This window comes from Polyodon spathula, chromosome 36, assembly GCF_017654505.1.
Source record: "Polyodon spathula isolate WHYD16114869_AA chromosome 36, ASM1765450v1, whole genome shotgun sequence".
NCBI classification, from domain to species: Eukaryota; Metazoa; Chordata; class Actinopteri; order Acipenseriformes; family Polyodontidae; genus Polyodon; species Polyodon spathula.
In genome coordinates, this window is record NC_054569.1 from 3,750,318 (window position 1) to 3,822,406 (window position 72,089).

The 72,089-nt window shown below is 38.8% G+C and overlaps 1 protein-coding gene across 1 annotated transcript; it reads left to right on the forward strand.

Annotated features, from left to right (window-relative positions):
- Window positions 1-228: 228 nt before the first annotated feature.
- On the forward strand, window positions 229-21,626 carry LOC121304045 (A disintegrin and metalloproteinase with thrombospondin motifs 15). The gene is made up of 8 exons (XM_041235003.1): window positions 229-1,574; window positions 11,892-12,024; window positions 12,405-12,572; window positions 14,863-15,146; window positions 15,234-15,411; window positions 15,619-15,794; window positions 17,548-17,723; window positions 18,208-21,626. The coding sequence occupies exons 1-8, from the start codon at window positions 606-608 to the stop codon at window positions 18,977-18,979; spliced, it is 2,856 nt and encodes a 951-aa protein (XP_041090937.1). The 5' UTR covers window positions 229-605; the 3' UTR covers window positions 18,980-21,626.
- Window positions 21,627-72,089: the final 50,463 nt, after the last annotated feature.

A 72,089-nucleotide genomic window follows, 5' to 3' on the forward strand; every position in this document is an offset into this window, starting at 1 on the left:
AATAATAATAATAATAATAATAATAATAATACGATTTAAAAAAAAAAAACATTGTAACCCCCAAATTGACATACACATGAATGCACATTATCATTTTTCTGAGCCATGAACCAATAGCGTTATTTGTTTTGTCAGCATATTGGATTCTGTAACCACAGTAATTGCTCATTTGCAATGAATGTTTTGGAGACAACTGCACATGCGTGTCTGCCCCTTTAAACTGCCTGTCCCGAGTGGGAGGGAACCGCGAGCCCTGTGCAATGTGCTGGAAAGTGATAATAATATTTGGTGAGCTACAAGTGGCTGAGACACAAAACACAGAACTAGAGGCAGGTCCAATGACCTATTCCAGAACCTCCCACACAAAAAATCCAACTCTTATTACAATTCCTTGATGTTTACACAAGACACAACTGTATAAAACCCACAGAAAGAGAGGCAGCTCTGCAGACAGGTAGAAGATGGGAATGGATCAAATGGTGGGGTTTTCACACTGAAGGACGCGCAGTTTCAGATATTGCCTTGGATTACTGCATGCATCAGTTTTCTCATCACACACTGAACCTGCGCACCAAGCTCCACTTGCAGCCCTCTCGAGTTCAACAATGATACTGATCATCAGAACCCTTACAACTCTTTGGAATGTTTTATTGCTATTTACTGAGATTAGCTCTTCCATGGAAAGTGAGATTTTTACTCCTGTCAGATTGGATCATCCTAATCCCGCAATACACAATTTTGTAAGCAGCACAGACGAAGCAATCCACCGCAGAGTTGCTTTTAAAATAAGCGCGTTTAATCAGGATTTCTATCTCAGCCTGATGCCTGATTCCAGTTTCCTTGCGCCTTCTTTTTCCATGCAGCGCGTCGGTGCCTCTCCACACCCGGTGACTAATCCAAGTTTGAGCCATTGCTTTTATTCTGGTAATGTCAACTCCGACCCCAATTCATATGCAGCACTCAGCCTTTGCAAAGGGTTACAGGGCGCTTTTGGCTACAAAGGGTCAGAGTATCTGATAAGCCCCTTTGAAAATGACACGACTGCAGGAAGCTTAAAAAGCATCGAAAGGGCTCACGTTATTCATGTCAGGAGCGCACTTCTCCAGACCGACAACTCTACCTCCAGATGCGGGGTCGGATCTGGTTTAAATCAAGCTGTTTTAGAAGCTTTGGATAAATATAAAAACATAAAAGGACACATCAAAGGCAACCTGACCGAAACTGTCCTAAAAACTCTCGGTAGATCAAAGCGGTTCGCTTCTATACCCAGATATGTTGAGATCCTCATGGTAGCCGACGACTCCATGGTTAAATTCCATGGCGATGACCTCAAACACTATCTTCTGACCCTCATGTCTGTTGCAGCCAGGCTTTACAAGCACCCCAGCATCCTTAACTCGATCAACATCGCTGTGGTTAAGTTTGTGGTGATAAGCGAAGATGACAAGGGACCAAAGGTATCCAGTAACGCAGCCCTGACTTTGCGCAATTTTTGCACCTGGCAGAAAAAGTTAAACAAAGCCAACGATAAACACCCCGAATACTGGGATACAGCTATCCTATTCACTAAACAGGTAAGTTGGCCTGACATTTTTGCAGTTATTACTGTGGGCCAGCAGGAGGTGCTACTTTCTTAAAATGGCTCATTAATGTATGTACCGGTTGGTGATTATCTGCATTTCTGAAGTATGTAAAGTGACAGCCCGCTTGGAATTTTAACGCAGCCCCAGTGGCTGTATATTGAATGAATCACGTCTCTAAGTAGATGAAATGTACACGTTGCACCATTGTCCAGATGGTTATTAACGATACCAGGATATTTTAGGATCGTGATTGAAAAATGGAAATCCAAATATACAACATCGAATTACACTAGTGTAGCAAAATATATCCGTTCCTCCTAATTACAAATGTGCAATATACTCGTTTACCAGTTTGGCATTCCTTAAGAGGAGCTACAGTTACAGAAGCTCCCTTCCTCTTCAAAGTCATATTGCTGCTAAACACTTACACCTGCCACTGCCTTTATTATATCCCAGTTAGTACATGTTGCTAATAAATCAAACAATATAATCCCTTAATGCCTTGCTCCTTCTGCAATGTACCATTTAATGCTGTTAAGAATTAACTTTCTTATCTTGTATGGATTATTAATGCATATACCGCCATAAATGGCTAATATCAGCAATTTCTTCAGTGTTAGCATTGAGTAACTCAAAGTCTGGATTGTAGTTTTCCCTGCCATACTCCTCCATTTGTTTCTGTTTGTTTTAATGTAACAATGCACCCCCGTTGAGGCGATGAATGAGCTCTCAGCTGTGCTGGCATCATGCCTCATTCAAACTCATGCCATTGTCAATAAGATAGCCCTTTCCACTCACAGCCAGGCTTTTTGCCACAAGCATCCTAAATCCCACAGTCGCTTTCCCGAGCTTTTCCAAGAGCTTCAAACCGGGATCCTAGATTTACCAGGTGGACAGATTTCATGTCTTGATAAATCACCTGCCAGAATTGTTCAGGAGAAAAAAAATCTTAATTTTCCCTGAGTTGTGCTCTGCGTGCCAGGAGCTTGGTCACTCCCTAAATTCCTCAATTGTTACATTACTGATAAACGGTCCTGTTGGGATGCTGGATAACCTGTTGCTGTGGAGCTTGCCCTGACCCCTTTATCCAAAGGGGGCGGTTTGACAGGGAAAGAGAATGCCATGGCATATGGTACAGATCAAAAAACACCTGACACAGTTATTAACCCCTTAAACACAGAGCATACAAAATAACTCATTCTGTGCAGCATTGCACTCACCAGGGCAATTCCACAAGCTTGGTTTTGCCATGAGCACATTTCAGCCTATACTCTGCCAGGATAAGCATTTAATTAGAGCATTTTGCAGCACTGGGGAATCCCCTTGGATTGTATTCACCACCCATTCATGGGTATGCCAGGTTATCTGATGAAATCCAGGTGCATTCGCCCCTGCTGTAAAATATCACATCTAGAAGTAGCTTATTCTGGTGGGTACAGGGTGATTTAACTGACCCCTTATGACTATATGACATACAGCAGCTGTTAAATTAGTTATACAAATTAGAGTTAAGTTTGGAAAATCGGTTGAACAATCGCCATAGGGAAATTGCAACATTACTCATGCAAAATGACATGGTCCGCATCCATCTGCTTTTAAAAATAAGATGAGATTTGTACACATTTGCTTGGAATTCTTTGCGCTAGCTTGTGAAATCTGATCCCCTTTTTTTAATAGGTTAAACAGTTTGATAGCATTAACCGTTATGTCATGGGCTGGGTGTGTAACACGTATGGGGAGCTATGGGAATCATTCATTTTTCACTGCTGCACTCGGCTCCAGATGTGGCTCATCTAAAAGTCCCCAAGTGCAGAGCAAAGATTGGCCTCTACTAGCATGCATAATTAATGTACAGACTCGCCTCCACTTGCTTGGAACATGTTGAAATACAGTCACTCCCAAACCCCAGATTGGGAATAGATATTGTTTTAGTAATCATCAACTGTGTTAAAAAAAAAAAAGAAAGGAAAACTTAACCCAGATGGTGGTAACTGTGAGTTCCCTTGGAAATGTAGCTCATTGCATAGCAATGCAAAGCAATCCTAGATGCGAGAATCCCATGCAACACAAATAAAGAGCTAATTCATTTGCAAGAACAAGGTCTTCCTTAGCTCTTTATGAGCAGTATAGAGTCGAGCTACTGAACTTCATGGCAGTGCTATTAATGTTGTTAGCAGTGTTTGCGAGGGTCTGCACTAGAGGTGGAGTAACATTCAAAGGTGAAGAAACAACAGGGCAAGTATATAATGCTAGCATAAATCAATACCTCTTGCATAGTGGTTACTGCATAAATGCATGTGTGTTTACACATAATTACAATGCTATTATGAATAATGTTCTTAATGTATAAATCTTTTTGCACAACATAATTGTGCACATGGATTTAATAAGTAACTGCTTTGTAAATGCACAGTAACTAGAGACACTTCGTGCACAGTGTTGTCTTTCATTCACTTTGTGGGTCTCAGATTTCGAACAGCTTATGATATCGCAAACCATTGTAATTTTCAAACATGACACCTGGTAATGCACAAAGTAAAGGACAGCTCTCAGTTTGCTCGCCTCACCCGTCAGCAAATCTGTTACACGGACACTTCCTAGGACAATTCATCTCAGCAGTGCCTTCCGGGTCAAGCATCTTACTGGCTGCAAAACATGTCAGTCATTAGGGACAGCAGCTGGATGGTTACTAACATCAAAGAAAGCCCTGAAGGGGTGGGGACAACTTTCCAATAAAACCAGAGATATCTTTAACCTGTAGCACTAGATATCCTGTTTTAAAATGCATGTGAGCTAAACCATATATATTTATATCTATATCTATATCATTTACCACCATTCCTCATTCTTTACCAAGCCCCCCCCATCATTTACAATGCATTCACTATGCTTACCATGGTATACAGCATTGCAATATTAGATCCTGTGAGAGAATCAGCATTAAATAGAACAGGCTGCTTTACTCCCTTATAGTTCAGCAGCTCTCTCTGCTTGCATTCACAGATTTTTCTTTTGGCGTTGGTTAAATGTATTAAATCATCTTCTTAAAACAAACTACTGGGTTTATGGAAACTGCGTTACCATGGCAGCATATATCATGACAATAAAGTTGGTTGAAGTCAGTGCATCTAATCTTGAAATGTAACTTTGGTAAGTACTCATGGTTCCAATACAGCTGCAGCAATCCCCCCTTGTCTAAGAATAATTCAGCAATTATGTTAGCGTGCCTGTGAAGGTGCTGGGCAAATATCCACTAGCCATCAGTCACAATGAATAGAGCAATTTCTCAAGAGTGGCGAGCACAGGACAAGATCATCGTGCATTGCTGTTCCAGCATGTGTAAGATCAGGCTTGTCTGCTTTCGTAGTTAGAGAGCTTTTAACCTCATGTCACAGCACTGCCCTTTAAACTTACAAATCCATCCTCCTGCAATCTTTAAAAGAAGTGTATGCATACAAAGAGATTACCAATAACAGTGTATTGACATTACAGTGGCCAGGTAACAAATGCATAGACAGTAGTAGCACAAGGACCATGAAGCTTCCATTGGTCAATGGTACCACAGAGTATATCTTTTTTTTAAGAAAAAAAAAATACAGTTACTAACATTTTTTGCTATTCTAAATGACTCTTTAATACCATATAAACGCTTCATTTAGTTTTGCACTGAATAAGCATGCCCATCGATGAATCAAAGGACCTTACATACTATGTCCTTCAGGTTGTAGAGAAGGCAATCGTATTCTGTAGTATGCTGTATTATCATGCCAGGGGATGTGGTTGAAGTATTCTATATGAGTTACTCTTTACAGGAGTGCTTATCAGATTATAATGAAACTTGCAAAGGGTACTATTTAACATAAGTTATTGTCAGTATCAGGAGGGATATATCTACAGAACCAACCGTGTGGAAACGTGTTTCATCATGATTCGTAGACATGTACCGCTTTATCTGTACTGTAACAAAGGTTATGCTTTAACTATAAACATAGGGACCGATTGTATGGTAGACTACTGTGGAAATGTTCTCAGAAATCTTTGGAAATGATTAATTGGACTCAGCTATTTAACTGCATGTCATTATTGGCCTTCATGGAAGATTTATAGGCTTCCCCCTCAGGTGTTTACAGATAACAATGGTTCAGGTCAAACTGAATTTGTTCAGAATTGTTTTCCTGCGTTCCAAAAGAGACTTTACTCTCCCCCCTCCCACCTTCTCCCTCTCCTTTCTGTCTTGTAACAGTTAAATAATAGTGTTATCAATGGTGTTGACAGATCTATCTGTACTTCTAGGCACTCATAGTATTTGCTTTGTTGCCTTAGTTACAGAACTCTGCATTGAAAGTTGTTTTTTTTTCCCTACACATTTCCAATTTTGAAACAACAAAACAATGATAATTATAATAAGAACAACTTTTGTTTTTGTATGGACAAGTTATGAAATGATAATCCGCAGAATTTAATACAGTCCATATGATGTTTTAAATGCACATTTAAAGACAGTTTGGATTAATGTAACAAGGGTTTATTCGTATGCAATTTGTCTTGTACTCTAGACAGAGCAACAGTGTTTCTAAGATGAGACGACCAGCCTTAGGCCAAAAAATGTTTTCTTAGTACATTTTTCTTTTCTTTTCTGCTGATAAGTATTTTTTCTTGTTCTCAATAAGTTCGTTGGATATGAAAAACTAAGTCAAGCAGACAAACGGATCACTTCGGGCCTTTGTTAGTCAAAACGTTTGTCTGTTTGATAGAAACGGTCAGTTTGGTTAGACCTACCATGAAACCAAATATTTGGCTGCTTGAACCGAAGTGGTTCAGTTAGTGCCTTTACTAGTCAAAACATCTATCTGCTTGAACCAAAATGGTCTGTGTGGTGCCTTCAATAGCCAAAATGTGTGTCTAAGTGACTCGGCTTTGAACTTTTAGCTGCCACAGAACAAGTAATCTCTTTTAAGACATCTAACGTAAAATACATGCGCCACAGTTTCAGGCTGCGATACAGGTGATCATCAAACTGGAACCCCACTTTCATCCCTTTCAAGCTCTCAGAAGTGTTGTTCAATTGTTTTACAGCCAGTGACTAACTGAGCTACTGACCAGCCAATCATGACTCAACATTATCCTTCAATAGAGCAATGCTATTTGAATATTTCTGCATCCTCACTGCATCGAAAATCATGACCTCAATACATCTAGCCTCCTGTGTCTTCTTTATTTCCTAATAGTTCCATATCCATCAGCACACCATGAAGCAACATGTGAGAATTATGAATTTCCATAATCTGGGACACATTCAAGGTTTGGCAATGCATTTACTGAGCGTATTGTTCGGGCGCTGTTTTTTTTATTTTTATTTTCAACAAATGAATTCCTCCAGTAACTTCAGTGCCTTGGAATTCAGACACAGACTAGCACTGAAAACAACCAGAGTAATCAAAGCCGAGCTCTCTTAAACTTATTCATAGCAGTAATGAGTTTCATGTTTTGCTGTGCATGCCTTGCTCCAGTTGAAAGCCTTTGAAAGAATGGGTTAAAATGTGATGCTAACTATAGTGCAGCAAACTGGGTCACTGCAATCAATCACCCGCAGGGCATCCAGATGTGAAACTTACTGGTGAATCCCTCAAAGTCCCATGGTATTTATACACATGTGTGTGAGCTAATGTATACTGTTATTGACTCAGGCCAGCATGTGCTGTATTCCATATAATCTCAAGCCTCTATGACAGCAGTAGGTGTGCCATTTAATAGGCTAATGAAATGTTTAAGTGCTTTATGACCTGGTCAGGGGGTTAATTGGTTTACTTAAGGACAGCGTTAGAACAAAGACTTTGCCCAACACCACCCTTTATGATTTATATCAGTGATAACTTTGGAGCTGGGTAAGTGTATGAAGAAAGAAAGCGATATCTTACCAAGCACTGTTTATACTAGCGAGGGAGAGGGGTTTTCTTTTTGTTCCACACTATCAGCTCCAAAGTTAACTTATAGCAATTATGTGACACGTGTTTTCAACAAGCTTTTAGAAAGTACATTTTGTTGACATGGAATGGGCTTCATACTGGCGCCTGTCTACAGAATCTGTGACTGAGCTAAAATGAAAAAGCTCTAGGTTCAAAAAAAAAAAAGGGAAGACCAGTAAAGCAAAAAGATACCAAAGAGCACTACAAAACAGCATAGGTATTTTGACAATTAGTTATTATTAAGATGTTTTTTTTTTTTAGTTTTTTTTTAACAAGTACTGTGCTCCTGAAGCTAAACGAGTCACATATACACTCACGTGATCATTTTAATGTATTTTATTTAATGTGGATTGTATAATCATGAGCAGAGCACACAGAAACTACCACAGACCCAGTTTGACCATGAACTTATGTAGAGCAATGAAGTTACACTGAATGCATTCCTCAATCATGTTCAACAGGGTGCAGTTAACTGAATGCTTCTTTACATTCCCTACACCCACCATGTTTCTCTGTCATCCAAGCTGAAGTGCTCCTGCTATTGCTTGTGCCGGAAGGCAGGCATACGCTACATTTCAAGATCTTTAATGGGTCAGTGAGCAACAAACAGCTTATCAGAAACAGATCCACTCTTTTCATCTTAGCCGTAATTGTTTGTTGGTTGATGCTGTTAGTTTGGGAATAATGAATGACATGCACTGTACTTGGTTACAGATTAGGTAAAGAGTTAAATGTAATAATAATAATAATAATAATAATAATAATAATAATAATAATAATAATAATAATAATAATAATAATAATAATAATAAGTGCTGTTCTCCTTGTTTGAAATAGTACCTACTATCCCAGTGTGCCAAGTAGGTCAGCAGAGGATTTCAAGACGCTTTCTGTACATTGTTGCTGATTAAAACACTTTGAGTGAGGTTTCCGAACAGCGGTTTACCACAAAGCACAGGCCTGGCACCTCATACTGTTGAAGTGGAGTCAAGTTTGCTGAATTGCAATACCGGCAGTTTATTGACAACTGGCATGTGCAGTGTAATAGTTTAACAGTCTTTCTTAAGAGGAGGATATGCTGTAAAAATAAGTCTCAAAAGCAATGATGATTCTGCAGAGCAGCAAAGGGATTTCCAAAGGCTTTGATCTAACATAGCAAGGGCAATGTTCCAAATCATGTTTGCTGCTCTGAATTACACATGCGCATACTGCAATCTGGGTTCTGATTAGACAAAATGCATGCACTTCCATACAATTGGACTGGCGGGCTGTTATGAGATTTGTACAGCAGAGCCAGATACTGTACTTCAAGTGTTACAGAACGCCAAAAAACACTGCATTACCCATTACTGTGTTGCCTCTATCGCAGCAACATAACCCTGGTTATTTCTCATCTTTTTCTGGAGTGCATTGGCCAGGAGAAAGAGTATCTCTCTCTCTTGCAACAAATGCTGGTGCTTTGGTTGAACGAGTAGCGTATCAGGGGTAACAGAAAGCAAGCACGGTCTGAATACACTGCAATGCTGATCAATCTTTATTCCCTGAAGAACGCTTCAGAGTGAAAGTTGAGATACTTATTCCCCAGATCATTTATGTATGAAAACAAAAGCAATCAGGATTATGTTAAAAAAATATACAAGTGTCTTATCTGTGTCATTAAGATACTCTGTTACTCATATATTTAAAATGCTGCATTTGCAGAGCAGAGCAGCTGGGATCTGAAGCCAACTCCTCTTCACTCCCCTGCTCACATCTAACCACAGTTTAGGAACGCAGCCTGGATTCGTCATCAGGAAAACCTTAGAACAGCAAAGTTCAAGTGTGCTTGGAGGCTTCACAACACACCATGTCGTGGTGCTCTAAATACTGAGTGTACTTCTATTACAAATTGCTGTGCCATACCTTTACAACATCTAGAGTAACATAAGAGCTATTTCCTGCTTTGTGTCCTTTAAAGTATTTCAAAAAGGCTTTTGAGTATTTGCGAATGCCTTTGTTCTTTATCAGTGATTATAAATCATGCTAAATAAACAAACCAATAGAGATATGGATTGATGAAAGTTCCAGTAGATAGTAACAGAGGAACATTGGAGAGAGTCCAATGAAGAGCAACCAGACTAATCCCAGGGCTTAAAGGAATCAGCGATGAAGATAATGCATTCCTAGAACCAAAAAGAATTAGGAGAACATGATTGTAGTCTTTAAAACTTAAATGACGTTGACTTAGTAAACCAAACCAATAACTCAAGTGCAGCACAGAAACAAGAACCAGAGGACACAGATGGAAAATAAATGGACATAAGACTTTGGTTACCTAGTCATGTTGCTGAAGGAGACTCTTTTTCACCCAAAGAGTGGTGAGGGGGTGGAATGGGTTATCTAGTCATGTTGCTGAAGGAAACTCTTCTTCACACAGAGTGGAGAGGGTAAGGAATGGGTTATCTAGTCAAGTTGTTGAGGTAGAATCACTTGGATCCTTTAAATGCTAACTAGACAAAGTTTTGAGGTCAATCAGTTGCTAGGAACCGTGTGAACTTAGATGGGCCAAATGGTCTCCTTTTCTTAGTGAATGTTCTTTTGTTCTTATAGAGTATTGTCCTGTGTACACCAGCCATAATTTTCAAGGTTAAAAAACAGCAGCCTCCTTTTTTATGTTTAAAAGTGGTTCCAGAGTACAAGTTTTGTTTTGGTGATTTTAATAATAGAATACATAGTGCTAAGGGGTGTCTCTTTTGTACAGAATTTGCAGCAGCTGAATGTTTTAGGTTGAAATAATTCAATTCCGCTTTCAAAACAATTTATATTTTACCAGACCTCATCCAGTTTGATCAAATTTAAGTTGTCATATGCAAACACTGAATCATTTTTCAATTTTGTAACAAAACCCATCCTAGATTGAAGCGTATATTGTTTCATGTAAGGGAAATGGTTTCCAAAAGACTTGCAATGAGTTCCATCATAAACCTTTCAAAGTTAATATTTCCCCCAAGAGAAAGATAAATTCAGGAGAGCACAAAGCAAGTTGTACTGGGCATCCACGACAGACATCAGAGACAGAAACTAATTCTTTCCAGACAAAACAGAAAGTTTGCAGGGTTTAACGGTGATGTCATTTCGCGCACTATCATCTTCTGCAGTTTTGTTTTTTCCCAGTACTATTTTTCATCTGTTTCCTGTACTGTCAAAGGTCATGCCCATTGGGGATCTCTAATATTCTCTCACCACAACACCCGACGATTCAGTTCCAAGACGTTCTGCCATCGCCATAACGATGCCAAATGAAGCACAGGCCTAATGTATTTACAGCATTCCACAAGGGATGCTATCAAGGGCAGCATTTTTATTCTTCTGCTTGTGAATCTCAGTGGCAGGTGAGGGGCAATGTCCTCGGATACTGACAGGCACTGTGGGGCAGTGTGTCTCTTCCCTTCATTTTCCTGTCATTTAATCCTTGGCCTCGCACAACTGACAGTCATACCATTTTGTGTGCTGAATTTGGGATGCAGAAAAATGTGCAATGGGGTGTAAGTTAAGACTGCCCTTGTGATACTATTGTGATGCCACTGTGGTACATTTATACCACTGGCATTGCCCCGTAGTACAGACTCATTGCATTGTCATTGTATTGCCACTGCATTGAGGGTAATTTGGACAATTACCTTCTTGTATTACTGTTTTCTTATGGTTTTGGCTAGCATTTTCTGTACAAAACAAACAGAACAGAAAATGATTGGATTTGGGGTCTGATTATAGCATTACACACACACACACACACACACACACACACACACACACACACACACACACACACACACACACACACACACACGCACACATATAATTAAAAAGACCATCTAATATTTCTCAGTGTTCTGTAGTTGTACCTTTGTCTATGTTGGATTTCCATGTCTTATTTATTTACGTTGCAGCAACAATACCTGGCAAGTTCATCTGAAGCCATCATAGAGATTCCCTAAGTGAAAGTATAACAGGGAAAGAAAGCAGGTATTATTATGTCCTTTCAAGATTTCAGAATGATCTATCCCTGCCACCAACCTGTAATTAACTAAATATTTGCACTGCAGAACATAAACAGAGTCGGGAATTTCAGGAGGCCCTCGAGTTTGAAGAAAACTTTCCTCGGGGTAGAATCTAATGGAATTTGATGCCCCAGGGCACTTTGTAGCCAGATAATAAGAATTCATATAACCCGAAGCATTCTATAATTTCAGCATGACGACCCTAGACTTGTATTTCACACTAACAAGAACAGAAGGACATGTGTGCTGGAACAATGCAGTTCTCTGATGTTGTGCCTTGTGTTTTGTTGTGCTGCTGGCAGGACCTGTGTGGCGCCACTACCTGTGACACTCTGGGCATGGCAGATGTGGGGACGATGTGTGACTCGAAGAGGAGCTGTTCTGTCATTGAGGATGATGGGCTGCCCTCAGCCTTCACGACAGCACATGAACTAGGTAGCTGGCAGCAGGGTCCTTCACTAAATCAGTGGCGAACAGCAGCAGCTACTGTCTGTAAATGTAGCTAACAGTAATGTTAACAGATGCAGAATAGATTTCTCTGTTCATAAATGTCTCTAGTGATTAATAGTGATTCACATTACTCATTATCACAGAGGCTATGAGAAAAAAACAATACAGTACATGCAAAACAGGATTTATGAAAAGAAACAAGAAAATTATTCACTTTGTTTGCATCCTCTAAACCAAATGTACAGAAAACAGATTGATGTAGGGGGACTAATAATAATTGCATACCAATTATATCCCATTTTGACTCGATCATTATGCATGGGATTTTTTTTTAAACAGTAATTCTTGGTTTGTTTCCTGTGTAGGGCATGTCTTCAATATGCCCCATGACAGCGTGAAGGCCTGTGAGGAGGTGTTTGGCAAACTAAAAGACAATCACATGATGTCGCCCACGCTGATTCAGATTGACCGCTCGAACCCCTGGTCAGCCTGCAGTGCTGCCATCATCACAGATTTTCTAGACAGTGGCCATGGTAAGAACAGCAGATGATTTCATATTATGCTGTATATAGATCCAAGCTACCCCAGCTGGTCATGCTTTTGGCTGAGCAGGCACATGAGCAGCTGGAACCAAGTGCCCCGAGACCAAAATCTCACAATCAGTTCCCTACTTTTGGGTCTACTGATGAATGATGTTATCCCCCCTAAGCCTCACTGATACTTTTAATCCCATTCATTATTGTGTTTTCCAGACACACAGTGTATACCTTATAATTGTTTAGAACCAAAGCAGACAACCTACCTATTAGAGTTACATCATATAACCTGTCAGTCCTAATCTTACAATCTCTCTGGTAAGCACACACATGCAGGAAAGCTTGGGCTGGGATAAAAAATCATTGCTCAATCATTTTTGACTTGTTCAATTTTATAAACGAACGTACATGCGTTTGCAATAAATCATATGCTGTTGAAAACGTTAAAACAACATTTTTAATATCGATATCTTATGTGGAAGAATTACTCGAAGTTAGAAAAGTATTTTTATGATTAGAAAAAAAGCTTCCGTGTTCATTTTGTAGATTTGCACCATTAAATAGTCAAGGTGCAGGCAACACTCAATATAACCACCGTTTGTCAGTAAAAACAGCAGAACAAAATTTCTCTATCATTGTGTAGCAGTCCTGAGATGTGACAACTAGCTTTTAAAGTCGCTCAAACACTTTATAAATTTGAATTCAAAACCTGAAACATGATTCTCCTCATTTCCGGACAGGGGAGAGGACCGAGGATTTTTTGGGGCCAAGGATAATTTGTTAATGGATAGCAGTTATTCTAACTCTCTCAATCTTTCCGTTTTCAGCAGGGAAGCTCGCGGTCGTGAGTCATCAGCATTTTTAAAGCAGGGTGGCATCAGTCTGTATTATAGGGTCACAGGTGGGTGATTGCTAAGAGGCTCGTTCAGTAACATTCACAGGCTGTTAAACAAGCAACAACATACGCAATCCCACGCCATGCTTTAGTCTTCTCAGTTCATGAGACGGCTGCTTTAGCTATTTTAACAGCATGGCACTGCTACAAAAACATGGTTCCCATTAGAAACCGCTGAGTGGGGGGGCTTGTTTAAATTGATTACTGAGAAACTAAACCGGAACCGCTACAGTCCAGCACTCTGAGGCAGGGTTTCTTTTTTCAGCTTAAGTGTGTATTTGGTCAGGTAATGATTTGGGCGGAACTAAATGCGTTTGATTAAAATAAATAAATAGAATCTACTGATTAGAATAGCTGAGCTGAAAGGAAAATAATGTTCGCTGTTAGATGTAAATATATTTGACATGTCACACAGGTTTATTTTCTTCTTTGAACGCATGCTTTGGTGAAAGATTGTTATTGTTTAAGGTTTCGTGTTCAAATAAAATTATATATATATATATACACACACACACACACACACACACACACACAATATAAAGAGGATATATTATTGAGTTGTATGTGTTCAGCAGCTGAGACATTCAAACATGCAGACGGAGAACCATTACACATACTAATAAACATGGTCATGACTTTGGGGAGTGGGTGGGGGGTGTTTAGCTTCAGCTGAAAAAATGAGGGGGTCCTCCACATCCCCTAAGTAAGTTACGCCTCTGCTAAGAAACCCAAATCAATACACCCATTTACTGAGATCTTGCTCGCATGACACACTTGCGGTGCGATGTGAGGTATGAGCGTGACTCATTCACCACTGCTGCACAGCTGGCCAGCACTCTCCTGCCTTGAGTCTCTTAGTCATTCTCAAAAGCCTGGTAGGGAATAGCAACTAGCGGTCACTTTGTTTTTCTCTGCTGGTGTTGCTTCTCTATGCGTTCACGTAGAGATGCAAGATTTACACTGCTGGTTCTTTTCACATCGAAGTGAGGTCCCCCCTTTTTGATGGGGTAGCGTTATCCCCCACAATTGACTGGTTTGATGGAATGTTAAATGACAGCTTGTTGTCAAGCTCTTTGACGTCAATACGATACCTTGTTTCCGATCGTATGGCCTAATGTTATTCCTGCTATCTTGTACAGGGATGTCACAAAATGTTGCTTTTTCCATGGATCTGCAGGGATTTATAATAGTTTGTACAAACCATTTGAAACCTCACAGATTGTCTCTGCCAGGCAGATAACTGACTGTGGATGACTGGCCTGGTCTTTCCTTAAGTGCAGTACCTGCCGCCGCTATGTTGGGAATCAGCCCTTAATCAGAATGTGCCCCTGTTCTTTAACCATGCTTTTTCCATCCCACAGTATTTTTACATTTATGTTTTTATGTGCACAGGTGACTGCCTTCTTGATCAGCCCCAGAAGCCGATTGCTCTGCCAGACACTCTCCCAGGGTCCAGCTATAACCTGAACCGACAGTGCGAGCTAGCGTTCGGGACAGGCTCCAAACCCTGCCCCTATATGCAGTCCTGCACCAAGCTCTGGTGCACGGGCAAAGCCCAGGGGCAACTGGTGTGCCAAACCCGACACTTCCCCTGGGCCGACGGAACCAGCTGCGGGGAAAAGAAGTTCTGCTTGAAGGGAGCCTGTGTGGAAAGACATGACGTGACAAAGTACAAGGTGAGTTCTGCAGCTTTAGAGACACACCTACCCACACCTGTCAAGCTCAGATACACAGTCTCCTCATTGTTGTTTTATTTCAATCAGGTGGACGGCCGCTGGGGAAAGTGGGGCCCCTTTGGTGTCTGCTCTCGAACCTGTGGTGGTGGAGTGCAACTGGCCAAGAGGGAGTGTAACAGCCCTGTGCCAGCCAATGATGGCAAATACTGTCAGGGCATCCGCATCAAATACCGCTCCTGCAACTTGGACGTGTGCCCGGAAACAGGTATAGCTCTCATTTCACAAGCATTGAATGCAAAACTCTTTTTTTTAGTGTTCCAAGTACTCGAATCATGCAAGTATCCGTTACTCGTTTGTGTAGCACAAAAGTAATTGGTTACAATTTTCAAATCTGTAACATGGATTTCTTCAGCCTGTGAACCATCAGTGAGAAACGTCTCTGAAGTAATAAATACCAATGTGTTTTTGCCAGGTAAAAGTTTCAGAGAGGAGCAGTGCGAAGCCTTCAATGGTTACAGCCTCAACACTAACCGACTTACCCCGTCTGTGGTCTGGGTCCCCAAATACTCGGGAGTGTCACCAAAGGACCAATGTAAACTCATCTGCAGAGCGAATGGCACGGGCTACTTCTATGTGCTTGCACCCAAGGTTAGTGGATTGCAGTGACTCTGGATGGGCAAGAGCTTTTCATTTCTGACCTTTTTTCTTTTAATTCTGAAATTCTGAGGTTTTACAGAAGCTACAAGTATTTTTAATTTTTTTTAACCTGAAACATGGCCCAAGAAATATTAATTTATACCAAGAAATCTGTGACTATAAATTAGGTGGAAACATTTATTTAAGTAATGAAATTTGCTCCACTGCAATACAAGGCTGTGTGTTCAATTTACTGTCATACTGGTATGTGTTTCAAGAATAATAACAAAAACAATTGCTAACACAGTAAAAAGGTATATTAAAATCAACGCGTTTAGGATTGTGCTGTAAGTTTCACATCTCTGTTTATCCTGATACAATGGCTAAAATATCAGACTATTTGGAATGCTATCTGAAGCATTACAGTACGGGTATGTGGCTACATTTAACGTATCTACATGAATATAAATGATTTAGTACCTCAGGCAGACTGCTGTGTAAAAAAAACACGTTTTTAAAGAGCACATTTTGAGTTAATTAACTATTAACAACTAGCTTACTAACATAGCAATACATTTTGTTAATGATTGCTTATTTAAGCAGTGGAACGGCAGCTTGAGGGCATTATCGTTTTGTAGTTGACCTCTGCACAACCAGTATACAGTATGATGTTTTCCAGTTAACAAAATGTTCTGCTGTAAATGTCTGGAAGCCTTAAAGTTGTTCTGTTAGGGTACTTGAAAGCTAATTGTTAGCAATTAATGAACTAACAAAAGTTTGCCTTAAAATGAACCTTGACCAAAAAAAAAAACAGAAAAGATTGACTCTTTTCTCCAGCCTCAGCCTAGCACATAGTGTAATAATGTACCTGTTATCCAGTTACACTTTCTACAGCCTTCGGCGAGTTAGCTAATGACATACCAGCAAAGAAAGATTTCTATACCCCCTGTTTTTAAAAAGATGAAAAGGCTGCCTAGTATGGATTTCTGGGTTGTTTATCTTTTGTAAATGGGCAAAGGTCTGAAGTGGATAAACAGTCAGGAGAGTGGTAGGGGTGTATCAGACAGAATGTAGGGGTATGGCTACTCAAGCAGCTGCAATGTGCCGGCATCCACTGTTAATACAACCCAACGCACAAACATCCTCCTATCAAATACAACACAGCACAAGCCCTTCTCTTTGAATGTCACTCGTATGGTTAACATTAAGGTTCTTACACTGACAGTGTCTTGGTCACAAATTGATTTTATACTGTGCTTTCAGAAATACTGAATAATGTGCACACTGGTATTGGGACAGCAGGGGTTTTATTTACTACTTCTTTGCAGCTGCTGTCCCTTTAAAAAAAAATAGAATGCTCAAGCACTCACTCTTTTGGCACATTGTAAGTTTGGAAAGAGTACGGAGAGGTTTTATAGTGCACTGGAGGGACCGCTCCTGGAATAACGTGTTCAGTTCTGTTAACCGTAATACAAGTTCACTGTGGTCTTGTAAAAGGTCAAGCGAAGTTCAACCAGACTAATCTCAGGGCTTAGAGGAATGAGTTATGACGATTGGTTCAATCTGAATCTATTTAGACTAGAACAAATAAGGATTAGGGAGTACTTGATTGAACAAGTCATCTGACAAAGTTAGCCAAAACCAATACTTGTCATAAGACTGTTTGATATCAAACGGTTGGAGTAAACGCCAATGAGATTTTTGCTACAGTCTTCAGAGTGAAGATTGAAGTTATTTTGTGACATTTGATTTCTTAAACCCACAGGTGGTGGATGGGACCCACTGCATGCCCGACTCCTCAGCTGTCTGTGTCCAAGGAAAATGCATCAAAGCTGGATGTGATGGAAAGCTGAGCTCCAACAAGAAATTTGATAAGTGTGGCATGTGTGGCGGGGATAACAGAAGCTGCAAGAAGGTGTCAGGATTGTTTACAAAGCCCAGGTATGTTTATCTTCAATGCTTTGTTTTAGTAGTCTTCTGGGGTTAGCAAAAGTATTGCGAATGGTTTTCAGAGCTGTAGCAGAGTCCAGTTTATCAGCAAAATGACAGCGTCTTATTGACTGACAATGTCTTTATCTGTCCTTGATCCTGTGGTTTTAAAAACAGCTGTAATCCCCAGGTCTTGCTTCATGTAGCATTGTATTCACACACATGGCAGTATTGTTTTCATGATAGGGTCCTGACGTGCAAGTGCATGCTATTTTGCCTCAATCTCTCTTCCTGATCACGGTCACCGAGTTCCCGAGTTGGTGTGTAAAAATGTGGCAAGCTTGACAACAAACCACAGTGTAAATCAACACTCCCTTGTCAGTCATTCAGGCTTCAAAATATCAGCAAATGATTAAATGCAGTTTACAAGTAGCCGCTGCGTGCCAAAACATATAGCATGTGTTCAATTTCACTTACTCGGTTTTATGTTTTACAGACATGGTTACAACTTTGTTGTGATGTTGCCAGCTGGAGCTTCGAACATTGACGTCAGGCAAAGAGGCTACAAGGGGATGGTCAACGATGACAACTACCTGGCTGTGAAGAACGGGCAGGGTAAATACTTACTGAACGGGCACTACGTGGTCTCGGCGGTGGAGAGAGATATCACCGTCAAGGGGAGCTTGCTACGCTACAGCGGGACAGCCACAGCGGTGGAGACACTGCAAGCCTTCAAACCACTCCTCGAACCCTTAACAGTCGAGGTGTTATCCGTGGGGAAAATGACACCCCCTCGGGTCCGATACTCCTTCTACCTGCCGAAGGAAATCAAGGAGGATAAGGGTTATAAGAAGGACGGGAGGAGCCATTCACACAACAGCGTGCTGGCGGATACAAATAAGGTGGAAGGGAGAAAACCAGAATATAAAAGGCCCATGTATAAATGGGCTGTGACCAACTGGGACGAGTGTTCTGTGACTTGTGGGGATGGTTTGCAAAGGAGGCTGGTGGAGTGCCACGACTCTAGCGGTAAGTCAGCCTCCAGCTGTGACTCCTCAGTGCGGCCGGAGGACCTGCGAATATGTGGAGACCCATGCCCGGTGTGGGATATCGGGGAGTGGTCCCCCTGCTCCAAGACTTGTGGGAAAGGGTTTAAAAGACGGGTTTTACGCTGCAAGACACAGACTGGACTACTGCTACCCAGAGATCACTGTAATAACAAGAAGAAGCCGCAGGAACTTGACTTTTGCACACTGTGGCGGTGCTAACAATCCCCATCCTCCCCCAATAACGGTGGACGTTTCTTTCTTGCGTCTGGAATTGGTCAAATGTATTGGACGACAAAGTGATGGAGCAAGACGGTTTCTGGGGCGTCAAAGGGGTTATATGAAGAAAACATGTAAAGACAGAGAGAGAGGTACAAGTTGATTGATTTAAATGGAGTGGAGACCATTGATTTAAACGGAATGGAGTCGGAACACACATGTCTACCTCTAACAGAAAGCAAACAAACAAGAGTTCATAAAAATGGTAACTCAAACCTTTGAGTTGTCATCATTAAAGTATACTCAAAGGTTTAACGTTTTATATAGAAACACTTTTTTTTTTTAAATGGGGTTTACAAATAATGACTCATTAAGGAAAGAGAAAAATTTAATTAAATTTAAAAAGTGTTACGTTGAGATCACAGCATAATTATCTTGCAATCTCAACATAATTCATTTTTATTGAGCCACTGTACGCTGCAATGCTGCAAAGGGGAAGGATTTCTTTTTCATATGACCCATAAAATCTATCAAATGGCAATAGTGTTTCAATTATTTTAGCAGTAAATATGTATGACTGACAGCATAAGCAACCCATGAAATATCCAAACAACCCACTTAGGGGAATGCTGTCTCCTGGACTACAGCAGAATACATTTATATACATATAAGTCTTGTTCATAAGAAAATACAGTAGAAAAACACAATACACGCTACATGAAACTAAGAATTAAAAACGCCAGAAACACTAGCTTTGTTTATAAAAAAAATAAGATGTTTCATAGTGTATTAATAAAAGTATTTTGTAGTGCGGAAGTGTGTACGTGGCAAACAGTATGTATTTATTAAAACAAACCAAAAAAAAAGTTTTCTTGGGTTACAAACACCATCAATGCAATGCTGTCTACTTCACATGTATATGGTGCTTCTGTTTTTCATTTGAATTCTGCAGGGTGAATTCAAATGTCTAAACAGTAAATACATTCCCTTATCAAAAAGTTAAAGGTACTGGATCTGGGATCCAGCACAATTAACCTCTGTTTATACCCTACGTACTGAATGGTTATCATTCATTTCCAGACTGTTTACAACCAAGCAGGAACAAAATATCATACTGCTTCTAAACTTGGTATGAGTAACCATAGGGTTTTAATCACAGCACCACTATTCTTACAGCGTTTAGTGTTTTTCATACCAAATTACAACAACTACGATAACTGTGTTAAATAATTTCAACTGCATGAAATGTCAAATATCTTTCTCCCAGTGGCTGTTTGGTTTTGATACTATGCTTTTGTAAGGATCCCAGTGGCTGTTTGGTTTAGAAACTATGCTTTTGTAAGGATCCCAGTGGCTGTTTGGTTTTGAAACTATGCTTTTGTAAGGATCCCAGTGGCTGTTTGGTTTTGAAACTATGCTTTTGTAAGGATCGCTGTGCCACACATTTTATCCCCGAGAAGTGTTCAGCTGCACGGCAGTAGTATAACTTCAGTACCGTTGAAGTACCATGTCGTATTATTTTGTAATGTATTTTCCCAGATGTGCCAAATGTTCCCCTTCAGCTTGAGAGGTTTTTTTTAAACCACAAAACCCATGTCAAGCCTGTTGGCCACTTCATGCTGGTATTGTGGGGAGATTATTCACCACAAAGCAATGCAGTACATGAAGTGTTTCAAACTACACTGCCACTACATAGGAACTGACGATACACAGCCACATTTGTAAATATACATATACATAAGATGTTACCTCGAAATCAAAGGAGACGTGTTTTGGGGCTCAATGAGACTCAAGAGCCATGAGTTGGAAAGTTTGTGGTAAACATAAGATAAACTGTATACAGTCATCCTTATTCAGTTAACATAAATAATGTGTTTCCTCTAATCAAAAAGCATTCTGTGTTTATTTCGAAGGCCTTAAGAGCGTAATAGAAGAATCCCATTACAAAGAACATTAAAAACAGCCTGGCGCAGCATTTTCATCTTCTTGTGACCAATGACATCCTTTCAGTTGGTTAAGAAGGGTTCACTGCTTTATTTTGGATCCCACAGCAGCACTGCAGAGTGGTCAGGTATTTAAAGGGATATGATAACATCCTTTGTAGTCATTTATAGTGCCTGAAATTGCCATGTTCTCACAGTGTGTCCTGACAGTAACAGAGCCACACACATGGACGAGGATGCTGCAATCATACTGTGTCTGTGGTAACTTACCATTTCTACGCTTTCATTTCCCATTCCTCGCCAGCAGTGCAGCTGCTGCTATAGAGCCCTGTCTGGTACATCATTAAAAACTAAGTTATTACAAAAAGTAAACGTGTCAGACACAGACAATGTTATGCTGTACATGTATTTTAAAGGTTGACCCTTCCCCATGTACATATGGACTGAATTCATTGTTGTGCACCTATTTAACTGAATATCCTGTAATCCTTTACATCACTTATTTTGTATTTGTGTTTTTTTGTTTTTTTTTTGGTTCGGAGGGACAACATCTTCCATCTAAAAGATGGTTCCTATATTACATGGAATTTAATATGTTTTCTTTTGCACTTTTGTACAGCAAAAGACTTGTAATGCGTTGTACTGGCTGCTCTGTATACCATGTATACACCTTATCGGCTGTACTCAAATAAACACTGTAAATATTACTTGTTTACACATGGCTTTTGATTCGTTTGTGACGTTGATGAGTAGGCCACATTAAGCAATTAAAACTTTCCACATGCTTTTTATTAAACAAAACACCAAGGCAATTATTAAACAGTGTTCTGTGGAAAGGCGGCCATCTTGGCCCCAGGCTGTTCCTCTACACCTGAGCCAAGATGGCTGCCAGCCACAAAAACAGATATTTCTAAGTGCGCAGAGCCTCTGCTCTGCCACAGTGGCTCTGATACAAACACGAGACAGCATTTTGCACAGATGGAGCCACTAGAAGCCCTCAGCTTCGATCCACAGTTCTCTCGTCCAAACTGCATGAGATCTCTTATAATATAAGAAACACCCAAGGGAAAACATATTGAGTATTGCCTATGGTTATTGATTACTGCTCATATTTAACAGCACATACTCTCCTATATTTTTGTAGTTTGAGTGGATACTTTCAATTTAAATCCATCTTCTGTTGAGCAATAATAAGCCCAGTGAACATTGTAGATTTATTTCAAAGGACCATATTCTGAGGCCGGTAAAGGCACCACCAGAAGGAAGCTGCTGTTTTCTGCATTCAAACATTCATTGCAAGCAACAACCTGTAGTTGAGCTGGAAGCTGTTTTGTTTGCTGGGTTCACTGCATGTTTATCATTTTAAGAAACCTTTGTGCTTGGTTCTGGCCACACTAACCCCTTTGAAGTTAACAGTAACCCACTGCTTTCTTACAGAGTGTTTGGGTTTCTTTATCCAGCAGCTTGTCTAGAAATGGATTGTTTGGAGCAATTGATTGCCCAAAGCATCTTAATAACCAGTGACAATAGTACCAGAGCTCTGACTAGAGCACACACACAGGGTGAGTAATTGGACTGTCATTTCACCCCCCAGTAATTATGGTGTTAAAGTGGAATGAGTTTCCCGAATGTCATGGACTGCCCTTGCTCAATTCTCACTCAACACACGTCATTTCCCAATCCCTAAAGCAGAGCTACTTCTTTGGACCCCAAGATTACATCACTGGATCACCATGGCAATTCAGTGGTATTAGAATGATGTCCCAATGAGTGTTTTAGGCACTTGGGAACTGGAGTCAGAACCTTTGACTGAAACCTATGACAGCAGCTCGCTAAATCTGCTTTAACTGCATTAACCTGAGTACAGTTCAAAAAGTCAACCACAGCTTGAGCAATGAACACAGAAAGCAACGGTGAGACAGACACTCAAGCAATAAATCATATCAAGACACGTATAATGTTGTGGAGCTCTAGTTATTAAATCATAAGGAGGAAGAACGATACCACAAGCCCTGGGTTAATATCCTACATCCCACAACAACTCCGAATATTTCCTGTTGGTTTAAAAAATGTAGCGGAAAAATAAGTGTAATCGACAACAAGGTTAACTGAGGTTGACAGCTGTTTTCCAAAAACCTTTACTGGTTGTATACAAGGTACTATATAATGATAATGTTCTTGTGGGGGGGTGGGGGGGGCTGTATTAATGCACAGAGACTTTATAACACTGTAGCTGGGAGCCATAGATATAGGACCATTTGTAAATTTTGTTTGTCATATGGATGACAGATTAAAAGATGAAAAACTCACACAAACTCTTTCTACCTCATGCATAGAAAAAAACTTGAGGCTCCTTTAAAAACTTTTTTTCTTTTTTTTCTTTTGGTTCCTCAATATTATAAATGCTCCAAAAATATGTACTGCTGCTTATAAGAACTAAACACAAACAAACACGTGCCAGGGAGTTTTGACTCCTCCTCTGAAGACCAAGGACAAACTCAGATCTTTCCCAGGAAGCTACGTAACTGAGCTAATGTTGCCAGTTTCCACTAGGAATTAAACTCCTGACCTTTGTGGTGTAAAGCAAGAGATTAACCGCTTTGCCAAAACATGCCTGCTAACCTGTCTCCCTATAGGTTGTGTTGAGCATATGATACCAGACAGCGCCTCACTACCACTTCTATTCAGCTACTTTGTAATTTAGCTGATTCCAGTGTAAAATACTCCCACTTTCATTGTGACGGGCCACACACTGGGTATATAGTGATACTGTGGCTTGGAACTGTGGGTTTTGTCATTCCCTGACCCATGGTGTTTTTTTGGTTTCCCATACAAAGACAATGGGATGTAAAACTAGGAGCCAAACAGTCTGCCTGAGGCGACTGCCAAATGATGACAGGATGGAAGGCTGCAGCATGGGGGAAGTGGTACTCTCCAGGATTGCAACGTAGCTCCTGTTCAAACGAACTGACCTATAAACCCACTTCTTTACTCCAACCTGCTTGAGCCGTTTAAAAACTGATTTTTACAGTCTCATCGCATTACCCTAGTGGAAATGACTCTCTCTTACACCACAGCAGAGCACATTGGTCAACGTTAAATGGAATGAATCTGAAAATAATTAGAATTTATAAGACAGTTGGGTTCTTTTCAGCTTCCCCGTGATCTAGAACAGATCACTGCAAGACAGTTGAGTTCTTTTCAGCTTCCCCGTGATCTAGAACAGATCACTGCAAGACTGTTCTGTTCTTTTCAGCTTCCCCGTGATCTAGAACAGATCACTGCAAGACTGTTCTGTTCTTTTCAGCTTCCCCATGATCTAGAACAGATCACTGCAAGACAGTTGACCGGACACCCGAAAATCTAGTCTGATGTGAAATATAATATCGTCTTAACAGGAGTTTCAGTAGATGCCACAGCAGTGACAACAAATATCACACTGAAAAAAAAAATTAAAAAATGAGTTGAACAGCTACATGATCTTTCACTCAATTTGAAAATCAAGAGACGGGCGATATAGAATCAGAACATTGAATTCAATTACAAGTAAACAAAACAATACTTGCCCTATTAAATATCCAACAGGGAATACATTAAAACTTAAAGATAACACAGCATATGTCACCAAATTTTAAACAGTGCTTTTTCATTCAGTGAAGCAATGTACTTTAAATAGGGGCCCATTGAGGACATAGAAAGAAAAAAAAAACTAATTATCCTGTGATCCTGACAAAACAGTTTAAAACGTCCAAATCCTAAGATCATTTACTTCGTGATCGCCACATTCTAGCTTCTAAATTCTAGTTTCTTAAAGCTTCTGGAACATTTTCTTTTTGTTTGTTTCGCTTTTCTCATACTGTGGCATTTTGAAATATTTATTTTGAGTCCAGCAGCTTAGCCTGCTGTTTACTGACAGCTGAACGAAGTACTTCTTAAACGATAACAGTGGTTGATGGTCGAATAAACAAGTTAGCCCTGTCTGTTTACATAGCTTACAACTGTCTGTTTCATGATTACACCGCTTGTGTTTTCACTGCTTCAACGACATACGTAATGATTTCTGTTTGATTTCTCTCTTTTTTTTTTAGGTGTTTTCCTTTTTGGCAATATGTTTGGTAACAGTTATCTGTGCCAAGCTTTGCTTTATTGATAAAGTGTAATTACACCAGACTGAAGTGTATTGTGATAAGTGACTCATCTCTGCATTGGTTGGTTATTATATAAGCTTCCATTGTCACTCTGTGATGTTAATCACTAAAACATGGCCATGTTCTCCTATTTCGCTGCTCGTCTGAATCTTCTGATATGCAAAACGTTTCTTAATATCTCTTCATTTATTTAAAACATCTACAAATCAAAACCGTTTACCCTTACCGGAAAAGTAAAGTAGTAATTAGAAAAGAATTAATCTGCTAGACAGTCCAGAGATATAATAGAGGGCGTTTCACACTGCAGTAACAAGATAGATTATAAATGCTTTATAAAATAAAGATAATATTTTCAGTAACATGCAGTATTGTGGGGTTCATCCCTTTACATTAGTGCATCTGAACCACACAATCCCTCTTTAAAATGCTTGAGTGGCTGTATGGTTAATACGAGTTGAAAATATCTTCTTTTTAGCCAATATTTACAGCCGCAGTATTCACCTTAGGAGCCTCGCCTTTTTATTTGATTATTAGCCTTATATACACCATGGGAACTTTGTCAGTGACTCATGCTTTGAAAATGTCTTTCAAATTATACATCAAAACCCTTCAGACCCTATGACTTGGACTGAAGTTCAACATAAAAACTCAATTAATCAAATAACTGAAGAAGAATGAAGGGTTGCATTGCAGTTTATCTACTGGGGAGCATGTAGCAGCAGACCCTCCCCTCCTTTGTTGGCTTGAGTTCAGCACTCAGTTCCAACTTTTTGATACACAATGTATTCCTTTTTTCATGTGAAGGAGAATGCCAGCAGGTATTAAAAACTATTTGCAATCTGCAAATCTAACCCCTTCTCTTCTCATCTCTCCTGTATTTCACTGTAAACATCGGACCCTGGAATGTTTTTCAAGTCTGTATTGATGAATGAAATAGGGTGATGTTCATGAAACGCTATACTGTTGTGGAATATCAGATTTTATTTTATTAATCAAAACAGACTTAAAAAAGAGGAAGCCACAATTTGTTTTAAGGGTGAATTGTTAACTACATAGATAAAGTAATCTTTTTATTATTAAAAATAGGCCAGTCGGTTACACGAGTGACTTACCTGGTATGACCACATAGTGTGCATGGTGAGTCATACAGTCAGGGGAGCGTAGGTTTGAGTCCTGGCTGTGCAAAGTTACCTCACAGAAGATGTAGCCTTGGTTCTGGCACTCTGACTGGTTAGGGAGGCAAACATTGGCAAGGGTTATCGTTTAAAGTATTTAGAAGGTGGTTGGGATTATTTTGTTGACTGGGTGTTTTACTATAGCTTTTAGTTATACACCAAGTGTGTTTTACTCTACTCTGGCCCTGGCTCTCCTGCAAACAGGGAGGTGTAATAGGAAGGGACTGAGCCATCTCATTACGTTACTGGCGGGGGAAAATAATTGGGCACACTCAATGAAAAAACGAACAAGAACAAAAGAAACTGCTCAACAAACATCAAAACCCTCCTTCAGGATTATCAACTCCAAGTTGATCATATCATTGAAATGGGGTTTTACATTTTCTCAAAAGCACATAAAAGACGCTACTTTTTTCCCTATTGTTCACCCAATTTACTATAAACTTAATTTAGAAAATAACTTACTGTAGAAAGATTTATAGCGTTGGCTGGAGCGAAAGCTTTAGGGTGTTTGTTACAACGTTACACAATTCATCTGAAACTTTCTGACGTCTTTTACTCAAGCTTTTCTGTCTCCTATAACCAATTATACAAGGGGAAAAAAAGCTTTTAAATGTGTTTTTAACTAGTGCCCAAAACTCTGCTGCCAGAAGTCTCGAAAAAATAAAGAACCTGCTTTTTCTCTATCATTTTGCCAGGTACATTGTTCAACCTACCCTCATGTTTAAAATGCATAGCTCTGCCAAGCAATCACCTAATGGTTTCCATTCCACCATGTTTAATCCAAATTAAACTCTCCGCAGAACAACCTGATACTGCCCTATAAACATGGGCTTTGTTTACCGAAAGGATGCACGGTGCACGGCAAAAGTCTTACTATTTGTTTAAATGCAGTAAATCAGCTTTATTGTACTTTTTAATTACAGGTTTCTGTTTTTTTCACTGTTGAAATGTTTCCGAAGGGAAAAAAAAAAAAAAACATTTCTAGGGCAAGTTAAGGTCATAGTAAGAGCTTTTTTTGTTTTTAAATACATCGCATTATTTCTTTTGAAACAAACAAAAAAAAAGCTTAATTTCGGCTGCCGCCACTCGGCTATATCAAAGAATTGCAGTCGTGCCAGTTTCTTTGTCTCAGTATCAAACCTGGCCCTTCAGTCCTGGTCTTTGATCCAACAATACTGAACCATTTAGAAACCATGGTAAGAGCTGTGGTTAACCAGTTAGCCATTGAAAAGCACTATAAACTCATAGCAAGAAAGGGAAAAGCAGGGCTTAATGAAAAGTGACTGTGTAAATATGACCTGGTAAACATTTATAAGGATGGGTGTATAGATACTTATTTGTACATTCAATTAGTTTATTGGCCTGCTGTTTTGAGTGGAGTTATCTTTCTTATAATACCCTGTAGTTTTTTACTAGACCTGTATACAGTTCTGCGTTGTGCCTGTAAAAGCTCTGCCCAGCCAGGACCGTCACAACGACCTGGAGTCACTGGGAGACCGGGACTTCGGGAGCAACAGCAGAAGGTTAGTTTAGGGGATGCTGATCCCAAACAGTATAGAGAGGGTTTGGTAGTGTAGTGGGTTCCTGGAGCGGGACGTCTCTTTTAGTGAGACTAGCGCTCACCCTGTGTGACAAACACTTATTTTGAGCTTTGTTTTGTTTTCTTTATTAAATCTGACACTAGGGCTCCCATCGCTGGTACCCTAGCAGCAGCACACGTGTGTGTGTGTGTGTTGAAGAAAATCTGCATGCCTGTGCGGTGTGTCAGCACCCACTGCTCTGTGTCTGTCTCATGATTATTCAGGGATGACCCACCCTTCCCCCTGTTACAGTTCGTTTTAAACATTTGTAAGCTGGTAATGGATTGGGAGCACACTCCATATTGATTAACAGGGCTTTGATCAAAGTCCATATTGATTAACAGATCTTTGATCAGAGTTTTTTTCCTGCAAACAGAGCGGTGGTTTCTGGAAACAGTTTGGTCTCGGGACACACTTCTCTACGTCCTTGAAGTGCTGTATACTTACCAGGCCAAACCATAGCCAAGCTACCCTGTAGTAAGACCTCCCTGATTTATTCAAGCATACTGTAATGTATCAGCGAACATTGCTTACTGGATAACACACACAATAGTTATCGTGAGGGGGCGTATACACAAGAGCGGCACTCTGCCAGCAGCAGCAGTTCCTAGAATGGTTCTAAGCTGATCCATCCAGAGTTCTGTTCAAGTTCAAGGGCTGCGTGGATGTGGGTGAAGTGAACTCAGTCCTGTTTGTGCTGAATCAGGCTTGATGGAGCTGAGCATGCAGTTTTTGGTTCACTGACCTTCAGCTAGTCGGTCAGATTCAAGGCCCTCTGCACTGCATGCGTGTTGCTCTGTGTTTAGAAAGAGCTGTAGCTTCATTCTTAATCTTGGCTCAGAGCCTAGAAACCAGCATCAGCCCCATCTTTGAGAACAAAGGGCAGTGGGACAGGGATACTCATTAACACATTAATACATTCTATTGTGCAACACTTTGTACAGTGTGGTATAACCCTTACCCAGTGATTGTCAATGGCAAAGCAGCGGTGATAATGCAGGCCATCTTATTGAATATAACAATAAGTAGAACTGATGAAATAAGAAGAAGTTCTAGATATTGGTATGCATACAGTATGTCTTGCAGTTTCTGGAGCCAATAGAAATCAAAGGCAGTGAAAGCCATTTGAAGATCTGCTTGTACAGGACATGCTGGCCTCAGATCTGAAACAGCAGAAAGAAAAGGAGTCGTCAGCAGTGAGTTTGCAGCTTTCAGATTGCACACTCAGCCCTGAGAAGGAAAAATGAAACGTTGCAAAGTCCTGTGAAAATAAATCAATTTTCATTACACAGCCTTTCCAACCGGGATGGGCTTTCCGAAGGATATGGTGGTTTCCGTGGTGGATGACAATGCAAATTAGATTTCAGTTTGAGACTGCGGCCAGGCAACATGTCTAAATGAGATCTAATAAAATAATATATTAAGTGGGGCTACTTGGTAACAATGCTGTATACAACAGAAATGAATCTTGGCAGATAAAACCACAATGATGGGGAATAAGATGCTCACATAAAGGTACCTGCCGGGTACAGTACTTTGTATTGTATCAGAGTACCTGGATTCAGGTGACGTTTTCTGCTCTCTTGCTTTTTTTATCATATGTGCAATGGGATTTTTTAAAATCAGTGTTAAATTGCTTGAGCTATGAGTTTATGGACTGATTTTTAGTTCAGGTTGCCTGCCCTACACATCTGTGATGTAGGCCAGATCAGCCGAATTTCCTTTGCATTGGAAAGCACCAGCACAGCTGCTCCACTTGAATACCCTAGTCTGTGTGCTTAATACAAATCTGAGCAATCACAATTATGCTGAAAAGATCTTGTAGTTACTGATACAGCACAGGTGACCATAGATGTATAGTTTTGCTTAAATAAGACGTGGCTGATTCTAGCTGATCATTTAACTGACACTGTCCTGGAAGTGGGGGTCACTAATATGCCTGATGTTTATGATTTTAATCTATCTTAAAAAGCAAGTTCCCTTCCTGCACTACCGCTTTGCTCAACTCATTTTCTCAAAGTGACCTTTCCAGCTGTCATTGTTACGTAACTTCACCCTTTAATTGAATGTTCTCGTTTGAAGAGCAATGAAGCAAACGCTCGTTTCTATTGACTAGTTTAAGGGTTGGATTTACAACCTGTACAAACCAGCTTTCAACCAACGCTGACCCCAGCCTGCTTTTATTTGGACAAGCAGTATGTACTCTATTTGACTCCAGGTCTCCTTATCCACTAAAAACAAAGTGTCCTGAATGTGAACTAAAACTGAAGTACTTATTTGTGGGAATCGCGATCGTAACCAGAGCCGCAGGGAACAACAACAATGTTCAGTAATATACTAAGAGATCATTTCGTGTTGTTTGATGACTATATATTTGTGTGTCCTACTCAGCTGCGTCACAAAGCATAATTAAGTTCACCTGCATCCCCTCTGATAGTTTTACCTGCAGGGACTCAATCTTCCTCGCCAGTGCGTCTCTTTATGAGACACATAGACATGCTCCTGGGGTTGCCTCTTCAAGCTCTGCTATTCAGGAAAGAAAACAGCAAGAAGAAGTTTTAAGGGTAACACTGTACATGAAGTGTCTCTAATTCCTGTGTGTTTACATAGTAGTTACTTGGCAAATGCATGTGTATTTACACATCATTGCGACGCTATTATGCATTGCTACAATGTATTAATGTGTAATCTCTTCGCCAGGATATATGTAAGTACACGATTGTTTCTGTGTAGGCGTTGCAGTGGTACAGGTTAGTGGTTACACTCAATGTACCAGCTGAACATTGGCTTGGACCATCGAATAACATGCCGTTACTTTATGGTCATGATGCAGTGTAGCATGTTTTAAACTATATGTACTGCTCCTTTAAGAGTGCTGAAAAAACCTGTTCATTTGGATTACAATACTGTCTGCATGCAAAGGCACGACAAATCCTAGAATAGCACAAAATCTGTTCCACAGCAGGACTAAATGAAAGCTCTGCAGCTCTTTAACTTAAAAATCGGTTCTTTCGGCTCAGCTAGCATTGTCAGTGGAAACTTTCCAAGCATCTATTCTCATTACTGCTGGCATCCACAACACATTTTAATGAGAGCTCCACAGAAAGGGTTTTCCTTTTCCTCTGCTAGGGGCCTGTTTAAGAGGGCATGTTATTGTCATGTCAGGGGTCAGCTCCGATTCTCTGGCTGTCAGGACACAGTCATGAGTGATTGCTTCCATACCGCTCGCTTCAATTTGCAAATGCCCTCAATCTGACACTAAGCCTCAAACTCTGTTAAAAAGTTGACGCAGTCGATTTATAGTTATGTATATCGTTACCTCCCCTTGGGTTACATTTTAAACATGGCACCACTATCCTATTAAAAAGGGTTTTTAAAAAGTGTCATCTTTAATTCCAGATGTTGCTTGTTTTGTTATTTAGTACTTTTTTAAAAAAGCTGCTTTAAGGACTATTACGGAAGAGAAAGCAATTTCATTTTCATACTTTTTTAATTGTTCCTTTAACTTTTTATAATGTAGTCGTTCATAACGTGTGTTTCCAAGTGTTCGATGGCCTCCTCTAATCAGGTTGAGAGTGTTTTTCTCATGCACCCTTTGCTGTGCCTGTTGGTTCTGTCATGCAAACAAGCTGATTGGAGGTAGCCACAGAACACGTGTAAACATATTATAAGTCATTACATTTTAAATAATTAAAAAAAAAAAAAAAACATGAGAATAGTTCATCCTGACACATTGATTTTGTTGATGTCGAGTCTGCTGTGTGTTCCGCTGCTTTTGTCTGAGTTCAGGGGCTGCTCAGCAGTTCTAGTTGCCTGATATAGATGTATGTAACACAGGCTAGATCAGACAGAGTTGTCTTGTAAGTAAGAGTCAGCGCCATCTAGTGTCTGGCACTTTGGATTCCTTTTTGTTTTGCAGGCAATACACACCAGCGCTCTAATATAAAGTCCCTTTGGCTGATAGAGACTGTGGCAGATATGTCTAAGAACAAAAGAGCAACTCCTCAAATCAATGTCAAAGCGGCTAACACTCACAGGAACACAATGCACATTATCCAGAGTAATTGCAGCAGGACCTGCTCAGAACATTCACAGGATAATTGCATAAACTGCCACGCCAACAACAATCTGATGATCTAGCATTCACAGGATAATTACATAACAGCCACTCCACTGACAAACTCCACTTAACTTTGCCTTCTTCACTTTCCAGAAGTAAATGAGAGGAGCTGAATTAAAACACTGACAATCATCTTGCACTTTCTTTTTCTTTCTTTTTTACAGATATACTGGTTAATGCTGCTCTTAAATATCATACATTTGGTTATTAATTCAGTTCGCTAGAGGGATGGGAGGCAAATAGCGATACATGTTCAGCACATTTCCGACAGCTGCTCACGATTAGCATAAGGTGATTGTAAATAAAAAGAGAAGCCAAATGCAAACTGTAATGCAGTGTAATAAAACCGGACCAAATAATAGAGCGAAAAACAACCAAAACACACACAAAACGGACCTGCGAATTTAAGACCTAGGCAGACTTCAAAACACAGGGCTTCCTCCTGGCAACCCCAGGTTGTGAGCATAATCAGCTTTACTAAAACCAGAAGCGAGCAGAACTCAGATGTGTATGTCCGTTGTAGTCATCAAAACTTTAATCGAATCTCTATGAAAAGCACCAAGAAACTAAACACATGCATCATTTTTAATTTTGAGAACTGGGAACAGGGCAAGTCAAGCATACAATGCTTCCAGTAGAGGCAATAGCCTCATGCACAGTGCCACTTCATTATGAACCCTGTCACTCTGTGTTATTGGTCACTGCAAACAGCTGATTTTATGTATAGGGAAGCACCTTAGATAACATGGTAAAACACAGGTAAGTTTAGCAAAGCAATGTACAATAATGAATTTAGTATATAAATTGTACGCGCATGGTGAAAGTAAACTACTGCTCAAATTCACAGTCTGAAAGAGAGGATGAAGGGTATTTTAATTAAGTAATAGTGCCCATCGATGAAGGCTTATGCATCCTGAGACAAAAGCAAGGGCACTAACAGCTGTCAAGGTCAGCTAGCACATGGCACAGCCATCGTTGAGAGGGCAACATCGCATCGCATTAGAAAAATATTTTTTGCATTATTTTCTTCAAAACCTATATTTGCCTTGAACTTGTAATAATTAGCCAAAAAAAGATGATAAACCTTGATTTATTTCAAACACATGATTGCGTTGTTTCTTAAAGCTATGGTTTGGTCACTGCTGAAAATGTATCAGCTAACAACCTTTAGTGAAGTAAGACACAGCTGAACATTCCTGTCTAACGGGGTCAATTCTGTTGAACAAGCACCTGTGCCTCAATGCAAGTTATTATTATTTTATTGTGCTGTTTTGTGGGAGAACACATCATGTACATGTTCTTTATTAGCAAGCATTCCTGGAACCGATCCTGGAAATATGTTAGTGATGTAGATCCAATGCAGATTTATGGCACCAGAACCCACTGTCAACCTCTGTCCAAAAAACACAGCCACATTCCTGGTCAGAGGTGAGTAACACAGACAGTGGGAAAAAAAAGAAGAAAAAAAAATGCATTTTGTGAGGTCATACTGTACCTGTTAGAAAAACTTCAAATAATGCCAATTCATGTGGCAGAAAGAAATGTTTCTTAATAATCACTGTAAATGCTAAAGCAGGTCAATTCTTATACTACAACTTTAATCATCAAGATTTTGTTAGTAAAATATGTCTTCTTCTTCTTCTTCTTCTTCTTCTTCTTCTTCTTCTTCTTCTTCTTCTTCTTCTTCTTCTTCTTCTTCTTCTTCTTATAATTATTATTATTATTATTATTACAGTTAATATGTAATATGCAAGGTTTATCTTATTGTTATAAGAGGTCATCTCATGTAGAACTAGATGCTTAAACTATGCGATAGGGTTGCTGTTATAATAAAGGATGTCCTACACCCAGCATATTAACCATACTATGCATCACAAAAAATGAACATTGTACTCGTGAACCACTGCTAGCATTAGATAGAGCCGTTGCTGTGGGACTGTATGTTCTGTACATGTGATGACATCAATCCTCATGGTAGGTACTGGAATTTTGACAGACTCTTATTGATGATTGCTTTCTCAGATATGATTTATAATTTATCATAATTGCCACCAGCACTTGATGTTTGATATGCTAGAGATGAACAGGTCTTGTCCCTACCAGGTCTGCAGATAGTCTGTTTGGCTTTACAAAATGTCAATGTTCTGGAGGGAAGGAGTCTCATAGGCAGGACTTGCTGACAGATGCCTGCTCAGAGAGACCATCTGCATTTAATGTGCATGTTGGAGATCTGGCTTGGAAAGATTCCTGCTTTCCAAGCCTGCTTTTATTTTTGCCTATTAAGGACTTCCTTACTCAGTAGGCAAAACATCTTGATGGAGGCAATAAAAGGATGAAGTCATAGATCAGTCACAACAACAAAAACGAAGCTGGATCCACAGGAGAGTTTTCAAATTAAACTGAGCTTTATCATGGATAATCTTAAAGGTGCAAGAAGTACACGGAATTGAATGACTCTTTTGGTAACTGGACCCCAGTTCTACTCTGTCCTCAATACAGAGATTACCGCATCATCAAATCTGCGTGTGGGAAGGGCTGAATGACACAGATCGCTCGAAAGGGGCACTTTGTACGTGGCACAAAGGAAGCAGTGTGATAATCTGTGACGTCAGAGCTTTCCAAAAGAGGGTCCACTCTAGTTATAATTATTTGTGGACCACTGGTGCATCACAAAGTAATAGCACCTAATTGTGATCAGATCTTCTCTTATTTTACAATTTTGTTTTTGTGTTTTAGTTAAAAGTTCAGCATCATGACAATTCTATATTTATTTTTTGCAGGCTTCCTAGAATTGTCAGCTTTCGGGAAGGGTCTTGTTGGAAATAACCTGCTGTACAGTGCATTGATGTGATGTCTCTGCCCTGGCCTTTACCCTTCTGCTTCAGCTCAGCAGTGATCAAAGCCATTATAAATCAGTGTGTCTGATAACTGACTTAGTTTCCCCTTACAAACAGGAGTTACTGAAGCATCCAAGGTCTTGTTTCAGACTTGTTCAGTCTTCAGGCTTCACTACTCAAAACATTAAATCCTGGTGAGATAGATGGAAAGACGAAAAAACTAAAATATATCCAGATATCAGAAAAAAAAAAAAATCAATATACTGTCTGTGCAAGATATGTGGTGTCATTCAACATGTTCACTTAACATACTAAAAGGGAACTTTCTTTTTTACAAACCTTCCTACCAGAGGTATTTATTTGTGTGGTGTGAACTGTATTGTAAGACCTGTTTCTTCTTGTTTCCAGTGGATGACGTAGCTATTCATTTATTATAACTACATTTATTCGTAAGGCTGGTGATATACCATGAATAGAAAAGTAAGTGACTTTGTTTTCTCCAGAAAATTATACCAGAGCTGCCCATGGTACGTGGTAGGCGGGACTTTGTGTGACACATGATTAAAAACTGCTTCCCTTTTTCACGCCAAGTGGGTGGCACCTCCCTTCACATACCCCCTCGTGTGGTCAATAAGCTCTGAGTTTCTTTCATTCTTGTTGAACTGTTGTCTCTGGGACAATACCCCTCTGTAGCATTGAAGCTTGCAGTACCACCCTTTGATTTCAATAGCCCAGTGTTGCAGAAAGGAGTACCTTTATAAGGCCGTATCTGTGAAGTGCAATGGGGGCTGGCCCATCACATGACAGAGAAAAGCACATTACTCTTGTGCGACTGTTAAGCCATCGGGAAAGTGGCAAAGAGTTCTAAAGTGACCGTCTATGCTGTACTTTCCCTTGTAAAAGTTTACACTGCAAATTTGCACAGTATTTCACACTTCTCCTACACTTTTCCCATAGCTATACTGTGCATTTACTGGAGTTTACCATTGTTTTTTTTTTTTTTAATCTGCTTTACTGTACCTCTGTGGGCTTTACAATGCTCACCTACATTAGGCTGTACTGTGATTCACTATGCTTTATTACACTTTTATAAAGGTAAGAATTAATTCTACACTAGACATTCCATAGAGCACACTGTGCATTTCTTTCTGTCCATTTATGGCATGCAGTTTTTAAGATTTGTCTTGTATTTGTGGAAAAACTCTCAAATGCATAAATTAACTATAATTGTGCCTGACAGTTGTATTTTTTTCCTCCCAAGTAGAATAAGGATTGTGAATTGTGGATTGTAGCAAAAATATAGTTTACCCCGATCCAACTGCTTGTTGACTAAAGGAATCCCAGAAGACAGATAACCAAACACATGCAAAGGATTTCAAGGACTGAAAACACTCTCAGACATAATATATTTTTATGAAGAGGACACTGTTCATAAAATCATAAAACCTGTGCAGAACTAGAGCTCTGGTGGTGTGTCTATTGTTCAGAGTTACTGATCCTTGCTAAGGGCAAACTGTAATCCCCATTGCCTAACACTTCCTTCCACTTCTTTATCACTGCAAGGTAATAACACTCTGAGAAGACTCCTGCTAGCTTCTGGGAGCAGCCTCCATCTGATACTGTGCAGCCTGGCTTTATCACTCTGACACCTCCTCCTGAGCTCGGAGCCCTGGGATCAGTGCCAAAGAGATACCAGGAGATAGCTTTCTTCAAGGGATTAAAAGCATTAGCTATCTAAACTTAGATTTTCAATCAAAAAGAACCTTGGAGAAAGCAAAAATCACAGCTCTTTCCATTGAAGAAATCCCACTTCCCCTTTCCAGTCCAGCCACTGCTGGTGGAGGGAGCAAAGAGCCTGGAATTGGAACAAATATGAAGTAGGTATATTTGAAACTCAGTGCAGTATTGAATAATCTGTCTTCCAATGTCAGTCTTGCCTATAGAAATTCCATATACTTTCCAAGTTTGTTTTCATTTCCATGTTGGAGTTTTTAGGAAAGTTTTGTGCCGTTGAGAATCCCCCCCCCCCCCCCCCCCCCAGTGTTTAGTCATCCTGGAAAAGGTTGGTAGGTATGGAGAGGACTGCAGGGGTGTGATATCCCAACGATATCATCAAAATGCAACTCACTGGAAAAATTACACCTCACTTGAGGTTGCAAATAGCACTCTCAGAAATGATTCAGGCTTTTCTGGCATGTAGAGAAGCTTTAAGTGTTACAGGCTCTCATTATAAAACTGTACAGACTTCATATGATATACTGTATATGCTGTAGCTGTTCAAAGAGTCTGATTTTGAAGTACAAACCTTTTCCAATGTTAAAGAGCCTGAAAACACAGGAATAAAATGAAAGCCCTCTTTGCTAACAGTGGAGAAAAGTTTCACAAATACCAATTAAAAAAAAAAAAAAACAGCTAAAAAGGTTTCTAAGTAAGTGAAAATGAAACACAGGTACACAGAACCATTGGACATTGGAGAAAAGTATTGACACTATGTACACGTGAAGGGTTTTCACCCTGTCACAAATATATATATATATATATATATATATATATATATATATATATACATGATATATATAGCTCTATGTACAGTCTTTACTTCTTGTTATAACCTTACAGCTTCTGCTTCTTTCATAAATGGAAGTCTGCTTTAAGGAAAGAAAAACCTGTGTGATCACAGACTCCTATCAACCTAAATGGATCCAGCACTTTTATGGTTGAAGTGATCTATTGGGGTATCAGTTATTCTTGGTGTGTTGGACATAAATGGTTAGGGCAGAATCAGAAACACAAAGGGTAAAAGATGGATTTTTGGTTTTGGCTAGTGGCTCCATGCAGTCTGGGCCTCGCAGAGGTCACCTGTACACTGACCTAGTTCTAGATTAGCAACCACAGAAAGAATCGTATCATCTGGACAGTTAGGTTGAAATGCATCATGCCTGTCAGGCTACTAACCTGCCCAATGTAAAGTGGAAACTTATCTGAAGAAGAAGATGCACATTCTCTGAGGGAAAAGGAGGGTCTGCTCAATAGACAACCACCTCCTAAATAAAATAACAACTTTCCTCTTCAGAAACTGTATCTTTCCAGAACCATGGTTCTGCCAAAATCTGAGCATCTTTTCACAGTATAATCCCATTATAGACTGAGCCTGTACAAAACTAAGTTGACGGCAGTGTCTAACAGGGGTTATAAAGCTGTCAGTTAGCAGAAAGCAGGCAATGCTGAACTCCTGTCCGTCTCGGCAGGGAATCCGTGACCTCGGGAGTTGAGAGATGACACCTCTTTGTATCGCTTTATGAACTCACTGTGAGGTTGCGTTACTTCTCACGCGATGGGACCCCCGACATCGACAGGAGTGCATTGTCTGACGCATTTGCATTTTTAGGACCACCGTGAGATTCAAAGCCCGTTCCGGAAGGCTGTCTAGGTATTCAGAATCCATTCTCTCGTCACTGATTAAAACAGTGCAGTGGAGGTGGTCGTGGACCCTGAAGATCATTTTATGTACTTAGCTTTCCGTCTCTTTTGCGTTCTAACAAGATGTGCTGATTTCATCGCATCAAAAGCCACGTCCAATCAAGTTAGTCTAGTTTGTCAAATGCAGACACACTTAATAGGCAAAGATCATTGTCATAGCAAAGCAGTCGCCGCTAATTGCAACCACATTATACTTCTCTCTCACAAGAGGACTACTGACTGAATAAGACAGCTGTGTGGGAGATGGGAGTCATGTGACTTAGCTTGACTATTATGCAAGTTCTCGACTACAGCACAGCTGCCTATAGAACATGGAACAGGAACAGCGGTCCGAACATTCCGGTTAGAATACACAGCTGTGTACAGGAAGACCTGTTCATAGCTTTCACTGGGTCCATTTAATAATAAAGGAACAAAGACCTGGACTGGAAGTACCAAGGTTGTCAAAGACTGTTACAGCATTTCAAAACAGCACATTAATGTTTATATATATATATATATATATATATATATATATATATATATATATATATATATATATATATATATATATATATATATATATATATTTCCCTTGAGTGCACTATATTTTGGGACCACATGTGTAATTCATCATGGTTATTGTACAGAACTTGTATTTATTCACAGGAGACTCTGTGATTTTTGTCAATAAGCCTCCATCGCCACTAAGATCACCCAGTGTGCTTGCAATGTTGAATTTCTCCCATTACTACCATCAATTAAGGGCTAAACACACACTACCAGCTTGACACTTGAAGTAAAGCAAGCACTTAATAACCCTAATTCTGGAGTCGCTCTTTCAGGACTGGCTCCAGTTCAAGACTACAGTGCCAACTCAACCCAGGTGTGTTCCACTAATTGTCAGTCTTTCCCCATATAACACTGTTTCAATCATGTATCAAGCCATTTATGTGCAGTCCCATCTGGTAGGCCGTTCTTGTATAAATATTGAAATGGTTGATGATGGAATACTAACCGTTGCAGAAAAATGGAAATTCCGACATATTTATTTATTTATTTGATTCGTAATTACAGGTAGACAATTGAATATGGAGTTGTTTGTGTCTTATGAGGACTTGTGTTGGTAAAAAGCTATTTTGTGATCTTATGCCCAATACCTGTGCCACGTTTATAACTTTTACAATTCCCCTATATGTTTAAATTGGATTTTTTGAACTATAAATATTGCATTACATTACAGTAGAGTCTCGCTAAACTGAACTAATCAGGGCCTGAACAGTTGGGTCTGTTCAGAATTGAGATTTGGGAGCTGATTGTTAAAAAATAAACCCCAATTTCCATATGAATTTGAGGAGGACTGGAAACAAATCAAAAAGCTTTGATCATTCCATACAGCCCTTTAGATTTAATATGGGGTTTTAAAGAACGTAGCACTTTAGGGTTTGTATACAAACTCAAAACAGTTACCCCGAGAAAGTAACAGAGCTCAAACATTACTACTGTTACTGGAGTTTAAAAACTTCAAGATATTTTAAAAGGGGGAAAACAAACATAAAGCTGTTGGCACAGCAGGTGATGTTTTTAAACACAAAAGTGCTTGACATTGAAAAAAGCTAAATGAACACAGGTACAGAATTAAAATCAATAAATAAATATTGTAGCAAATCAATACCAGTCCTTAACAAAAGAGAATATGTGCTTCTAATAATAATAATAATAATAATAACAACAACATTGGGATATGATTAGTATGCTAAATTGCGCCATTGAGCAAGTTGTATTGACCAGAACAGGCCTCAGTACTAACACAGCGGGCACCATCTCCAGTCCAGCAGAATTAATGAAGCCTTGCCTGCTTATTTTCAGCGAGTAACATTCTTCTACAAAGTGATAGAAAGCAGATAGCTTTTCTCTGTGATGTGTATGTCCTTTGATGTAAATGTATTTGTAAGATTTCAATTATTTTTTTTTTTTTAGTGCCCTGTCTCTTGGGGAAGAAAACAGAAAAAAAAAAACATAAAAGCTTCCACAGAAATAAAACCAGATTTACTACTTTATTAGATTTCAAAACCAGATATGAGTACGTCATTGCGTTCTGGTCATCACAGAAACACATGGAAGCTTTGTGGAAATGCGACTTAACCCACAAGGGAGGACATACCCCAGATTGAGAGCATTGTTTCACAACCACACTTGTCAATTTTACTGTCGGAAAAGCTCATTTAAAGAGTTGCAGTCTAAAGATTTTGTTCACCTGCAATGTAATGCAGTCGATGGGTGGTGATGGACTTTCACTTTAGAACCAACAGTATTTGAACTTGATTTGAAAGATTTTTAAACAACAACTTCCTCTGAAATAACTAGATATGTTATGATCGACACCCCCAGAGCCGTACAGTAAAGTTAGAAAGGTATTTATGACAGGAAATTTTGTTAGAAATGATCTGAAATACATTGTAATATCCCAGCAAACCAGCTTGATGGGTCAAACATGGTTCAATGATTTCAATGGTCAGTTACTCTCAGTATTCATATAGTTCAATCCACAATGCTTCCAGTAAGGATCTTATTAACGTATGTTAGGGTAAACAACATTCTCAGCACTTAAACACGTATGACTATTTGAAATGCACATAAAAGCCTTCTGAGAGTTATCATTGTAAAATTCTGGATTTGAATAGACCATTTCAATTAGCTGACACAGTACTGTGTATGATGTCTTGTTGTTAGTCACAGTTTTATGAGGAAAGAATGGATTTTTTTTTTTTTGCCTTGGAGGGAGTCTATACTTGAGGTGGCCCCTGGACTTCCGTACATAAATATTAGATTCATATGTGACCTTCAGCAGTGTTAGACTGTGGTGGTTTAGCTGGACGGAAACCAAGGATGACCTCCTTCCTGTTAGGTGTGACTCAGATTAGGCTTGATCAGTGCAGTTCAAAGCCAAGATGTGATGTCAGGTCTACTGATTGGAACCAGTTTCTGCTAAAGCAGCATTTCTACACTGTTTCTGGCAATTTTCTACTGAAAACATTTTGTGTGAAGTGCTGGAGAGAATGTAGCATTCAAAACATCTCCATAAAAACTTCATAACACTTCTTCTGAACCACTTTGAAAATGAACATAAGACATACAAGTATTCATAACTTACTTGTCAAATGTCATAACACGTTTTCCTATAAATCTACAAAGTGACATTATTTAATAGACGATTATAATGATTACAGTAAATGTGTTGACGTCTACTTGTTACTGACATGCACTTCAAAGGCTGAAATTTTTATTACAGTAAATATGAAAATATGTTATGAATACTTCTATGTGTTTCGTCTCTGTTTTCATAGTGATTCTGAACATGGTTATATACTATTACACAATGCTCAAGGTCGTTTGAGCCAATCAGAACACACTGCAGATCGGAATAATTACACAGCAAAATCACAAATGACTTGCATCCCAAGTGAAATGGTGTTGGTGCTCATTATCTGATGGTAATACCCCTCTGTACAGGGTTCTGTTGCTATCAGCACAGGGTTCTGACTGCACAACAAAGTAACATAAAATGACACCTATTAGAATTCTCACAACAATTTCAAAAGTCATGCAAACGCAATTTTTAGGGAAACATCATAAATGATTCTGCTTGGGAGTGGTTGGAAGGATAAGAAGCTAAGGGTTTATTTGATCAACCAATGCATCCTGATAAACCACAGCTGGATATTTTTTTAGAGCATCTTACAATATCATGGAATTCGCTTTGATTGCAATAACTATTTCATTTCAGGGGTAGTCTTGGGAAACGTCTCCTGGGGCCTTAATCGGCACAATTACACAGTACGTATTACCTTGTTTGTTTATATCTTTTACCTCCTTATTGATAATGGCTATCTGAAAAACGTTGGCCATGCAATACACATTCTGTCATATTTTCGCTTAGTGTTTCCCAGAAATGTCTAAAGAATTGCCAGAAACTTTATGAGAGGCCAAAATGTAACACATGGAATGGATTGAAAACTGGACATTAAATATTTTTTCTAAAAAGTACACTGTATCATGTTATCACCACCCTGTAATAGAATTTAGCCTTTCCTTAACCTCCCATTGAGTAACATTGTGTCGTAAAATATAACTGCAGACGTTATAAATAGCAAGATATGATATCCACCACCATGGTCGATGTCAACTAAAAACAAATGTGATGCAAATCTCGCTCTACAATATGCAGGATGTTTATTTCCTTTCTGTTGTTAGTAGGTCTATTATTAGAGATTATTTGTGAAATTGGAACTGAAGCCTAATGGTGGGATACATCCTACATGCAAATAACATTCTGATTCTAGCTGTGCCAAAAAAGACCATTCATTAGTCCTATCTGGTCCAAGACCATTTCTGAAGAAAGCTGTGTTATGTTATTATTCAAGGACACACACACAGATCAGGCGTCCACAGGCGACAATTCATCATTAATTCAGACAGCATCTATAAATAATAAGCAGATGTACATGGCAGTAAAAATCGGAACGCCTTTTCCTCATCCCCGCTGTAGTGCTCGATGAATTTCTCAGATTCCACGTTTTGGAGCTCCCTGATAAGCCATGTGCTCAGAATTATAATGCAGATATTTTGGGCTAACAACGATAAACTCAGGGGAAGTGATGGGGTAGGGACATTATGTGGAAAACTCAGTTGTTTAGATCTGTTAGATAAAGGCGTTGACTGGATTGGAACAAAACAAAACAGCCGTCGACATTCCCTTGTCCAGCTGTTTCTCAGCCTCTTTTGGTCTTTGCTTTTTAGAGCTGATCATCTGCTGTGCATGTACTCTATACTATGCATGTATAATTAAGTGTTTCAATCCCATTATGAGTGTTCTCTATCTTTCTATTTATCTCCAGTTGAACTGCAGTGGTCTCCAGTAGGTGCTTTTCAGTGGTGTGGCGACATCCGGTTTAAAAATTTGGATTGGGTAGAAAGACAGTGGTAAAATTGATAAAAATTGTAACTCAGAGAACCATTGGGTTAAAGCATGAGATCTAGAACCAAAGCAAAGCAGTTTTCAATCAAGAAACACCTAAATGGATGAATAATTCCTGAAAAATTCACTTATGCGCTTGAAGCACATTGCAACAGTTGGAACTGTGCAGGGCGAAAAGGAACTGCATGTTTACTCACAGACATGAATCAAATGCTAGTCCTACTTTGCCAAGCCAGAACCGCCATGTCCCTGGGAGCCTATTCTCCAAAGCCAGACTGCTTAGTCACTGGATCGTTAACTGTGATCTCCCTCCTGCCAAGGCATTTCAAACCAATTGCTGTTTGTTTGTTTCAAAGTCCCCTTGCTGATTTCCATTGGAGGTGGGGTTATTTCTGAAAAAGAAACTGCATTAAGTTCATGTTGTGGAATGCTGCTCTGGAAATGTCCTAACCTGGCAGGCTCTATCCCACCTGGCATGCCCACTCTTTAAAGAGGTAATAACCAAAAGAAATTGCAAAACAGTTGCTCACCTCTCATCACCTAAACAACGTTTTCCAAAGTACATTTCTTCTGAAGACTCTTGCAAACCCAATGTAAACTGGCACTGCATTGAAGATTTACTCCCTGTGCAGCAGGTTTAAGGATCTTAGGGATTTTTAGATTCTCTTTGCTCTACATGCATGTAGGATATCAGGTGGTGGCAGGGGGTCCCATGGAGGAGAGAACTTCGGCCCGAGTTCGGCCCATCAAGGTTCATCCCTTCCTAGCTCACCTCTACTAAAGGATCGGATTTATAAGAAAATAATGTTTCTAAAGCAGTAAACAACAAATCAAACAACTTCTGAACCGCTTTGTATAATGTTTATTTTCCCATTTTGTGTTATACACAACAATAACTTTGATTTATATAGAACCTTGTCATGTGCAGACCTGCATATCTCAAGGTGCTTTACACAGTTAAAAATACAATATCTAAAATAGAAATAAACAATCATAAAATCAGGACACAAACACGAAAAGCAACTTTCAAGGGCCTTAACTAATTGCCCGACCGAACAGATAAGTCTTAAGACCGTTTTTTAAACTGATTGACTGACTATCATATTAGAGAGCCTGCAAAGGAATGCTGGTTGTCCATAAAGCAACTGCTTCAGACAATCATGCTAAACTCTGAAATATGAAACTGTTTACTACATTCTTCCATAGTAAGTCCTTCTGTGTGTTTCTTGGTTTGCAATGGAAAGTTGACATTGTTGCCGAGGTAATTTATTGAGAGTGGAACCTACATAGTTCATTAGTCGATTAGTTTGGCATTGACAAATGGCATGTAGATGACCATTGGGAGTTTTGTAAGCTTTGTCAATAAACACACTAGGATCAGTTTAAATAAACTTGGACTCAGCGTTTAATTGATAAACTGTGGTTTGTCCAGCCCATATCAGCTATTTACTTAAGCACTTCCAAGTAGGTCATGCATTTAACAGCATCTGCTTCCAATCGCAAAGCTTGTAAGCACTATCTACTTTTCATAAGGTTATCTTTGCCCAATGTAATTGGAAAATTGTAGGCGATGTATATGGTTTGGTCTTTCTGATAAAACGATGGGCTTCTCACTGTAATTCAGTTACTGTAAGAGATCACCTCCAGCAGTTGCCAATGCATGTTACGTGACCATAGCTCGGGTTGCTGTCTGAATTTCTGGCTGCATATGATGAATTCGCCTTTAACATTTAGAGCGCAGCAAAGCTAAAATTTTATTTTATCCCATAAAAAAAGACATTGCATTGGAAAGAGTATAATGGAGCGATAAGACTGAAAACAACATAAAAGCGACACGTAGCAAGGAGATTGTGTTTATTTAACTCCAATCTACTTATGATTTATCAGTAAATATGAGGAGTTAATCATACACAGCTGCATTCAGATAACTTAACTACTGAAAGTGAAAGTCCACTCTACGGTTAACATATATAACTCAGTATTCATTTCATTCGAATGTCTTGGTTATCCAACCAATCAAATAACTTTGTGCTAAGTACATGTACATCTTTTATAGCTTTTTAAATATATCTATATTTTTGGGGCTTTTTAGAGTTCTCAAAGGATTTGTTTAGCTATCCGATCGTAAAAGGTTGGTTTAAATTAGTACTTGTTGCCTGTGAGGTCATTTCCCTTCCTCTTCCCTCTTTATAATCAATACTATCAAGAGACTGTACAAAAAGTATTATATTCCCTCCATTGTGATGGAAGACAGAACAGAGAGAGAAAAATGATAGCGCTGATTATTCACAGTTTAAAGTACTTACTCATCTTCAATCTCTAAAGCAATGGCCAAAAGTTTTGCATCACCCTAGAGAATTATCTAATTTTGCTTCATTAAGTTGAATGAAACCTGCTGGATAATGTTACGTTAACATATTGAATTACATACCATTTTGTAATTATCCATATACTTAACGAGAAACTGACAAAAATTAAAAAATGTTAAATTTTGAACATGAAATACTTTACTTTATATATATATATATATATATATATATATATATATATATATATATATATATATATATATATATATATATATATATATATATATATATATATATTTTAAGTGATGTCTCAATCCTAAAATTCTAGGTGATGCTAAACTTTTGGCCATAGCTGTTGCTCTGTCCTGACTATAGAAAACAACAAAGTGAATTTATACCTGCTGTGCAAAGATGTGTCTTGTGTGGCTGTAGAAGGTTTCACACATTAAGGCCCACTCAAGCACCTCTTTCAGTGAAATAAAACCAGACGGAGTGTTCTCCAGCACAATGGTGGGGTACTCTTTAGGGTGGACAAATACCCCCCTCCTGAACCAGCTCTGTCTCATGCAGAATGCATTGACAGTGGGCTCATCTTCAGCTGGCTAGGGGATACCGACAGTATAACGCTCAATGAGTCGCAAAATAAAAAAAAAAATACATTTGGCAAAACGTTAATTTGCCAACAAAGCACTAAAGGTGTACATGATTCAAATTTGATAGCTGGACCTGGACTGGTTTTGAAAATAATAATAATAATAATAATAATAATAATAATAATAATAATAATAATAATAATAATAATAATAAATCTATTTTTTTTTGTTTCAGCTAATGGTGATTCCTATTATTTGCTGTGTCCTAAATTTGCTTTCCCCAAACAGTTAAACACTACAGGAGCGAGAGTTCAGCTCATATGAATTATTCATGGAAACTGTCAAATTGCATTATTCTACTTTGAAAAAAAAAAAACTCAAAAAAAGGTAATGAGGACATAATGAAGGTTTTTCCCTTGATACAGTAAATTTAGGTTGTCATGGAGAAGATGTATGGTACAGGTCTACATATAAGCTGGGAGGAAACTTTTTCAGAACCATTGAAGCAATAGGAAACAATAACAAATAAACTGCTGCACATTCCAAAGGTCACAGGCGTTCTCAAATCAGCTGGTTCATGATTGATGGCTTCTTGCTTCTTCCAACCCGAGGAGGTTCTTCTATTCACTTGAAAAGAGCCAGAAGTATACTGAACATCACAAGAAAATTTGTTCTAGAAACCGAGTCAGAAAAGGGAATCTGAAAAATCAATTCACAAAGACAGCTGACAACCACAACTGTTCTCATTTTTGTGTTGTTGTGTTGACTTAAAACAAAGCTCGTTAAAATGTTAACCTTTTATTGATTTTGTTCCCCCCAATAAAACGTGTTAATTATGTGCTAATGACAGTGGATGGAAAAACACCATTATAGTCTGGTGCAGACAGGTTCCATGAACCTTCACACCATGTCACACCAGCACCTTCATTCAAAAGGAATGCTACATAATACTGATAGCTTTCTTTACTAATTGCAGCAGTGTGGAAATCATAAATCTTGCAATAGACACATTTTGCCTTCACACGTTTGTGTGCATGTTATCTATATTAGACCCCAGAGAACACAGAAGAAAACGCTGGTGAGTTCCAGCAACATTAAATCATTTTTAATAAAATGTACAGTTTAATAACCTTGTACTTCTTCACAAGGTAGTTAATGTTAATAGAGTAGGTCCTCTGTTTAGCATCTCAACCAAAAGATGACATGTGACCATGTTTGATGCAAGCCAGGATGAAGTGCTTTAGGGCAGATCATCTGGCTAGAGAAAAAGCAACTCAGATCAGAGCTCATCATGGATTCAACACATTGGGGTCTGCTTTTGCTATTTTTACCTAATGAGCGTCTAACAAGAAGGACGAAAGAGACAGAGTTTATTAATTATACCATCAGGGAATATTGGAAGTAAGTAACTGATTTGACACTGGAATTATCCAGAATGGAACACAGTGTTTGCAATGTTTGACCGATGTGTAACGTCCAGTTGCAGATCAGACTGCTGGGTGTTCTAGCGTTGAATAAAGTTTCTGTTTTCAGCGCTAATGAGCAGGTATTTTGAATATTCAACAGTACTGTTTGAATATTCAACAGTACTCATTGAATCTTGAGGTCAAATTGACTATGAGAGTTGGCTATTTAGTATGGAGGCAATATCTGCATGTCAGCATATTGAGTTTCTGGCAGCAATAAATGGTAGCGCTTCATGTAAATGACTGCAAATTCCACATTGTGCCAAGCAGTACTGCCATAGGAATATTACACTTGTTGAAGAATGGGCTCTTGTTTTCCATTAATAGTTTCCAAGCAAATTCAATAAAAAATTAAACTATATAACAACTTTGTTTTTCTTCTTCTCCACCTGGATGAACTGTTTCAAATAGCTTTTGTACAGTACATTGCTTGCACAGTTGCATAATAGTTTCCATTATTTCTTCCTATAATTACCTCAACTAGGATTGCTGTTTTTCCTTTGCTCGAGTAAAATAATATCTTTGTTGCAGATAATACTGTTTCCTACACCTGGTACCTGTTGAGTACAAATAAGGAGCTCTTTAGAGAGCTGTTAACAGCTGCTTAGCAAGTAACTGCATGATTATGACTTTGGAATAATAATGTATTTTACCACCTTCTGCTTTATATTTAAGGTGTCAGTATAAGTTACAGGAATAACATAAATCTTAACTGCGTAATACCAAATGCATTCAAACATGGTCAGTGTCTACAGAAGGAAGGTAGTACTGGAATACCACTCAACCAACACTGAATACTGAAGCTTTTTCCTTTAATACTTGATGATCCCCAGAGGAACATATATACCAGCGTGAGTGTACAGCCATATCAAAAATGATTTGTTGATTCTAATGCAGTTCCTGTAGTTGCTTCGAGGTATCACTGTGGCACTAGTGTTAATCCGGCAACAGCCAGTGTCGTTGCTAAGGTAAGCACAATCCTGTCAACAAAGGGCCTGACTGATTTCAGAAACAACTAAATAAATACATTAAAAAAAAACAAAACACTTTTCTCTTTCATTGCTTTGGCCCAAATTTCAAAGAGGTTCACAAGGGGTTCAAGCTCTGCCCTTCGTCCCCTCGTCCCCTCGTCCCCATCCCCCTGTCCCCCTGCTAAAAACATAAACCCCTGATCCTGTCTTTCTTTTGGTCAGAACTCCCAGCTAAGGAATGACTAGGAAAGCTATTTTGCTAGACCCTGACAAAGCACAGGGCCCGTGCATCAGGAACTACATTATGCTGGACTGCTGTATTGAAGAATTGTGTCGACACAGCGTCACATAAAAACAGATGCTTCAGTAAAATAGTTCCCAGAGTTGTAAATATAAAGATTAAGGGCTACCTTGGCTTCCTATTATATTAATTACAGAGCTACATGCGGTATAGTTCTCTCTTTTTCTCTTAAGGGTTATAATTACATACAAGCGCACAGCTGTTTATATAAAAGCAGGAGACCCAGTCGCTCACAGCAAGAAATGATGAGTTTACTTTTTTTGAACCAAATTTCCCCAAAATGAAAGATGTCTCAGTGTTTAATTGCATTCTTAATTCTCTTGCTGTGTGGTGATTTGTTTTTTTATTTACAAATGAGCAGAACATGTTTCCAACCCCAGCAACACTTTCAGCACAATCAAACGTCTGGATTACACTAATATGTTCTATTCTGTTTTATAGACCGTTTTATAAGCACACTAATCCACTCTTGAAGGGGTGCGGTTGTGTTAGGATAACCTCTCTCTGGCTGTTAAGGGTACTTAGCTGTAAGAGTAGTGACTGCTTTGGAGATCTTTCTTCTATTGCCTCAGAGTTATAAAAGTCACTGAGGTTGTGGTATAATTATACAAAGTATATTCTTCATGGTAGTTCCAGATTAAAGCAATATGGTACAGTACATTATAGCATGCTGCAAGTTTGCAACCAATCATGTTTTTTTTTTGTTTTTGTTTTTTTAAATATATATACTGTATATAATTTGCTTTGCTATACCCTTTTGAACAGGTCTTATCTAAAAATGCAAACTGTTTGAAAGTCAGCAGGGAGTTGTATACTACAGATATCACCAGAAAATTGATGCCAACCAAAAAGCAAACACACACCGGATCGTAATTCCTTTGTGTAAGTTACACTCTTAACTTAGCCTTCTGTAACATCTGCTTCCTGTAGGTTTTTCTTTTTGCTGTAGGGATCCTTATTGAAATCTGATGATAGTCTTCTGAGTCCACTGGCTGCTGCTGCACAGCCTGTATGATATCTGTGTACTCAGGTACACAACACACATGTTAAACGGCATCAAAAACATACTGTTCAGTTTGAAACTGGTGCTTGGCTCTTCTGTTCAGAATCTTTCTGTTCCAGTCAAGTAATTAATGCACAAGCTCTGCCATTTGTCTTCATTATCCCTGAAGCAAACACTAACAGAGGCACTTGACGTTTGCACAAGAGATTGATTTCTGATTTTGTGGTTCAGTGGAATCTCCAGTCACTGCATTGCGAATCATTTACTGAGGAATCTCCAGTTACTGCAATGCGAATCGTTGTGTTTATTTTAAAGTTCTAGCAGCTGCCTTCTGAAATACTGGTATAAAGATAATTATGTTTTTCTTTGGGTTTTTTCAGTCTTACTATAAATGTACATTCACTACAGGCATACATCTCAGACCTACTTTATGCATTCTTGAAAACCTGATTTTTTAACTGCATACTGTTATAGAATAGGGTGCTGTTTTACATTCTGCAACCTCTCAGAAAAGGAAAACATTACAAAATGTAATCAAATTACAGTAATGCATTACAAGTAATGTGTTACTCCCCAACACTGGACACTGTGCTATGCCTATAGTATATATATATGCTGATATGATAATGAGAGGTACAAAGACATGCCTTAGCCAATTTCGCCTCTTTGAGATCCTATTTTCTTTTCCTTGTTTATTTCTTAGCTCCCACAAAACAACTTGGTAATAAAAGTATGCATGGTAATAAAACCCTTAAGAATTACAATGCATTGCAATGCATTTTCTACATTGCCGTAATTCTACGAGCATAACTCTTGCACGCTATACACAGGGTGCACATTCCAAAAAACAATGGTATATAAAAGCTTTAAACTAAATCTGTCCATGTTGCAATAGACAGACGATAACAGCAAAGAGGAGATCAGAAGAAGGTGTGAAACCCCATGAATCCTAGGGTAAACACTACCAGGGGGGTTAAGGGCTGGGTCCGAAGATCAAGCCAGCAGTGATGCTTCATTTGTCATAACCATCATTAGACCCACAGGTCCCACAGGAAACTGCTCATTAAACAAACCTTGGTCTCTCTCTGGTAAAACAATGCAAGGGTTAGGTTTCAGCAGATGTCAGAAATGTATAGAAATGCAACATGTGACAAGCCGTTAGAAAACCCATTCCACCTACAGACGAGTGTCCCTATAGCTGATCTGTATTCCAGACAGGAGAGCTGACATGTGGGTGCAGAGCTCACAAAGCTGCTTTACATTTCCTCTTCAAACATCATTTTTTCTTGCTTGATTCTCTGACTGTTACTTAATGTGAAATGTCATCTCAATTCTTTGAGTGTCCAAAACGATTCACCATCATGTTCTGACTAAATGCACCATCTCTGGCTCTCCACAAGGATATATATATATATATATATATATATATATATATATATATATATATATATATATATACACACACACACACACACACACACACACACACACACACACACACACACACACACACACACTCTGAAATGTCTTCCTCAACGACGCATACTGAGCGAGGAGAAGAAGTTTGAAAAAGTCAGCCAAAATCCTTTTTCCATTTATTCATCGCTTGATGGCAGGACTAAAAATAACGTTTTGGTGCAAAGCCTTTGTGTTAACATTCAGCTACTATTGTGTAAAGCAGAAATATAACCAAAAAAGAAGGGGCTATTATTTTTTTAATTGTTAGGTTTTTTTGGTTTTTTTTCAAAGAATGCCAACAACAGGCCAGATGTTTGGTCCCAAAGGTTTGAATGGCAGTTGTCCTAAAATCATAAAAACAGAAGAACTTTTGTGAACGAGAGAAGGGTGTTCGGTCCATCAATGCTCATACGGTTCTTAGTAACTGGTTGATCTCAAAACTTTGTCAGGTCTGAAAGGACTCTAATGTGTGAACGACATGTCTAGGCCACCCTTTGAATACCACTATCTATGTAAAAAAGTATCTTCCGCCCTCTGCCTCTGTCTCCAATCAATTTTGTGTTTTTCCTTTGTCTGGTGCCTCCACTTACTAGCTCACATTCTTCAGTTGTTGGCAAAGGAATGATATATTTTAGGAAGCACTTGAAGGTTCTGAATACTTGTCTGTGTTTCAGTGCAGCAGTGCGCAGAGACCCAGATCAATTTTAAACCCAGTTAGTGAAGAAGCTGGACAGCACTGTGTGTCTAAAATACCAGGTGTCTGAAGTGTAATTTGAATGAGTGAAATTGTTACCACTGCAAATGCAAACAAAGTCTTTCATTATACCACCCCGCTATCCTCAAACTACCAGCATAAGCACACTGAACGGACTGTGTTCACAAGAACTGTAATAACTAAGCAGAAACAAGCTTCATGTCACAGCCAACAGCTTGTCACAGTGCCAAGTAGATCACCTCAGAATAATAAACTTCATGCACAGTAATTAACCACTGAGTCCACAGCGGATGTGAACAGTTTTGGAATAATTGTCACAGCTGCTAAAACAATTTTCGTCACCTACTCGCTTGGTGATGCCAAGATTATTATAATTTTTCCTGTGCAGGTGTGCATTAGTTTCTGCGTTCGGAGTACTAATGCCACGTTGGAATGCGTGTTGTTTTCTCTTAGAAATCACAATGGATAAGAAGCTTTTGCTAACCGTGTTTATAGAGGTCTCTGTTTGCATATCACATAGCAAATGTTTAAGGGTGGCTAATGGTTTTCTGTGTCCTGCTCAGCTGAATACTGTACATGTTGTGGCCTGAAGCTGTGCGCGGTTACCTCAAAGTGAAAGCTCAAACAACATTTAGATACAGTATATGTATATAGGTGTTCGGTGACTACCTCTGATCACATTGAGAGTGCATTTGTAGTTACACTTGCAACTTGATTTGAGGTAGCCACTGGACATGTGAACACATATTATAAATCATTACATCTAAAAAAAACAAGCAAACAGCTGATATTAACATATCGAATCAGTTTATATAGAACATATTTAAACATCCATCCAAAACAACATTAACAAGCATATACATTAATGCAACTACACACAATGATTCCTACTTCTATGTGAAAATGGGAAACGTTTAAAGCAGTCCAACTTTAAACTTAAGTTGTATAGGTCAAGCATTGCATCTTGAATATGTAAGCTATGCTGGTTCTAAAGGGGTTACAGACTGAGATGTATTGTATTACATATGGCCTCAAATGCCCACTGGCAAGTTGTGTTGAGACGCATTTACAGTAGTGTTTTATACTGCACTATACAGAGACAAGCTGTGACTGTAAATACTCACCATTCATAGAACATTTCTTGGGTTCACTGGTATTTAGAGCTATCCAATTCCAATCTTCTCTAATGGTTTGTTGTCATGTTTGCTTCGGCAGATGAGCATATACAGTATATGTAAAACAGGATGAACATGCTGCAAGGTTTGGATAACATTATGTGGTTTGTTATAACAACTAAATCCATAAGAAAAAAAAAAAAACATAGCATGCAATTTTAGCATAGATCATTTCAAACCGCAAATCTGGTTCTGAGAAGGTTCTCTTTTGCCAATATGAGCCACTCGGCAGAAGGGTTAATATGAGTCATACAATGGAAAAATGAAAATAAATATTTAAAAAATGCTTGGAGTGCACATATGTGGTGTCAGAACTGTACAATGCTTGTTCCAAATCCATTGTGGCAACATCGCTGTGGTCTCTTAATGATTCCCCTAGAGTTTCTCCGATGGTACCCCAATGATGTTTTTGAAACGCTCTGCGTAGAAAAATGCTCTCCCAGGTTCTTTAAGCTGGCAGTTCTTCCTCACAGCAAATTTGGAACGTATTTCAGCAGCACTAATCTGATGGCCTTTGGGTGAATCTTGTCTCTACTGAAAGCACAGCGCTCTGGTTGCTTAAATTATAAAAAAAAATAAATAAATAAAAAAATAAAAGGGTTTCATTACCGGTATTAAAAAACAAAACTTTGCATATTTCTATTTATATATATAGTGAACCAATTAGTGTCCCACTCAGTTAGAATGCTTACAGTATCTAGAGCTCTAAGTCATATGGACTCTGGGATTCACTGGATATTAAACAGCTTCACAATGGACCCCATAACAAACGCGTTCTCGCTTCCAGACCTGGTCTGCAATTAACATATTCCAGTGTCCCATCTGCCTAGCAAATCTATTCCACAAAAATAAATAAATAAATAAATAAATAGATAAATAAATCTATGTAGGTCGTGTTTTTAAAAAAGGTACAACAGATGTTAAAACTAACATCTGTTTAATTGAAAAGGAAAATCCTCTATTTTTGAATTGTGTAACACAAAAATAGCTTTGGACTAATATTAGTATTGGAAAAAAGAGGAGGTGTAAAACGGTTACCTTTGTGTCATTTTCTCTTTATTTTTCTTTTTTCTTCAACACATGGAACGTGGTGAGGTAACCGGTCAAGCACACGGTCACTGACTAACGTGGTGTGATTTCCAGACATTTAGAGAAAAAAAATGAAAATGGAAACAAACTAAAATCCTACAGCAATCCAGCTCACTGCCGTGTTAGTTTGCTAAATGCAGCTATTAGACCAATAGCTGACTACAAGATTACTACTGATTATTGCCAGCAAATCTTCCTTATTTTCCAACTTGCTAAAGACAACATTTTCCGAGCAACAGAAGCAATAATTCAAGGTTACTGTCTGTTGCATGCTAACCAGCACATGTTCATTTCACTTGGGACCATCAGAGATTTTGATACTTTAGGGGGTGAATCTACACGAACACTGACCTACAAGTATGTGACCCAGAACCCATTTCACGACACTGAGATAGACCTCTAGCTGAAACGCTCGTGAAAGTTTCTTTCAGTATTACTTCACATTCTACCAAGGAGTGTTGTTTTATGGCCATGAATCTTCATGCGACCCCATCGCAAGAACAACGACTTGTAGAATAGTCAATACACATAACAAGCTTTCTGATGGCCTTTTTTAAGTCAACCATTAAAATGCTTTGGCTTTATTAAATATGTGTTGATGATGTTGTAATAAATCTCCTGCTAGCGGCTGATGAGAGAGTAATACTGACCTCTTCACTACAGAGCATGCTCTTCAGTTGAATGGTGTGGTTTGTCTTTAAATCGTATGATTTGCGGTTCGCACCCATCCATTGCCTTTCCATTCAAGGCTGAGATGCAATTCATTACAATATCCTCACAATCATAGAATTATATGACATGTGTGTGTAGTAAATATTCGGAAATGGTAACCACCATGTAACTACATATACCTGCAGCATACCCACTCAAATATGTCAGTTTAGCAAGTGCACTTAATCTGTGATAATTAAACTAGGAGTGATCGTTAAGATATTGACGAGGATAGTTTCAGGTGGGTCAGTATGAGCACTGTGTCCTAGAATAAGGAATATGTAATGCATATTTAATGCAACAGCTTAGGTAACCTTAGAAAAACTAATGCAGAAACTGAAATTCAAGCTCATAACCTCAATAATGTTTGGTGCCAGAGCTGTCAATCTATCAGTGTCTGGGCTGTCAGATGAGATAAGAGACGTGGCAGACAGGATTGTGATTTCGCAGCTCCTTCAGTACAGTTATGTCATGTTTTCCTACCAGTGAACTTTCATTTGCCATTCCTCCTTATTCCTTATATAATTTACACAATATAGAGGGGAAAATGAGCAACACAGGACTTACTAAGTGGTACAATATGCAGCAAGGAGTATATCTGTTGCAGATGTTTTTGAATGGAACAATTTACAGAATTAAAATGTGTGTATAATAGAGAATAACACTATTTGTACCACAGTGTGCTTACAACTGGTTAAAAAAAACATCCCTGAAACGGACACAGCCGCAGTTTTACAGCCTTCCCCAGAAGACCAATATATAGCTGTTATGGCACAGGTTTAATATATAGATCATCTCCGAAATCGTCTAATCACACCCACCTGCACACTGCATTTTCTATAAACGTATTTCCATGTGTATACAAACCCACTCAGTTTTCAGGCTCCCAGTTCTTTCAAATCTGTGCCGACTGTCATCTGTGCAAAACGATGCATAAAAAACCACAAACCATCACCGACCCTCGTATGGATATTAAAGAAATCAACAACCACATGTGAGTAGGAGACCAAGGGCTTTAACTTGCTTTATTTCTTTCTGTTTTATGCTTTCATTAATTTGTTATAAAAAATAAATACGTTTGATCCCCGAATCCCACCAAAACACAACAAAAGCAGGTTTTGAAAATCCCCCATCCCACCCTCAGCACTGTGCCCCCCTTAACAACACAACATCAACGCATTTCTGAACACATTACTAAGGCAGTTTACTAAAAAAAAAAAAAAAAAAGCCCCTTGACATATAAGAGGGATGAAAATCTCTCTCACATTTCTCCAGCAGAACTAGCTAAAAAGCATCTGGCATTCTTGACCCCAAATGCTTCCATTTCTTCCTTTTTGCATCTGGTCACAGACTTTGCACTAGCGTGTCATAAAACATGCATCTGGAGTTGCAGATAAAGTTACTGCATTGTTTCTACAAAGAAAAAAAAATTGCAGCTTTAAATAGCAAAAGAAGAGGCCTTAGAAATGATACCGGTATGCGCGTGAGATTTTTAATATGTTGTTTGTGGAATGGATTTTCTGTTATGCAAAACATTAAATCTTTTTCACAACTTACAGTACCTTAACCAAACTTTTATCACGTTGTTTCCGTCAGTTCACTTTTACTAGTTAATCACACTTAAGCTGGACTTGTTATAGTAACACCAAAATAAACCTGAGATTTACTGAGGGTTCTTTTCTTGACGTCTTCAATGCTGAAATTAGTTTTGGTTCCCATTCTTATAGCACAGGGATTGAAGACAATGCGATGCTCCTTGTGGAATCCCCAGCAGAGATTGTCCACTTCACATTGCCAGGATGCAAACTCGTGTTCCTCTGACTGTGTGACTCACCCTGCACACATCGTGGCCGGGGACCCTCCATCAAGCTGTTTTAATGAACCGTTTAAACACACCCTTTTGATACCAGGTAGCACATACTTTATTACATTACCACAGTCTACCATGACAATATCTAAATACCCTTCAGCCATTCCTACCTTTTTATAACAGTTGATACATTATGAACGAAAGATCTTTTTCTTTTTTTTTTTGTAAAGGGTTAACTATCTTAACTTCACCATGACATTAAATTATTTACAGATCATACCATTATTCAGATATTTCTCCCTGCTATCCCTGCTCAGGAATAACCCTTCTCTTGAATCGTGCTTTAAAAATCTCTTGAGCGCCTTTTTATGACGGAGGACATGGAATATGTTTTACAAGGGCTCGTGAATTCTAAACAGACATATGAAGCACATTCTACAAGTTGTAACTCTGAGGGAAACATCCCTTAACTTAACATTACGTATTCTGTGTTTCTGAGCTCTTTCACAGTTTGTAAGTCAGAGTGAAATTCTAAAGGAATTTTCGTGACAGCCTTCCTCAGATAGCATTGCCTTTGATCACTGAAACTGCAATATATATATATATATATATATATATATATATATATATATATATATATATATATATATATATATATATATATTACAATTATATTACAAATAATTAGAAATACAACACAGAGAAAAAAGGCTGGCATTGTTTTTTAACTGGCTTCTTGACGATTGTGTCAAGAAGAGAAAAGAACGAAATCTGCACTTGACCTCTTCTTGTCTTTCATTCCACCAAGTAACATTCAATCAAGTGAAATTCTTTAGAGCACAATGAAATCTGACCTGTGATTTCCTGCATGACTTCAGGGCTTTTCATTTGTTGCAGGACTGTCTGTTGCACTGCTCTGAGACCGCACTGGACGTGCACAGGCAGAAGACGTATGACACTGTGCCAGAGCCCAGGGAGACAATATGAGTAGCCCTGGGGTGTTCCGTCTTGCAGGTGTGACTGTTAAACAATCTACAGAGGATTAGCACTGACTGCAATAGCTCTATAACTTGCGATGGGGGCACATTTATAAAGTCAATGAATGGATAATAAAGGATCTTGTTTTTTTCCATTAGTGGTCTTTGTTTCACTGTTAAAGAAATTAGTATTTCCTAGGACTATAAGAACAGAATATACAAAGATCACTGTATATCAGGCTATGGGTACATACATATACTGTACCAGTTGGTTAGACTACATTTTGCTAATCCAGTGGTATTTTCTTTGACAGAGTTATGGAAAGGACTGTGAGATGGCAGATGGACTTCCAGATCAATTTTGATGTGACACACACAAAACAAAAATCGTGTTTTATCATCATTTTTTTAATGAGTTTTTTTGGAACTAATGGTATAATAAATCCAGATGTTGTTCTTAAGAGGAATACTGTTGAAAATCTATAATTCATGCTAAAACAAAGGCTAGATTCTTGAAGCTATTTTCTCCGACGTGTAAGCTGAAAAAAAAAACATAAATTACAATTCTAAAATGAAAACAAATGAGGAATAAAAATTCTGAGCTGTTTATTTCTGGTCTGGCAACTTTATTGGTAACAATTTCTTTCCATTCTGAAATTAAAAAAAGCATGTGCTAATAACTATTTTGGGGAAAAAAGCTTTGAGAATATAACCCATAGTGTAGTGATGCATGGTTAAAGCACATGAAAGCATTATACATAATATTTACCACATGCATTTACCATGCATTACAGTAATGCATTACAGTAATGCATGGTAAAAGGGTTCACAGTACAGTGTTATAAATCCATAGCTGAAGCTTGGGAATGCAGAATAACATAGAAATGCACAATCATGAAGCAACAACAGGTAACAGCCCCAGGTCTTACTTAGAGCACATTGCTGTCATGACTCATGATGTTGTCTCATGGTGTTCCTTCCTTATTTCCAAATGAATTTGTTATAAAATGAAGTGCTCATTGTAGAAAATTGCTGAAAAATTACTCTGGCAAAAATCCATGCGAAGCGTGATGAATTCACCCCACAATGTATAAAAGCCAAATGAGAATAGCAGTCAGCTGTCTTAGAAACACACATTAGCAGCCTCGTTTACTATCTATACCAAAGAAGAGAATGTCCTCTTTGTTCTCTCGTCAACAGTATAATTCCTAATGTTTGGTGGCAACAGAACGTGTTTCTCTTTTACTGGAACACAGCAGTGAGGTTTTTGTTCTCTGAAGCAATATTGTATTCAGTCATCAAAAGCTCAAAATTTAATTAAAGCATTTTATTTTTTATTTTTAATTACTCATGTCCGGAATTACATTGATTACAGTGTGCAGTTAGTGCCATAGGGTTTCCCGAAAAGGTCAAGGGACTATGCCCTCTGCAGATGCAATACAAAGGTTCGGAAATTCTTTCAGCCAAACTTTCAGTTTTCATTAATTACCCAAAAAGTTTCAGTAGGGATATTCATGGTCACAAACATATTGCTACAAAAGGATTAAGTACTTCACTCCTGCTCATTTGTATTCTTCAAAAAAAATCTCTTTATGTCTTTAAAACCATAGTTGTAAAACAAACAATGCATTTCGACACTATCGTGTCTTCATCAGGTTCACGTTAATTGAAAATCTCTCTCTCTCTCGCTCTCGTTCTCTCTCTCTATCATATATATATATATATATATATATATATATATATATATATATATATATATATATATATATATATATATATATATTTACAGTGCAATAATATTCTTTTACACTCCTTTGCATTTAAGAGCATACACACGCCCATGAATACAAATGCCATGTTGCCTTTTTGCCCTTATATGCATGCGTCCTGTGAACTTTGGAAAGGTTCACTGAACTTCTTCAGAAGATGCATTTTAAACAAATTGAGTTTATAATGCTGCAGACATGTCATTGTTAGTAGATTTTAAGAGCGGCTTACCACCGGCTTGTCTCTGTTTTTTTATTACTGTAATGTTTTTACAGCCACTTGCAGGTAGTGCATTAAAGCCCCAGACCACACCTATGGATGTAAGTATGTTTCTCAGTGGTTGCAGAACAGGGAGGCACTGCATTAGTTTGTGTATTGAACCCACACTCGCAGGAAAGCATCATGGAAGATGTCTGAAATCTCTGTCACGTCCCTCAAAGCCATCACCATCAGGGTAGAAGTGCGGCATTGCTGGGTGGACCTGATCCTGAACAATACAAAAGTAAAGTACAGTATTCGTGTGGCCATTTCAGAGTAAAAGGGACTGAAGATATACCAGGAGAACTTATGCCACTCTAGGACAATGCCCAAATCCATTTGGGTAGACGTGGCTAGGAAGTGTCCACACGATGGAAGCATACGGGTATGTTTATTTGGTTTTGCTGTGGGAGGTTGTTAGACCGTCAATCAGAGGGAACGGTTTGCCTTTAGAATCCAAAGTTAATTTCTTGCAAAATGCTTTGTGGCTTTTTTTCCACATGTCTCACTACTGTTACTGTGTGCTCATTTTTTATATTCATTATTCATTTTAAACACAGTCACAATCTATTTGATAATTACGTGCATATTTTAAACACGTCCTGGGTCATTAACCACTTGGGGGCCCACCACTAGAACAGAATTCTGAGACGCCTCCAGTTTGCTCTTTGAAAATGAACAGCACTTTATTACTTTACTATTATTATTTATTTAAGGTTTTTTTTTTGTGGGGGGGTTAACCACCTCATCAAATAGATTGAGGAACTATGACCTGAACTCCCCTGTGAGAATGCCAAATGCTCAATTACCGGGTGGATTTGAGGCTAAGATGAAACCACCATTGTTTACTCTAAAAATGTAGTACAGTAAAATAAATATTAGTTCCTTTTCATCACCTGCGTTTGTACAAAAAAAAAAAAAAGAGATGAATAGGTTTGTTTGCCAGTCTGCAACATGATAGATCAAGGGATTGATAGACCATGAAACCTCCTTATAAAAACACACTCAATGCAGACCCTATACATTTGCTAAGAGGACGCACCATAGGCCAAGTTAACCTAGACAATTTGGAAACTGTGCAAACTAATCAGCCACTCTACACTCACACATCATCATTTATAGTGCTGATGTGAATGTAATTACACTTTGTGAAATCATCGATATCTCAAAATAGTGACTAACAATCTCAAGGGACCTAGAAGATATAAGTAAAAGGATATTGCCTGTTATTAAGAGGTTATGAATCACAAACTGTTCTTCAATTAATCACCAATTACAACTAATACTGCCTCACTGGGTATTACTGGGATTTTACACGGTCCTCTGCAATGTTCTAGCAACACCACATAAATGCTGTCTCCTTTTGCAGACTGAACATGCATGCTTTAATTTTGTTGGGGGGAAAAAAAAGTTAATAGCAGACTTTTATTCACGGTAATTTACAAGTTAATAACTGCTGATGCCCACATCTGCTTCTCGAAAGACGTAACAGGGTGAAGTGATGCCACAGATCGTTACTTATCAAAATGGCGTGATGCAGCATGAGCAGTTTCACTCAAAGCCAAGAAGTCGGAAGTAATAAACTGTGCTCCTCTGTGCTGTCAGAAGTGAAAAAGTGAAGGGTTGATAGCATGCTCTTGACTTTGAAGACCTCCCGCTTCGATATGCCTACATCCCAGAGGGGGCGCTCCCTTCAGAATCACTGTTTAGCAGCAGACTGCAGACAGCCTGAACCTGATGAAGCGGATGAACTCCTTCTCTCCACAGCATTGCGTTCACTGGCGTTATTGCCTCACAACAGCTATAACTGGTAAAATGTTGAGCTAGCTTCTGCCATTGATAGGAGTGCGGTGGTCTACACATAATAATGTTATATCATGATAGTAAACTGCTATCATAGTAATACCACCATGGTATTTGCTGTACTATTGTTTGCAGATTCTCAAAACTATTCTCTATTAGAAATGTGTTAGCATTATCATCTCAAAACTGGTCTCAAGGACCTCTAGTGAAGGAATCACAATAACTTTATATCCATTCTTTGGAAATGCCTTCTTCTTGTATACTAATGCCCTTATCAAGTCCAACATTTAAAGAATGAGTGGGAAATTAGCACAGTGACTTTTACAGTATTTTTGGACAGTAGAAATGCACAACAGAGGGATCTCAACGTGAAATGATGTCATACCCACTAATTATTAATGACTGACATCATTCGTCATGAGCAACTTAACCTGATGCTGGAGATGGATTCTTATGTAGTGCCACAAACAGATCTTAGCAGAAGCTCATTGAGGACAATGGAAGCTTTCACACGATTTAAAAAAAAAAAAAAAAGCAAGGTCTTGAACTTTGGAGAACTTCCTCTGTGGGTCTGGCATCTGCTTTTCTTCTGGGCAAATAAAAGGACAGACTCCTGCATTCTGGCAGTCAGGCCACTTTTATTCACTAGGTGGGATCCAGTTTAAAGTCCAAAGTAGGTTTCTTGACATTGTTGCCTTTCCAAAAACTATACTTCCATTTGGAGGAAGTGCTCACACATCAATGAGCCAGGATCCTACTCACAGGAGGCGCTTTGTGTGCAGCAAGTGGAAAGGGGAGACACATGGGGTTGGACATTCATTGGGAAGAGCTGGAAACATGCATTACGGCAATACCTAGAACAAGACTCATAGGGCACTGTAGACCTTAACTCATTGTGGGGCTTACTTTTAAAGGGATAGTATTTACATTTTTATTATTTATTCTGAAATGAGGCACAAACGGATATAAAAGATGAAAAAACAAAGGCTCCAGACAGGCTTTCTGCTTTCCAGTCTATATTTATCTATGGGCTGTACACATTAAGAGGGTTAGCTGAATTAAGTCAGTTTAGCAAATGAGCAATGGAGTAACAGTTGGGCGCCGCTTTTTTTTCCTAATCAAATTCATATACAGTGAACTTGTGGGTTGCCAATCCAGTGTTCCATCTTGGAATATCCCTAGCAACCTCAACAAGCAGTGTATCCAAGAAGGCATGACTTGCGTCCAAGTATGTACCGTGATCAAACAGTCACAAAGGACATTGAACGTCATTTAAAGTTTGAACAGAACACAGCCCTGTTGACATGTGGGGCAAATCTCCTATCCATGCTAATTAAATGTGATTATTTTCTTTAGCTGATGTCATCCTTTCAATCAAAACCAGATTGGCCTTTGGCTCTGTTCCCCCTCAAAGAAACCATCTCTCCGTGGCACAAAATGATACTTTCCGCTTGTTATTGTTCATTTTGCATTTTGCATTAAGCTTCAGTGCAGTCAAAGACAGGAGCCCCCTGGGGTTGATTCAACATCAAAATCATAAGAGAAATTCATTTAAGCAAAGCAATCGGGCTCTTATTTCTGGATGATAGATCAAAATGTATTCCTGCTTAATTGTTTTATTGCCCTTGCGGTGTTTCATTTTACAATTCAGCTGGTTTTTACCATTATTGAATTATTACTGGTAGTTATTTCATGCTCTACTTAAACAGACTGAAGCTGCATCCAGACGCCTGCTCTTGAGTAGCGTGTTACAGGAATCTCTCCTGTGTTCTCTGCTGTAATGTGCTGAGTGTATCTCCATCATGGAATACAACAGCATGCTTACAGAAAGGACTAACAATCATTTCAAAACACAATCCGACAGACGGCATATCTCTCGAAAGAGTTAATTACTTCATTTTTGTGGGTTTTGTTATGATTCTTGAATGCATTTTTATATAAAGGTTTATAATTAATATGATCAGAACACTGAAAAAATATCATTATATCAGTATTTTAATCCGGCCTGTATTTTAAATCCCCACTTGATCAGAATGAAGTGTATTTAAGGTCACACGCTGTTACAAAATGTATTTAAAATGTGGTGGAGTCCTCTCAGCAAAGACACAGCACAATTTAAATGAAACGCATGATGTTAGCCTTGCAGTGTCCACGTCGTTCTTATCACAGCATTATATGTTTAAACATATTTCCATATATTTGTATATAACATATTTTAAACATTTTAAACCGCATAGGTTGTAAATCAGCTGGACCACACATATTTTTACATTTATTCAGGAGCTTTCGCGTTGGAAGCCTTCTACGGATCGTAGTGTCTCAAGATCACCCCCCTCCTGCAACAATGGTGCTGTTCTGTTCCGCACATTTCAGAGCACCAGCATTGTTGCAGGAGGGATCATGAACTGGATACACTGTGGTGTTTAGATGAAGGAAAAAATAGTTTTTCTCCTGGCGAGTATTTCCAAGAAAAAGTGCAGAAAAACGAATTCTCTAGTTTACTTACCTATGATGTGTGAATAAATAAAAACATCAAAGCAATCGGTAATCGATTGAAAAAAAGATGCTGCGATGTGGACAACAGAGGGTACAGAATGTGTTTCTAGTAAACCCGGCAGGGGGTTCTGTAACCCTGAGAGAATGTAGCCATGAAGGTACACATACGTCTCTAATGTGTAGTAATAGCTGGTGACTTACGAGACCCAAGTATCTTCATTTTAAATCATGATATCAAAGGAAGACATGGTTTCTTGCAGCAGTTTGGTTAACTCTTGGGCAGTTGAGTACCATAGGGTATTGAATGTGCTGTCTTGCAATGTGAAGCATGATTGCAGGGGTTTTATTCCATTTCATACCCGTTATTTAGCCATTCACATTTGTTCATGATGGATATATAACTGTACTTTTTAATAAGTTTCTGTGCCTTTCAAAGCACCATTTTTTGGTCCTATATTAATGAATCTTTTATTTAAATTTTTAGTGCACCAAGTTAAAATATGGTTACTCGAACATGTTTGTCTAATTTTACCCAGTCTAGACATTCAACCACATCTAAGATTCAGCAGTGTGCAAAGTATTAGCCCAAAGCTTCCTGACACTGTAGGTCATAATGACTTATGTACTGTAAAAAGAAAATAATAATAATACAGCAACATGATTAAAAGCTGCTATTTGGATTCCGAGCTGCCATCTGTCTTAATTAAAACGGAGGCCAATTATGAGTTTATTATTTTCATAGTTAAGCAAAGTCATTGATTGCTAAGATAAGTTATGCATTGTCGGTAATGTATCATTTTTTTTTTTTTTTAATGAAGTTTGAGTCTGATCAATCAGATTTTCAGAAATGAAATTGGGTTATCAGTGCCTTACCCTGAAGACACCTCAACGGGACCATTAGCAGATCACAGTATCGCCAGGAAGGAAATCAGAGCGCATTACACAGCGTCTCTGGAACAGTAGCGCAAAATGCCACCGCTACCCTACCTCACTAACTACCACTCTGTCCATTACAAACGCCCATTCCCCAGCGTGGTGCCACTCGTTTGCCATTGAAGATCTTTTGGTCAGGTTGTTGTCATTATTGAGAAATGAAGTGGGCATGCGGTGTTTGGAGGACTAGCCCTGCAGGTCTCTGCTGGAGCTCTCCAGGCACCTGATCAGAAGGGTCCACTGCAGCATGACAAGGAGAAACAGCCCCTGAGAATTTAGCCTCCCTACATGTGAGAATGAATGCAACACTCCTTGTGATATCCCCGAAGAAGACCGGCAACGTCACACAGACAGAGTACGAACATTCGCTCCAACTGACTGCATGACCCGTTCAGGGACCATACCCGGGGACCTTGTTGGGGGGGGGGGGGGGGGGGGGGGGGGGGCTTTAGGTTCAAGATAAAAACCCAGTGATAAAACACACAAACAAGGGCAAAATAAGCAAATCCAAACTGTAGGAAAAATAAAAATGTGGTTAAGACAATATTTTAATAAAACAGTGTCATAAAATGCCAGAAAAGTCGACACTTTCATTAATTTTGATTTTAAGTGGTTTCTGTTCAGTCATCCTACCTTTTTTGGACTAGTTAGACTGCAATGGAGCCAAATCCATCTGAATAAAACATGGAAGAGTTTAAAGTATAATTTATTGTTTTATATTCCTGGCTGTTAGAAATGTAATATTCAAACTAAAACTGTTTTAGTGAGCTCGTGTTTCCACGGTAATGCTAAATTAAACAGTTACCATACGTTTAAAAAGATTCAAAAATTAAAAAAAAAAAAAAAAATCTGTTTGTTCGGCATCCTTCTTAAACAAGGACCTTAATCCTAGAAGAGGAGGCTCAAGGGAAATACCCTGCCGGATCTCTGAAGCACTCATTTTGTCAGCTGCTAATCAGAAACACAAGTGTAAACAGAGCATGCTCTTTCAAATGACCTGAATAATAACAATAATGAAATAAAGTCAAACAGATGGAGCTAGCTTTGTTAGAAAATCCACCGTTAGCTGGCCAAGGGTTTCATGCAGGACTAGAATCAAAGACAGTTATACCGTCTCCCTTATCGAAAGCTTTTATTTTTATTTTTTTGCATTCTTTAATAACAATTTCTAATATTCTAAGATTATAAAGCCTGTTGTTTCTTTTCCACTGTGCTTTATCATTGTTAAGCGCTTGTGTTTTCAGTTTTAATATTTTCTTAACATTTAAATACCTCTGAAGATATAGTGCAACACTATAGCGCCTCCCACACCACTGTGTGGGTCTGCAAGTGAATATATTGGTAACACTTTGCATGAGTGTGTGTAATTACTGTATATTTAAACAGAAACTACATAGTAAATCCATGTGCACTTACACAATTACTGTGTTATCATGCATGGTTACAATGTACTTAAAATGTATATCTGTATATATGGTGGTCTCTAAGAGAGTTAAAAAAAAATAAGAAATGCAAACTTCAGCTTGTAAAAATTCAATTGAAGTTAACAGCATGCAGCTACCTAAGTGACCGATTGTTTTCAATGCGATCAATCAAAAGTGGTAAACATCCGTTTTCAATATTTCAATGTGCGTGTTTTATTTAGCAGTTTGAATTTGTTGATTGCTGGAAAGGAATCAAAGTCCTCATTAAATGTGTTTACAAGTGGGCTACCCAGTTTATCTAATTGATAAAAATAATTTACAAACTTTTAAAGAAAATAAATCACAGCTACCCAGATGTGCATCAAACTTGGTACAGAAAGTTCTCTATATTAATTATTTTATATGTGGCAGTGTTTAGATCCAGTGTAAAGTCATCAAAATTCACTGGGGATTCTATAAGGAGAGTCACATTAGCTCTGGCCCTCTTTCAGTCAAAATTAACAGAGACTGAGTCACCTGACCAAGCTACAGTGGCCCCTCCCGACCAGGCACCGGTGGGCTGGCCTTTGTCTTCCAGTTCTCCTGAGCTATTCTGGGGAGGTGCTGAGCTCAGATACTTAGGCACTACATTTATTTAAGAAACAGTAATGGAATCACCAAGGTATGAACCAATACTCTATTGCAGTCCAACACTCCGCATTGGTATCAAGAGCATGTGTTCTTATTCCATTATACTAATGTTTCTTAAAAAGGTTGTGATAGGCTGTTTTTGCTGGGGTTCCTAGAGGGTAATACACTGGTATTAAATGCTGTCCTAATGGGATTTTCCAAAGTGTTCTGTACAGGGGGGCAGGTGCTTTCTCAATTGCACCACCAGGTATAAACAAGGGAATCAAACTCTCAAGTAGAGGAAACCTGTGTTCTGTGTCCTGTGACAAATGAAACGGTGTGGTCTCATATACAAATGTATGTGGATGTCGGTCAGCTGACTCTTGTAAACCAAATTGCACTGTTTAAACGAAGACAATCGTTGACTGTGACACAGTTGCAAAGGAATATAATCTAGAGACCATCTGGTAAATTGAAATGAGCATTCCGGAATTGTGTAATTAAATAGTTCTCAACGTGTAGTCGTTTTAATACAAAAATGATTAGACTGATTTCAGGCAGCACCAGCCACAGGATCGGGGGACAAACAAGAATTTTGTCCTAGGAATTTTTAGAGCTGAGCGGAAAAATGAAGACGGGGTGTGGGGGATGGGGGGTGGGGCACATATCTTTCACAGATTGGTAGTCTTTGACAGCCACATTGTCCCACTGTACATAACCTTAGAGGGTGCTGGGGCATGTGAAATACTCTTATATTCATATCCATTAAAGTTGTCTTCAGAAAGAAAACACAATGTGAATCCATCTCATTGCAATAGAACAGCTTTCTAAATCATGACAGTCTATTTTAAGAATAGGTAGAGCACATGTTATTGGTGTGCGTGTCCTTTACTTATGGAAAACTGACAGGGCTTCTGTGAATAAAGTACAAAACACACAACAGACAAATTATCCAAAGAGCCGTCTTGAAGAAACCTGCTTTCTTATACTTCAATCACTCTGCCAGCGATTTAGAAAAGCATTGGAATGTCTAGATCCCAGTGCCAAGTTTGATAGCAAGTTGTCTCTAAGGATTTCATACAAGAACATGGCCAGACAGTTTAGACATGTTGTTTGAGAAAATATAAAGTCATTTCAAAATGAATTTGGATCAACATAAAGGTAGCTTTCAAGCCTTGAGGTTTTTTTTTTGGTATTCTTAATGATATTTTTATTTCAATATCTTGCTTATGTAAAGGTTCCAGCTTCCAGTTTGTTAAGCGTGGTTTATCTAATAAATCGTTTGTCTTTAAGTGTCCTCCTTTGTTTCATCAGCGTTGCCAGATTTGAGCTTATCCAAGTTTTTCAACGTATACATTACTTTGAACATGTCTGAGACCATGACCTTCCATGTTTAGCGAAAAAAAAACAGATTCAAGATACAGTCAACCCTCCCTTGCTTTTATAACATTCTCACAACTAACTTGTACGGCCTTTCTCTGTTATTGTTGGAAATGTTGTGTTTTAGAACCAGTCAGAAATCTGATATTTTCATCTACGTCTTGTGTCATTCATCAACTACGGAAGCAAGCCTTCTCAACCACAGTGCTGCTTTATCATTTTCAACACAGCGGTGGTTAAAAGTCACTTTTGATTGCACAGAAGTCCCAATTTGACTTTCAGAAGAGAAGGACATGGTGTTCTCTAACGACAGGTCAAGGTTAGGGTCAATGAGTTGAGGTTGGTGTTGTTAACCTAGCCCTAGAAGTCATAGGTCCACACCACAAAAACACCACGTACAAGAAACAAGAGCTTTTAACAGTGAGCTGTGAGGATAATGCTCATGGTTCTGCTATTTGAAACATGAAGGGTTGTCTGCTCAGTAACAGAGTGGTATTTAGTGGGAGTCTCATAAGGAAACAATCAAACCAGCACTGGTTTTGCTTAACTCAACCGATGACCACATCGCTGTCAATTCTGCATCTTTTTCAAATCTTTACTAATAATACTGATTTACAAAGAAGAAAGGGGGTTGTTTAAAATGTATTGAGCCTACAAGGGTGGTTATATTTAAAATTAATCATGTGTCTTATTTAATGAAGTTGAAAAGTAGCCGAACAGACTTAATTTTCCTGGAATCACTCAGGGCCCCAGCGCCTGCCTTGCCTTACCCATGAACTTGGAAAAGTCAAGGCGTTAAAGGCCTAATTGAGTGAGGTGCACACGTTGACTGAATGAAAGTGTAATTTGTCAGGGTTTTAAATAGTAATATCAGTGCTCTTCTCATAGTACTGCTGGTAGGATGAGTTATCATGTGCTTCCAGTCATGCCCTCTGCTGTGTTTTATGGCAAGAGACATCAAACCCATTCTGACACTGTTCTGATATTATTGGTGAATTCTTGGGTTTGGTCTCAACCCTATTTGGAGGTTAAGACTGCACAGTGCACATTGCAAACTATTCTCTTGAGCGCAACATTATATAGGTTCAAAACATGGTAAATATACATGGCAATGGTTTGTTTTTTCTCCCACACTTTCCCAAGCTTTAACCATTGAAAAACTAAAAAAAAAAAATTAAACTAATGTTTCCTTGTAGCTTGTGGTTTATAAGACATTTTGACATCTCATGTACAAGATTACAAAACAGAGATTCTTTATACATACAGTGCAATAATAAAAGGGAGGATTGACCTTGTAGTGTAAGTTCTGTGCAAAAGTTTATCGGCAACACTTGTTTAAGCCAAAACATTTAACTCTAATAGCCTGTTTCTTTTTTTATGTCACACGAGAAGGTTCATTTTCAGAGTGTTGTAAATTGAGCTCCAGTTACTTCTCTTTCTGAAGCCCCTTTAGACAAATCAATCATGTGAATGAAAGCGGTTTTGGTCTGTTTTGATGGATGTTAGTCATCCTGTTCTCTCCTGTCAGGAAATCCTTTTTTTCTCCCCAGAAAGACTGCGTAAACTGCCAGGGGATGTATGTATTACTATAGAGTTAGTATGTGAGTGTGTTCTTCTCACATACCAGAGAGCCTGGCACCCCGAAGGCATAGCAGAAATAAGACACACATTTATGTTTTGTAAAGAACACATACAACATAGCCAACAGGTATATCATGCTTCCAAAGTAAATACATACATGTCTTTTATCTGGTGTAAATGGGGCGGTGTGATTAGCTGCACCATCTTGGACATCCTTGGATAATCATTGACCACCGACAGTTGGCAGCTAAACGAGTTGAATGGCAGCACATGCTAACATGTTAATATTTTAACGCACTGGCTTAAGGTTTGGGTGGGATCAGTATTTAAAAAGTTTGTATATGTGAACCATACCAGATACAATGACATGGTGGCTCCTTGAGCACCATAGAGCACATGGTACAAACCTGCTGAGCTAAGACATCTCCACATATTTTTTGTGCAATATTTTTTCATTGGTTCTCTATTTGACGCAATTTACTGTCTTTAAAAGTTCCAGTTGCTTCTTGCTGTATTTTTCTTCAGTGTTTATTTTCCTTTGGCAAAAGTTCAGTCATCTGGTCTTCATCATTTGGCAAAGATAAGAGAAGAATATTGAAGGATATTTATGGTCTGTCTTACACAGTTGTCATTTATTGAGTTCCCGGGAAAGGTGCCTGATGATTGAATTGTAAGGGTTTTAGCACATCCTGTTAAATATCCACCCGAAGCACAAACGCACAGTACTTTGGAAAGGCATCGGGTAAATGGAGGCTTTTATTTAGAAGGATTTTGCTTGGTCATGCTCAGTTATATTTATTGTATGTCTTGTTCTATACAGCTGTAATAATTGTATAACTTTCTGTGATAACACTTTACATGAAGTGTCTCTAATTATTTACATAGTCGTTACTCTGAATGTGCTCTTATTAATATTGAGTAAACATGTTTGACAACTCAGTGTTCAGAGTCAGGAGACGGCACTCTCCAAAGGCACGCTCTTAACCCAGACGACCGAAGGGCAGGATCAGACCCGTTAGATTTCAGAAGTACAAAAGCATAGAGGGACCAAGGAAACAGCCTGTGAATGTTTTCTCTTCAGCTGAGGACATTGTTTTAATATCGCATAACAAGAAGCACGGTAAGGCTAAACCACGTCGGTTAGCCTGTGCTCTGAACAATGTCCAATGAAACCTCTTGTCAAAAGCACTGAAAAGACTAAGCACAGCCATTAGGACACAGAAAAGAATACCATATTATGACAGTATCGCAAGATAAGAGTTCTAAATCCAGTGCTTTTACCAGAAATTGGTTAACCGAAGAGCAGAGTGAAATATTGCATAGCAAAGCACAAGAAGAAAAACACGACACTCGCTGGTCACGACTTGATGAATCACCCCTGACTAATACGATTCTGTTGCCTTTTGTTCAGAATATTGTGAAATCTGAGTGCGGAGCACCTCGGTATTATTAGAGTAAAAGATGAATAGGGTGATCCTTATTTTTCACTGTTCCTCAATTCTAATTATTTTACATTACAGCAGCTGGGAAATACCTAGAAACAATATCATCCACATTTTACTTATTTGAGATTGCATTTAATTGTAGGTCTTGGCTGAAACTGGAAGCAAAAAGCCCAATAAAAAGTAAAGGCAGAATTTGTATTTTTTTCACCTCCCTGTTCCCAACTCTTAAGAAAACAGAATATTAAAATATGCTTTTTATGTAACAGCTCTATATGTGCAATGTGCATTTCACTCCTGTCTCTCTCCCTGATTCTAGAACATCTAAATATGTTCCCCCGACCTTAGCTTTATCTGAGGCCTTCAAATTACAACTAATTCAAGAGCACATTTTGTTATTCCTTCATATGCATTAATCACATATCGTACTTCACATAAGCACTGAACCTATTAACATTAACCAGTCTGTGTCAATTGCTGGCTAATGCGTTCATGCCCAAGCAAATCTGGATCAAGCATTGCATCCTGTCAAGTTCCTGGCATAACACTTTACTACGTTAGACCTTGCTGACACATGTGACCAGCAGTTAGCTAACTGC

What these genes read in the sequence shown, in the direction of transcription:
- LOC121304045 (XM_041235003.1), top strand. Translation starts at nt 606, where the DNA reads ATGATACTGATCATCAGAACCCTTACAACTCTTTGGAATGTTTTATTG. An exon ending in CACGACAGCACATGAACTAG is followed by an intron (nt 12,025 to 12,404) that starts GTAGCTGGCAGC and finishes TTTCCTGTGTAG; the next exon opens with GGCATGTCTTCAATATGCCC. An exon ending in ATGACGTGACAAAGTACAAG is followed by an intron (nt 15,147 to 15,233) that starts GTGAGTTCTGCA and finishes TATTTCAATCAG; the next exon opens with GTGGACGGCCGCTGGGGAAA.